This window comes from Coregonus lavaretus, assembly GCF_964263955.1.
Source record: "Coregonus lavaretus genome assembly, chromosome: 20".
NCBI classification, from domain to species: Eukaryota; Metazoa; Chordata; class Actinopteri; order Salmoniformes; family Salmonidae; genus Coregonus; species Coregonus lavaretus.
In genome coordinates, this window is record NC_140007.1 from 33,981,839 (window position 1) to 34,053,927 (window position 72,089).

General features: G+C 40.5%; 3 protein-coding genes and 1 long non-coding RNA gene across 4 annotated transcripts in view; all 4 read right to left on the reverse strand.

The window, feature by feature from the left end:
- Positions 1-1,183: 1,183 nt before the first annotated feature.
- Positions 1,184-7,099, reverse strand: LOC311148010. Its single transcript, XR_014614848.1, has 3 exons — positions 7,058-7,099; positions 2,424-2,464; positions 1,184-1,670 (listed from the first exon to the last, which is right to left on the reverse strand). It is a non-coding gene; the product is annotated as an uncharacterized lncRNA (long non-coding RNA).
- A 3-nt stretch (positions 7,100-7,102) lies between these two features.
- Positions 7,103-21,185, reverse strand: LOC311148136 (membrane cofactor protein-like; the record flags this gene model as incomplete). Its single annotated transcript, XM_084185030.1, has 5 exons — positions 21,098-21,185; positions 16,603-16,643; positions 7,928-8,110; positions 7,168-7,231; positions 7,103-7,124 (listed from the first exon to the last, which is right to left on the reverse strand). The coding sequence occupies exons 1-5, from the start codon at positions 21,103-21,105 to the stop codon at positions 7,103-7,105; spliced, it is 318 nt and encodes a 105-aa protein (XP_084041156.1). The 5' UTR covers positions 21,106-21,185.
- Positions 21,186-21,213: 28 nt separating this feature from the next.
- Positions 21,214-55,559, reverse strand: LOC311148137 (C4b-binding protein alpha chain-like; the record flags this gene model as incomplete). Its single annotated transcript, XM_084185031.1, has 11 exons — positions 21,214-21,241; positions 23,508-23,757; positions 24,514-24,657; positions 25,406-25,579; positions 27,479-27,552; positions 27,856-27,955; positions 28,177-28,365; positions 53,896-54,069; positions 54,751-54,933; positions 55,044-55,117; positions 55,447-55,559. 11 exons carry the CDS (start codon positions 55,557-55,559, stop codon positions 21,214-21,216), a joined length of 1,503 nt encoding a protein of 500 aa, XP_084041157.1.
- A 7,346-nt stretch (positions 55,560-62,905) lies between these two features.
- The window catches only part of LOC311147321 (uncharacterized protein), an 11,069-nt gene continuing 1,885 nt past the window's right edge, over positions 62,906-72,089 (reverse strand). Inside the window, exon 5 of the mRNA XM_084184008.1 lies at positions 62,906-63,644. Coding sequence (XP_084040134.1) covers positions 63,536-63,644 — 109 coding nt within the window. The 3' untranslated portion in view covers positions 62,906-63,535. The remainder of the gene's footprint in view (positions 63,645-72,089) is intronic.

Here is a 72,089-nt window from a genome sequence, read left to right on the forward strand (position 1 = left end):
AAATGGAAGAGGAAAGTGGAAGGGGGAGAAAGTAAGGAACTTGTCTGTCGGCCTTGCATTAAAGAACATAATTGGTTAAGGAAAACTGTGATAAATAAAAAAGTATATCAGTTTCACTTAAGGACCAAAGGATTGACAGCCGTCCCATATAGATTGCAAAATAGTTGGGAAGAGATCTTTGATTTACCGATCCCATGGCATAGTGTTTATGAACTGACACGCAAAACGACACCGGATTCAAAAATTTGAATCTTTAAATTTAAATTATTATATAAAATTATTGCTACCAATAGAATGTTATTTATATGGGGGATACAATCTTCCCAGCTCTGCAGATTTTGCTGTGAAGAGACGGAATCATTGGATCATTTGTTTTGGTTCTGTCCATTTGTAGCTTGTTTTTGGACACAGGTCCAGGAATGGCTAAAGGATTGCAATATTTACCTGGAACTAACCTTGCAGATAGCATTACTGGGTGATCTGAAAAGTCATAGTCAATCAATCAATAATATAATAATACTTTTAGCAAAAATGTTTATTTTTAATTCACAATCTGTAGAAGCAATGAGAATAGAAAGGTTCAGAACTTTTGTAAAACATCACAGTACGGTTGAAATATATATGGCAAATAGAAATCCTATATGGATGGTGTTAAGAGATAGATGGGAGGTATTGAATAGAGTTGAAGGATGGGACTAATAACAAATAACAACAAATAATAACAAAGATAGCTAATAATGTAAAGCATACTGTGTCCATAATAAGTATATAGGTTGTATGTTGGGAGCTTTTGGGATAGAGCACAGTTAGAAAGATATGGCATATAGAAGCAAACCGGATGGACATCATGAAAATGATTGGAGAGGTTGAGAGTAGAAGAAGTTCAGGAGCAAAAAAAATAAAAATTAAAAAAAATTATATATAATAGAATTATTGTAAAAGTAACTCTGTCCATAAGGTGTAGATAGTAAGTATAGACCGGAAGTAGAGGCCTGGGCATTGTTGTTCACTAATTTACTCCAAGTAGGGAAAGGATGGTGGGGTTGAAAAGTAATAAAGGGGAGTATATATATAAAAATATAAAAAATAAACATGGGGGATTGGAAGTGATGCAGACAATTACATTGATAGAAGATACAATCTATCTGCAATATTAAGCTGATCCATTCCCCCCCCAAAAAAAAAAAAACACATACCTGATCCTTTTCCTTATTGTGAATATAATGGAAAAATAATATTGGCATGACAAGTGGTATTGTTATAGGTCTGTATGCCAGTAACAAAAGCAAATTACAAATAACTGTCAGTTCTGCACAAGAAACAAAATACTCCCAAGGTATTAAAAAGCCTACACATTGGTGAGTATATGTTAGAAAATTAATTAATAGTACAGCAACAAGTACACAATTGTTGAATGATAACTTGATTTGAAAACAAAAAAGTTGCCAATTAAATGAATCTCTTCATCAGAAGAATAGTTCTGTGAATTTTACTATTTTCCCACTTATTAGCATGATGCTAATGTTACATCACTAATGTTGGACTGCAATAGCCTATGGTATCTTCCATGATTGATAGTTGTTATCCATGTAGCTCGTCATTCAAAAACAACTTCTGCTGCAACTTACCAAGTACACCTACAACACAGCCTGCTATTAACCCAGTGTTGTCTGTAAATAAATAAGCATACACAGAAGGAAGGAAGGTGACATGAATTTGCAGTGAAGGCGAGTCATCACTAAATTGCCTAAATACTGCTTGAACCATCAAAGAGAACATCATATACTGTACAACATCGATAGATAGCAACTGAGTGATAGCTAACTGTTGTAACATCATATATAACACCAATAGATAGCAACTAGGTGATAGCTAACTGTTGTAACAACATCATATACAACATCAATAGACAGCAAATAGGTAATAAATATTGGTTGTAACAACATTAGGGATGGGCACAGTTATTCGAATATGAATGGAGTTGTAGACATTTGACAGGGAGCGCAGCAAAGTAGCCTCAATTTTCCTAGCTACTTTAGTTAGCTAGCTGGCTACTGTGGCTAGCTGGCTACTGTAGCTAGCTAGCATAACAACGATTTGATGCAGTCAAGGCAATATAAGAAATCATGATACACAAATTTGTTGCAGCCTTAAGTTATCTAACTAGCGCGAGTCGGTTTGGCTACTTTCTCTCTCTCCCTCTGTGCCACATAGACTGTCAGATCGCAGCACACCTGGTTCTCTCTCGAGTCACGCGAGCAAGTCTCCATTGACGTAAACAAAAATAACATTATTTAAAACATGTATTTAGACTATCCGGATATCCGAAAAAATATGATATTATTTGAATACTGAAATAATTTCAAATGCCCATCCTTACATCATATACAACACCAATAGATAGCAACTGGGGCATAGCTTACCGCTGGGCTTCGGGGTTTGATCAGTGGGACCAGGTACTCTTCTACATAAAGAAGTGATATTTGGGTTAACACACACACACAGGAAACTGACGTTAGATAAAACAAATCAAAAGAATGTAGTGAAAGAATGAGGTGGTGTTGGTGGTAGTGCTCGGCGATATGGAAAGAAATATCCATATTGCGATGCATTTCCTGAATTTATGTGATAACAATCAATAGAACAATAAGTTCATAACAATGTGTAACTGTTTTTTACAAAATATTTTTATTATCATCAATCTTTAAACTACTAGTTTGATGGTTGAAGCCATCAATTGTCCGATTAACAAATCACCCATATTAGCAAAAATGTCATTTCAAACTTCACATTTCTCTAGTAAAGACTACTTTCGTAATGAACGATATCAGCAAAATACCTGCGATAAGTGATCGGTATGGTGGGTGTAGAGAATTAAGTTTATCATTCCAGATCTAGTTAGTGGCATGGCACACTGGTGAACAAACTAGCGTTACATTTCAACACATCCAATAGTTTATTTCCGTGTTAGAGGTAGGCCAAGAGCTCACATAACTCAAGATAGGGTTCAGCCGTTTGTGAGGACAGAGTGATGATTACTTCATGCATTTGATATGGGTTGTTTTTCTCCATGACTACTTGACAGGTACATTGTTACATATTCAGATCACAATCTATCCTTTGTTTCAGGTGAAGGAGAGTCTGATGGAGAAAAGCCACCATAAACTACCACTGGATGCCAATCAGATTCAATTTGAATGTATAATTCAAGTGTCAATGAAAGTTTAGACAAGCATATCACTTTGGACACAACTTACTAGGGGAATGTAGTGAGAATATTAGGCAGAGTATACTTCACAGAACCAATGATGATTCTGCACCTCAGCCACAGACTATGACATGTAACTTGGTGTTGAGGTCCTTCCAAAGCCTCAGACAGACACCACTGGGTTATTGTATTACCACAAAGGATCAAAGGTTAGGCTAATACAATGAGTTAAGGTGTTAGGTGCCAAAGTGTTAGCATAATATCTTCTCTCTATCAACACTAAAACATGTGAATTCAGGTCATTCAGCTGTACAACAGGCACTCTCTGATTTCCTGTAGGTTAGGTAATGCTATGGAGAAGAACATGAGGGGTCAGAAGCAAAGCCACTGCTAGGCTATATACAGTATACTGAGTGTACAAAACATTGAGTTGCACCCCCTTTTGCCCTCAGCATAGATTCTACAAGCTGTTGAAAGCGTTCCACAGGGATGCTGGTCCATGTTGACTCCAATGCTTCCCACAGTTGTGTCAAGTTGGCTGGTGGACCATTCTTGATACACATGGGAAACTGTTGAGCGTGAAAACGCAGTAGCGTCTGGCACCTACTACCATACCCCATTCGAAAGGCACTTAAATTAATGTGTCTTGCCAATTCACCATCTGAATAGCACACTTACACAATCTATGTCTCAAGGCTTAAAAATCCTTCTTTAACCGGTCTCCTCCCCTTCATCTACACTGATTGAAGTGGATTCAACAGGTGACATCAATAAGGGATCCCATCTAGTACCAGGTCAGACCCCCCGTTGCCTCCAGAACAGCCTGAATCCTTCGGGGCATTCAACAAGGTGTCGGAAACATTTCACAGGGATGTTGTTCCATGACGACGCGATGGCATCTCGCAGTTGCTGCAGATTGGACGGCGGTACATTCATGCTGCGAACAGCCCGTTCCATTTCATCCCAAGGATGCTCTATTGGGTTGAGGTTTGGGGAATGCTCAGGCCACTCAAGTGAACTGAACTCGTCATGTTCCAGGCAATGTTTTTCCACTCCTCAATTGTCCAGTGTTGGTGATCACGTGCCCACTTGAGCCTCCTCTTCTTGTTTTTAGCTGATAGCAGTGAAACCCGGTGTGGTCTTCTGATGCAATAGCCCATCCCTGACCAGGATCGACGAGTTGTGCGTTCCGAGATGCCGTTCTGCACACCACTGTTGTACTGTTTCATTATTTGCCTGTTTATGGCCTGCATGTTAGCTTGCACGATTCTTGCCATTCTCCTTCGACCTCCCTCATCAACAAGCTGTTTTCGCCCACAGGACTGCCGCTGACTGGATGTTTTTTTGCTTTTCCCACCATTCTCGGTAAACCCTAGACACTGTCGTGCGTGAAAAGCCCAGTGTGTGAAAAGCCCAGCTGCTGTTTCTTAGATACTGGATCCGGCGTGCCTGGCACTGATGATCATACAACGCTCAGTCACATAGGTCACTCGTTTAGCCCATTCTAATGTTCAATTAAACAGTAACTGAATGCCTCGATATCTGATTTATATAGCAAGCCATGGCCACGTGACTCACTGTCTGTAGGAGCGATCCTTTTTCGTGAACGGGTGGTGTACCTAATAAACTGACTGAGTATATACACTTGAAGTCGTAAGTTTACATACACTTAGGTTGGAGTCATTAAAACTTGTTTTTCAACTACTCCACAAATGTCTTGTTAACAAACTATAGTTTTGGCAAGTTGGTTAGGACAACTACTTTGTGCATGACACAAGTAATTTTTCCAACAATTGTTTACAGACAGATTATTTCACTTATAATTCACTGTATCACAATTCCAGTGGGTCAGAAGTTTACATATACTAAGTTCATTGTGCCTTTAAACAGCTTGGAAAATTCCAGAAAATGATGTCATGGCTTTAGAAGCTTCTGATAGGCTAATGGACATAATTTGAGTCAATTGGAGGTGTACCTGTGGATGTATTTCAAGGCCTACCTTCAAACGCAGTGACTCTTTGCTTGACATCATGGGAAAATCAAAAGAAATCAGCCAAGACATCAGAAAAAAAATAGTAGACCTCCACAAGTCTGCTTCATCCTTGGGAGCAATTTACAAACACATGAAGGTACCACGTTCATCTGCACAAGCAATAGTATGCAAGTATAAACACCATGGGACCACACAGACATCATACCGCTCAGGAATGAGACGCGTTCTGTCTCCTAGAGATGAACGTACTTTGGTGCGAAAAGTGCAAATCGATCCCAGAACAACAGCAAAGGACCTTGCAAAGATGCTGGAGGAAACACGTACAAAAGTATATATATCCACAGTAAAACAAGTCCTATAATCAACATAACCTGAAAGGCCGCTCAGCAAGGAAGAAGTCACTGCTCCAAAACCGGCAAAAAAAAAAAACTGACTACGGTTTGCAACTGCACATGGGAACAAAGATCGTACTTTTTGGAGAAATGTCCTTTGGTCTGATGAAACAAAAATAGAACTGTTTGGCCATAATGACCATCGTTATGTTTGGAGGAAAAAGGCGGGAGCTTGTAAGCGGAAGAACACTATCCCAACCGTGAGGCACGGGGGTGGCAGCATCATGTTGTGGGGGTGCTTTGCTGCAGGAGGGACTGGTGCACTTCACAAAATAGATGGCATGAGGAAGGAAAATTATGTGGATATATTGAAGCAACATCTCAAGACATCAGTCAGGAAGTTAAAGCTTCCAAAGTTGTGGCAAAATGGCTTAAGGACAACAAAGTCAAGGTATTGGAGTGGCCATCACAAAGCCCTGACCTCAATCGTATAGAAGATTTGTGTGCAGAACTGAAAAAGCGTGTACGAGCAAGGAGGCCTACAAACCTGACTCAGTTACACCAGCTCTGTCAGGAGGAATGGGCCAAAATTCACCCAACTTATTGTGGGAAGCTTGTGGAAGGCTACCCGAAACGTTTGACCCAAGTTAAACAATTTAAAGGCAATGCTACCAAATACTAATTGAGTGCATGTAAACTTCTGACCCACTGGGAATGTGATGAAAGAAATAAAAGCTGAAATAAAGAATTCTCTACTATATTTCTGACATTTCACATTCTTAAAATAAAGTGGTGATGTGATCCTAACGGACCTAAAACAGGGAATTTTTACTAGGATTAAATGTCAGGAATTGTGAAAAACTGAGTTCAAATGTATTTGGCTAAGGTGTATGTAAACTTCCGACTTCAACTGTGTGTGTGTGTGTGATATATATATATAAATAAATAAATAAATAAATAAATAAATAAATAAATAAATAAATAAATAACATTAGGATTGTGCCAAGCAGTATCAAAATGCTCTTAACGTGGACTATGGTTCTCTTTGTAGTAGCTGCAGTAGTGGTAGTGGGGGGCTTTGTTGTAGTCAGAAGGGCTATAAAGACATTACATATAATTAGGCCACTAACTATTCTTGTCCGGTCTGTCAAAACACTTTACTGTTGTGATCCCTCAAATGCTTTAGTCAGCCAGTGTGGTCTGAGGAGTAGAATGGTGTTGGACCAGACAGCTAGTCAATCACTCATAACATGTAAAAAGGGAAAATAAATACTTGAGGTTGCTATGCACAGGCATGTATATGGTGAAAAATAACAATTAGCATGAACATTAACACACACACACCATATTTTCTTATCAAAAAGGCCTCAATGTGTTTATATGAGTTCAGGTCAATTCCATTAAAAAATACAGTGTGCTGACACATTGGTCCTCTGTTCCTACACACCAAATGATGCACAAAATATCTGAGCTAAAATATAGGCCAAAGTGTGTTAAATAACAAAACACTGAAATCAGTCTTACCTTTGCATGTAGGGAAAGGAGCTGACCAGCCTTCTATTTCACAGGTCAGACTGGCTTGTCCATCCATCTCATATCCAGCGTTGCACTTATATGTCACAAAAGACTTGTACATATAGGGGGGACTGCCTTCAATCCGAACGGCATTCTCAACAACAGGAGGAGGACATGAGACCACTGCAGACATAAACAAAGAGAGATGTCATTAGCTACTGTTTTGAGGTGAACAATGTGACCCAAGTATATTATTTATTGGTTTTAGACTACTTGAAGCAATAAACAATGTTGTTATAGTCACCCATTTATGAATCCTGCAACTAATCATTTTCTAACAAATAAATAGGGTAGATTCTATTGTAAACCACTTCCTCTGAGCTTAATGTTGCATCATGGTTTTAAGAATAGGCCTACACATTATCCATGTTTTAGACTGCTTGCTTAGCCTGTTTCATGCACATCTGTGGTTATGTTCCATTTTATTAGGCTAGATACTGTGATATTTACACATTTATCTTTCAGAGGAGGTCATCTGGAACATGCTCACGATTGTGTGGTGGAGGAAAAAAGTGGAGCCCATATAGATTTGATCAGTGTAAGCCACATGTTTCAAACTCATTCCATGGAGGGCCGTGTGTCTGCGGGTTTTCACTCCGCCCTTGTACTTGATTGATGAATTAAGATCACTAATTAGTAAGGAACTCCTCTCACCTGGTTGTCTAGGTCTTAATTGAAAGGAAAAACCAAAAACCATCAGACACTAGGCCCTCCATGGAATGAGTTTGACACCCCTGTTGTAAGCAGTTCATGTGAGCAGTTCTATATTTTGTTAACAACCATACTTAGAATTGGAAAAAAGGCAAGCTTTCAACGTACTTTTACACTCAGGTGGAGCTGGCTGGAATTCTCCATTCTCCAAGCAGGTTATGAATTTAGTTCCAACCAGAGTGTAATCCTTCTCACAGCCATATTGCACTACACTTCCATAGTTATACGTCTCTTCAGGTGGGACAACAGGCCCACCGTTGACAATGGTGGGGGGCTTTCCACACTTCACCACTGCAGATTAGAGCACAACCGCAGTTATGATCAGTTATGAAGAGTTTTGATTTAGGCACAAGCACAGAACTGTTAAAGTTATTGTTATTTTCACTTGACATGCTCCTTCAGATAAGGAAAATTTAGTGCGTTGTAAGATTGTCTGTTCAAGGTACGCGGGGCACGCGTAGACAAGATGGCGTATTGAATAGAAAATCGGTACGAAACACCTCAAGATAAAAACATAATATTCAAAATCAGTAAGTTAGACTAAATATTAGCATTTCATATATTCGCAGTTAATATAATTCAATCTGGATAATAACACAAAACAGATCATAAGGCTAGAGAAATATATCGACAAATATTACATCAACACGCAACACCCAAACATGACTGAAGACAAGCGTGGAGAGCCGATCCCCAAAAGGAAACGCGACTCATCGACTGATACGGATGATATATGCTTTTCACCACTGGGTATGGTAAGTGTGGAAAGCGACCTGTTGAAGTCGATAAATGACAAATTGGGCATATTAGAATTGGTCAGTAAAGACGTAAAAGAGTTGAAAGCGAGTCTTCAAATGAGTGACGAAAAAGCTTTGGTAATGGAGAAAGAAACCAAAGAATTAAAAGTGACAGTCTCTAAAATGGAAACGAACGTTAGGGAACTAAAAAAGGAGAACAATCTTCTGAGAGAAGCCTTACTAGACATCCAAACTAGATCAATGAGGGAAAATCTAGTACTTACGGGTATTCAGGAAAAGGAGGGAGAAATAACAGAGAATATTATGAAGGACTTCCTGCATACAGCGCTACAAATCCCACTCGAGGCTGTCGATAAAATCCAACTCGAACGTGTACATCGTTTCGGAAAAAGAGGCCAGAAATATGAGCGCCCAATCGTTGCCAAATTTGCTTTTTTTAAGGATAAAGCTATGGTGAAAAGCCTGGGAAAAAGACTTGCTGGCACGAAAATAGGCATGAATGATCAGTTCCCGAGAGAGATTGTAGAAAGGCGCAAAGTTCTGTACCCAATCTTCAAGGAAAACAGATTAAAAGGGAAACGTGTTGCACTAGTGGTGGATAAATTATATATTGACAACCAAATGTTCAGAGACACAAAGACTACTCCATGGCTATTCTAAAAGTTGTAATAGAGGAGTCAAATATTGGAGCACCTGATACTAGCAATGATAGGGATTGTAATATTAAATAACATTTATAGTAAGTATAGTATTTTATAAAAGGATAAAACGATATAACAAGCAGAATAATACATATTTAAATACAAATAATTAGAACATGGCTTTTTTGGCGGGAGGTTGTTGTTTTGGCGGATGGTTGTTGTGGTTGGTCCTGTGTTCTCTCTGGCGTCCTTTCCCCTTTGCGGCAGATGTGGATGCGGGTGCGTTTGCATGCTCGGCCCATTTCTTCCCCAGTCAACCATGTGGTGTGCATTTTTGTGTTTGAAAAGGTGCGGCGTTAAGTGAGTGAGAGGGGAAATGGTTGCATATCCCAGAGCCGACCGGGGGTCTATGAGCAGGGGTACAGAGAGAGAGCTTTCAATTTTGTGTAGATGAAGGATATACATTTTTAAATATAGTATACATCTAATCTAATTTTTCATTGTCCTATCATGATGGAAAGATCCCTAACCCTATAACCTGGACACCCACCTGAGCGACCCATATACCAAAGAGAAGTTCCCATCTCTTTTATGGACCTGCTGTGAATATGCAGCCTAAACAGATAAATAAATACGGTCAGAGACCTACTTGAGCAGCACCGCCCCCTCAAGGTTCTGAGCCTGCCTGGCAAGGTTGGTCCTACAAAGCCAGAGCCCCCTGATGGGAGAGCATAATATACAAGGAAATTCTCAAAGCTGCTAATGAGAACCTTGAAGACCTTTTACCTAGCCGGTGGGGATTCCGGTGGGGTACGCCCACCCAGGTAGTGGCAGTGCTGGCAACACTGGCTGCAGTAACCCATGGGGAGGGGGTCACACTCGGACAATCAGAGAGGGGGTTTATCATTGTAGCCCAGGTGGCACAAAATAATCAAAGGTCTGACCGCATGGAGATGCTTGGGAAAATGGTTACAACAGGGGATCAGAGTGTTTGTGTCTCAGGTGAAGAGGGTGGATCTGATCTCCATCACCTAGGACTTGACATAGATTAAGTAGATTAATCAAATCTCACATTGTTATCAATTTCTACTCAATCTGCATGCTTTCCCAGTCAGCATTAACTGTATGTGCACTCGTAAATCAAGTTGTTTCTCGAGGTGGGCTCTGGGATATAACAGCTGTTGAGTATCTGTTTTTATGGTGGACTGTGGAGGAGGGGGGTTGAGTGTGTTGGAGTATGTGAGTATGTGCGTGTGTGCTTGTCTGGCATCTGTTGTGGGGGGGTGGGGATGTTGGGGGGGAGGGTATGGGATGGACCGCGGGAATTATTTGCTAGGATAATAATTGCTTGTCAATGAATTAAATGTAATACAATGGCAATCCGGGTTATATGTTAGAATCCTACGCGTGAACTGCCAACATTATTACGCATATTAATTGATAATGATGGAAAATAGGATATGCATAATAAAATAAAAAAATAGTTATATATATATATATATATATGAGGTGAAAGCATTGGAAATGCTTTTGGCAGTTAATCTGCTTCTGTTTTGTGGGTGGCACTATGTGCTGTTTTCGATGGATGGGTCCTGGCCTCTCGGGGCCTTAGGGATACGGAGGGACGTGGGTGGGATGCTGATCACTGGGATGACGGCTCAACTTGGGATGGGGAGGGGCTTTAGCGGGGGAATTAGTGGAGAACAATTGAAGGGTTACTCCGTAGCAATGCAAATATCACGGTACAGCTATATGGACACTCAATCATTACGCTATTTTTTTATTGGTAAATTTACAAACATATATAATGATAAATAGACTTGAAACTTGTATCTCATTATGGTGTATGGTGAAATAAGTATAGCCAGTTATAATTGTAATGGCTTAGCTGATAATAACAAAAGAAGAACAATATTTACATGGCTCAAAGAGAAGGAATATAATATCTATTGTATACAGGAAACTCATTCAACAATTCGAGATGAAGTAGCGTGGAAAAAAGAATGGGGGGGGGAAATATACTTCTCCCATGGGCAAAGAAATTCAAAAGGGGTGATGATATTAATTAATAGTAATTTCGATCCGAATGTGCAAATTGTACAAATAGATACACAAGGTAGATGGATTATTTTAAATATGTTATTGGACCATAAACAGATATGGCTCATTAACCTTTACGGACCAAATAATGATGATCCACAATTCTTTGACAATATATATAATAAATTATCAAGCCTGCAAGCAACTCAAGACAATATTATTATGGTGGGGGATTATAATACTGTTTTAAATAGCTCAATGGACCGTAAAGGAAATCACACCACAAACAATCACCCACATGCTCTTAAGGAAATTGTGAATGTCATGGATACATTAGAACTAGTAGATATATGGAGGCTTAAATATACTGATCTAGTGAGATATACATGGCGGAGACTGAATCAAGCTAGTCGTCTTGACTTCTTTCTTATCTCATTCTCGTTGGCACCAAAAGTAAAAAAAGTGTTGATAGGGGACAGAATGTGGTCAGACCATCATATAATAGGCATATACATTACTCTTACTGAATTTCCACGTGGGCGAGGATATTGGAAATTTAATCAAAGCCTATTGGATGATAATTTATTTATAATTAGAACAAAGGAATTTATAACTGAATTTTTCCAACATAACATAGGTACAGCGAATCCCCTTATTGTATGGGACACCTTTAAATGTGCCTTTAGAGGCCATGCAATTCAGTACTCATCTCGAAAACAAAAGCAATTTAGGTTAAAAGAGTTTATACTAAGAAAGGAAATAGAAAGTCTAACAGAACAGATAGATGGCAATAAAAACTGTAACATAGAGGCTCAGAATAAATTAGAGGAAAAACAAAAAGAAATGGAGAAACTTATTCAAGAAAGATCAAGTGTAATATATTATAAAAATAAAGCAAACTGGATGGAATATGGGGAAAAATGCACAAAATTCTTTTTTAATCTTCAACATAGGAATGCTACCAAAAAGAACTTAATGAAACTGGTTACAATTGACGGAGTCACCCATAATTCACCAAATGATATTTTGAAGGAAGAAACAAAGTACTTTAAGCATATGTTTTCTTTTCAGTCACCTCCATCTCCTCTAACTGAAGCTAATTGTAGAGATTTTTTTTCTATTGATAATGTCAAATTAACAGCCACACAGAAAGACTCATGTGAAGGGGAAATTACAGAGGAGGAACTTCTGGATGCAATTAAAGACTTTAAGTCCGGGAAAACTCCAGGGTTGGATGGCATACCAGTCGAGGTATACCAAACCTTTTTTGATATACTAAGAGGACCATTATTAGCATGTTTTAACCACTCCTATGTAAATGGTAGATTATCTGACACTCAAGAAGAAGGACTGATCTCATTATTACTGAAACAGGATACAAGTGGAAAATATAAAGATCCAGTCCATTTACAAAATTGGAGGCCCCTTACACTGCAGTGTTGTGATGCAAAAATCCTAGCAAAATGTATAGCGCATAGAATTAAAAAGGTATTGTCGGATATTATTCATTCTAATCAGACAGGTTTTTTACATGGAAGATACATTGGAGATAATATAAGGCAAGTATTGGAAACAATAGAACACTATGGAAAATATGGGAAACCAGGCCTGCTATTCATAGCAGACTTCGAAAAGGCATTTGATAAAGTTCGACTGGGGTTTATATATAAATGCCTGGAGCATTTCAATTTTGGAGAATCTCTTATAAAATGGGTCAAAATCATGTATAGTAACCCTAGGTGTAAAATAGTAAATAATGGCTATTTCTCAGAAAGTTTTAAACTGTCAAGAGGAGTGAAACAAGGTTGTCCACTATCGGCATATCTATTTATTGTGGCCATCGAGATGTTAGCTATTAAAATCAGATCCAATAATAATAATATCAGAGGATTAGAAATACAGGGCTTAAAAACAAAGGTGTCATTGTACGCTGATGATTCATGTTTTTTCTTAAATCCACAACTAGAATCCCTCCACAGCCTCATAGAGGATCTAGATACATTTTCTAACCTCTCTGGATTACAACCAAACTATGACAAATGTACTATATTACGTATTGGATCACTAAAAAATAAAAATGTTACATTACCATGTAGTTTACCAATAAAATGGTCTGATGGTGATGTGGATATACTCGGAATACATATCCCAAAGGAAATAAATGATCTCACTTCAATACATTTTAATAGAAAATTAGCAAAAATAGATAAGATCTTACTACCATGGAAAGGAAAATACCTGTCAATTTGTGGAAAAAAATCACCCTGATTAACTCATTAGTATTATCCCAGTTTACCTATTTGCTTATGGTCTTGCCTACGCCTAGCGAACAGTTTTTTAAATTATATGAGAAAAAAATATTCAATTTTATTTGGAACGGCAAGCCAGACAAAATTAAAAGAGCATATTTATATAATGAATATGAATTCGGAGGACAGAAATTATTAAATATTAAAGCATTAGACCTATCACTAAAAGCTTCAGTCATACAAAAGTTATACTTACCGTAAATCCGAACTGGTTCTCAAGCAAATTAGTAAGATTGTCTCACCCAATGTTCAAGAAAGGCCTTTTTCCCTTTATTCAGATTACAACCTCTCACTTTCAGTTATTTGAAAAGGAAATAATCTCCCAAATGTCACTATTTCTAAAACAAGCCATAGAAAGTTGGTTGCAATTTCAATTTAATCCTCCAGAAACAACAGAACAAATAATGCAACAAATATTGTGGTTAAATTCAAATATACTAATTGACAAAAAACCTGTATTTTTTGACAGAATGTTTAAAAAAGGTATAATCTTCGTAAATGATATCATCGGTAGGACCGGTGGAGTTATGATGCACATGCAGCTAACAAAAACATATGGAAATGTCTGCTCTACTCAAAATTACAACCAAATAATTGATGCCTTACCGCAAAAATGGAAGAGGAAAGTGGAAGGGGGAGAAAGTAAGGAACTTGTCTGTCGGCCTTGCATTAAAGAACATAATTGGTTAAGGAAAACTCTGATAAATAAAAAAGTATATCAGTTTCACTTAAGGACCAAAGGATTGACAGCCGTCCCATATAGATTGCAAAATAGTTGGGAAGAGATCTTTGATGTACCGATCCCATGGCATAGTGTTTATGAACTGACACGCAAAACGACACCGGATTCAAAAATTAGAATCTTTCAATTTAAATTATTATATAAAATTCTTGCTACCAATAGAATGTTATTTATATGGGGGATACAATCTTCCCAGCTCTGCAGATTTTGCTGTGAAGAGACGGAATCATTGGATCATTTGTTTTGGTTCTGTCCATTTGTAGCTTGTTTTTGGACACAGGTCCAGGAATGGCTAAAGGATTGCAATATTTACCTGGAACTAACCTTGCAGATAGCATTACTGGGTGATCTGAAAAGTCATAGTCAATCAATCAATAATATAATAATACTTTTAGCAAAACTGTTTATTTTTAATTCACAATCTGTAGAAGCAATGAGAATAGAAAGGTTCAGAACTTTTGTAAAACATCACAGTACGGTTGAAATATATATGGCAAATAGAAATCCTATATGGATGGTGTTAAGAGATAGATGGGAGGTATTGAATAGAGTTGAAGGATGGGACTAATAACAAATAACAACAAATAATAACAAAGATAGCTAATAATGTAAGCATACTGTGTCCATAATAAGTATATAGGTTGTATGTTGGGAGCTTTTGGGAAAGAGCACAGTTAGAAAGATATGGCATATAGAAGCAAACCGGATGGACATCATGAAAATGATCGGAGAGGTTGAGAGTAGAAGAAGTTCAGGAGCAAAAAAAATAAAATAAAAAATAATATATATATATATTAGAATTATTGTAAAATTAACTCTGTCCATAAGGTGTAGATAGTAAGTATAGACCGGAAGTAGAGGCCTGGGCATTGTTGTTCACTAATTTACTCCAAGTAGGGAAAGGATGGTGGGGTTGAAAAGTAATAAAGGGGAGTATATATATAAAAAAATAAAAAATAAACATGGGGGATTGGAAGTGATGCAGACAATTACATTGATAGAAGATACAATCTATCTGCAATATTAAGCTGATCCATTCCCCCCCCCAAAAAAAAAAACACATACCTGATCCTTTTCCTTATTGTGAATATAATGGAAAAATAATATTGGCATGACAAGTGGTATTGTTATAGGTCTGTATGCCAGTAACAAAAGCAAATTACAAATAACTGTCAGTTCTGCACAAGAAACAAAATACTCCCAAGGTATTAAAAAGCCTACACATTGGTGAGTATGTATTAGAACATTAATTAATAGTACAGCAACAAGTACACAATTGTTGAATGATAACTTGATTTGAAAACAAAAAAAGTTGCCAATTAAATGAATCTCTTCATCAGAAGAATAGTTCTGTGAATTTTACTATTTTCCCACTTATTAGCATGATGCTAATGTTACATCACTAATGTTGGACTGCAATAGCCTATGGTATCTTCCATGATTGATAGTTGTTATCCATGTAGCTCGTCATTCAAAAACAACTTCTGCTGCAACTTACCAAGTACACCTACAACACAGCCTGCTATTAACCCAGTGTTGTCTGTAAATAAATAAGCATACACAGAAGGAAGGAAGGTGACATGAATTTGCAGTGAAGGCGAGTCATCACTAAATTGCCTAAATACTGCTTGAACCATCAAAGAGAACATCATATACTGTACAACATCGATAGATAGCAACTGAGTGATAGCTAACTGTTGTAACATCATATATAACACCAATAGATAGCAACTAGGTGATAGCTAACTGTTGTAACAACATCATATACAACATCAATAGACAGCAAATAGGTAATAAATATTGGTTGTAACAACATTAGGGATGGGCACAGTTATTCAAATATGAATGGAGTTGTAGACATTTGACAGGGAGCGCAGCAAAGTAGCCTCAATTTTCCTAGCTACTTTAGTTAGCTAGCTGGCTACTGTGGCTAGCTGGCTACTGTAGCTAGCTAGCATAACAATGATTTGATGCAGTCAAGGCAATATAAGAAATCATGATACACAAATTTGTTGCAGCCTTAAATTATCTAACTAGCGCGAGTCGGTTTGGCTACTTTCTCTCTCTCCCTCTGTGCCACACAGACTGTCAGATCGCAGCACACCTGGTTCTCTCTCGAGTCACGCGAGCAAGTCTCCATTGACGTAAACAAAAATAACATTATTTAAAACATGTATTTCGACTATCCGGATATCCGAAAAAATATGATATTATTTGAATACTGAAATAATTTCAAATGCCCATCCTTACATCATATACAACACCAATAGATAGCAACTGGGGCATAGCTTACCGCTGGGCTTCGGGGATTGATCAGTGGGACCAGGTACTCTTCTACATAAAGAAGTGATATTTGGGTTAACACACACAGGAAACTGACGTTAGATAAAACAAATCAAAAGAATGTAGTGAAAGAATGAGGTGGTGTTGGTGGTAGTGCTCGGCGATATGGAAAAAAATATCCATATTGCGATGCATTTCCTGAATTTATGTGATAACGATCAATAGAACAATAAGTTAATAACAATGTGTAACTGTTTTTTACAAAATATTTTTATTATCATCAATCTTTAAACTACTAGTTTGATGGTTGAAGCCATCAATTGTCCGATTAACAAATCACCCATATTAGCAAAAATGTCATTTCAAACTCCACATTTCTCTAGTAAAGACTACTTTTCGAAATGAACGATATCAGCAAAATACCTGCGATAAGTGATCGGTATGGTGGGTGTAGAGAATTAAGTTTATCATTCCAGATCTAGTTAGTGGCATGGCACACTGGTGAACAAACTAGTGTTCCATTTCAACACATCCAATAGTTTATTTCCATGTTAGAGGTAGGCCAAGAGCTCACATAACTCAAGATAGGGTTCAGCCGTTTGTGAGGACAGAGTGATGATTACTTCATGCATTTGATATGGGTTGTTTTTCTCCATGACTACTTGACATGTACTTTGTTACATATTCAGATCACAATCTATCCTTTGTTTCAGGTGAAGGAGAGTCTGATGGAGAAAAGCCACCATAAACTACCACTGGATGCCAATCAGATTACATTTGAATGTATAATTCAAGTGTCAATGAAAGTTTAGACAAGCATATCACTTTGGACACAACTTACTAGGGGAATGTAGTGAGCATATTAGGCTGAGTATACTTCACAGAACCAATGATGATTCTGCACCTCAGCCACAGACTATGACATGTAACTTGGTGTTGAGGTCCTTCCAAAGCCTCAGACAGACACCACTGGGTTATTGTATTACCACAAAGGATCAAAGGTTAGGCTAATACAATGAGTTAAGGTGTTAGGTGCAAAGTGTTAGCATAATATCTTCTCTCTATCAACACTAAAACATGTGAATTCAGGTCATTCAGCTGTACAACAGGCACTCTCTGATTTCCTGTAGGTTAGGTAATGCTATGGAGAAGAACATGAGGGGTCAGAAGCAAAGCCACTGCTAGGCTATATACAGTATACTGAGTGTACAAAACATTGAGTTGCACCCCCTTTTGCCCTCAGCATAGATTCTACAAGCTGTCGAAAGCGTTCCACAAGGATGCTGGTCCATGTTGACTCCAATGCTTCCCACAGTTGTGTCAAGTTGGCTGGTGGACCATTCTTGATACACATGGGAAACTGTTGAGCGTGAAAACGCAGTTGCGTCTGGCACCTACTACCATACCCCATTCGAAAGGCACTTAAATTAATGTGTCTTGCCAATTCACCATCTGAATTGCACACTTACACAATCTATGTCTCAAGGCTTAAAAATCCTTCTTTAACCGGTCTCCTCCCCTTCATCTACACTGATTGAAGTGGATTTAACAGGTGACATCAATAAGGGATCCCATCTAGTACCAGGTCAGACCCCCCGTTGCCTCCAGAACAGCCTGAATTCTTCGGGGCATTCAACAAGGTGTCGGAAACATTTCACAGGGATGTTGTTCCATGACGACGCGATGGCATCTCGCAGTTGCTGCAGATTGGACGGCGGTACATTCATGCTGCGAACAGCCCGTTCCATTTCATCCCAAGGATGCTCTATTGGGTTGAGGTTTGGGGAATGCTCAGGCCACTCAAGTGAACTGAACTCGTCATGTTTCAGGCAATGTTTTTCCACTCCTCAATTGTCCAGTGTTGGTGATCACGTGCCCACTTGAGCCTCCTCTTCTTGTTTTTAGCTGATAGCAGTGAAACCCGGTGTGGTCTCCTGATGCAATAGCCCATCCCTGACCAGGATCGACGAGTTGTGCGTTCCGAGATGCCGTTCTGCACACCACTGTTGTACTGTTTCATTATTTGCCTGTTTATGGCCTGCATGTTAGCTTGCACGATTCTTGCCATTCTCCTTCGACCTCCCTCATCAACAAGCTGTTTTCGCCCACAGGACTGCCGCTGACTGGATGTTTTTTTGCTTTTCCCACCATTCTCGGTAAACCCTAGACACTGTCGTGCGTGAAAAGCCCAGTGTGTGAAAAGCCCGGCTGCTGTTTCTTAGATACTGGATCCGGCGTGCCTGGCACTGATGATCATACAACGCTCAGTCACATAGGTCACTCGTTTAGCCCATTCTAATGTTCAATTAAACAGTCACTGAATGCCTCGATATCTGATTTATATAGCAAGCCATGGCCACGTGACTCACTGTCTGTAGGAGCGATCCTTTTTCGTGAACGGGTGGTGTACCTAATAAACTGACTGAGTATATACACTTGAAGTCGTAAGTTTACATACACTTAGGTTGGAGTCATTAAAACTTGTTTTTCAACTACTCCACAAATGTCTTGTTAACAAACTATAGTTTTGGCAAGTTGGTTAGGACAACTACTTTGTGCATGACAAGTAATTTTTCCAACAATTGTTTACAGACAGATTATTTCACTTATAATTCACTGTATCACAATTCCAGTGGGTCAGAAGTTTACATATACTAAGTTCATTGTGCCTTTAAACAGCTTGGAAAATTCCAGAAAATGATGTCATGGCTTTAGAAGCTTCTGATAGGCTAATGGACATAATTTGAGTCAATTGGAGGTGTACCTGTGGATGTATTTCAAGGCCTACCTTCAAACGCAGTGACTCTTTGCTTGACATCATGGGAAAATCAAAAGAAATCAGCCAAGACATCAGAAAAAGAATAGTAGACCTCCACAAGTCTGCTTCATCCTTGGGAGCAATTTACAAACACATGAAGGTACCACGTTCATCTGCACAAGCAATAGTACGCAAGTATAAACACCATGGGACCACACAGCCATCATACCGCTCAGGAATGAGACGCGTTCTGTCTCCTAGAGATGAACGTACTTTGGTGCGAAAAGTGCAAATCGATCCCAGAACAACAGCAAAGGACCTTGCAAAGATGCTGGAGGAAACACGTACAAAAGTATATATATCCACAGTAAAACAAGTCCTATAATCAACATAACCTGAAAGGCCGCTCAGCAAGGAAGAAGTCACTGCTCCAAAACCGGCAACAACAAAAAAAACTGACTACGGTTTGCAACTGCACATGGGAACAAAGATCGTACTTTTTGGAGAAATGTCCTTTGGTCTGATGAAACAAAAATAGAACTGTTTGGCCATAATGACCATCGTTATGTTTGGAGGAAAAAGGCGGGAGCTTGTAAGCGGAAGAACACTATCCCAACCGTGAGGCACGGGGGTGGCAGCATCATGTTGTGGGGGTGCTTTGCTGCAGGAGGGACTGGTGCACTTCACAAAATAGATGGCATGAGGAAGGAAAATTATGTGGATATATTGAAGCAACATCTCAAGACATCAGTCAGGAAGTTAAAGCTTCCAAAGTTGTGGCAAAATGGCTTAAGGACAACAAAGTCAAGGTATTGGAGTGGCCATCACAAAGCCCTGACCTCAAATCGTATAGAAGATTTGTGTGCAGAACTGAAAAGGCGTGTACGAGCAAGGAGGCCTACAAACCTGACTCAGTTACACCAGCTCTGTCAGGAGGAATGGGCCAAAATTCACCCAACTTATTGTGGGAAGCTTGTGGAAGGCTACCCGAAACGTTTGACCCAAGTTAAACAATTTAAAGGCAATGCTACCAAATACTAATTGAGTGCATGTAAACTTCTGACCCACTGGGAATGTGATGAAAGAAATAAAAGCTGAAATAAAGAATTCTCTACTATTATTCTGACATTTCACATTCTTAAAATAAAGTGGTGATCCTAACTGACCTAAAACAGGGAATGTTTACTAGGATTAAATGTCAGGAATTGTGAAAAACTGAGTTTAAATGTATTTGGCTAAGGTGTATGTAAACGTGGACTATGGTTCTCTTTGTAGTAGCTGCAGTAGTGGTAGTGGGGGGCTTTGTTGTAGTCAGAAGGGCTATAAAGACATTACATATAATTAGGCCACTAACTATTCTTGTCCGGTCTGTCAAAACACTTTACTGTTGTGATCCCTCAAATGCTTTACTCAGCCAGTGTGGTCTGAGGAGTAGAATGGTGTTGGACCAGACAGCTAGTCAATCACTCATAACATGTAAAAAGGGAAAATAAATACTTGAGGTTGCTATGCACAGGCATGTATATGGTGAAAAATAACAATTAGCATGAACATTAACACACACACACCATATTTTCTTATCAAAAAGGCCTCAATGTGTTTATATGAGTTCAGGTCAATTCCATTAAAAATGCCAGTTTGCTGACACATTGGTCCTCTGTTCCTACACACCAAATGATGCACAAACTATCTGAGCTAAAATATAGGCTAAAGTGTGTTAAATAACAAACACTGAAATCAGTCTTACCTTTGCATGTAGGGAAAGGAGCTGACCAGCCTTCTATTTCACAGGTCAGACTGGCTTGTCCCTCCATCTCATATCCAGCGTTGCACTTCTATGTCACAAAAGACAGAACGGCATTCTCAATAACAGGAGGAGGACATGAGACCACTGCAGACATAAACAAAGAGAGATGTCATTAGCTACTGTTGAGGTGAACAATGTGACCCAAGTATATTATTTATTGGTTTTAGACTACTTGAAGCAATAAACAATGTTGTTATAGTCACCCATTTATGAATCCTGCAACTAATCATTATCTAACAAATAAATAGGGTAGATTCTATTGTAAACCACTTCCTCTGAGCTTAATGTTGCATCATGGTTTTTAGAATAGGCCTACATATTATACAGTGGGGGAAAAAAGTATTTAGTCAGCTACCAATTGTGCAAGTTCTCCCACTTAAAAAGATGAGAGAGGCCTGTAATTTTCATCATAGGTACACGTCAACTATGACAGACAAAATGAGGAAAAAAAATCCAGAAAATCACATTGTAGGATTTTTTATGAATTTATTTGCAAATTATGATGGAAAATAAGTATTTGGTCAATAACAAAAGTTTCTCAATACTTTGTTATATACCCTTTGTTGGCAATGACACAGGTCAAACGTTTTCTGTAAGTCTTCACAAGGTTTTCACACACTGTTGCTGGTATTTTGGCCCATTCCTCCATGCAGATCTCCTCTAGAGCAGTGATGTTTTGGGGCTGTCGCTGGGCAACACTGACTTTCAACTCCCTCCAAAGATTTTCTATGGGGTTGAGATCTGGAGACTGGCTAGGCCACTCCAGGACCTTGAAATGCTTCTTACGAAGCCACTCCTTCGTTGCCCGGGCGGTGTGTTTGGGATCATTGTCATGCTGAAAGACCCAGCCACGTTTCATCTTCAATGCCCTTGCTGATGGAAGGAGGTTTTCACTCAAAATCACATGATACATGGCCCCATTCATTCTTTCCTTTACACGGATCAGTCGTCCTGGTCCCTTGGCAGAAAAACAGCCCCAAAGCATGATGTTTCCACCCCCATGCTTCACAGTAGGTATGGTGTTCTTTGGATGCAACTCAGCATTCTTTGTCCTCCAAACACGACAAGTTCTATTTTGGTTTCATCTGACCATATGACATATGACATTCTCCCAATCCACTTCTGGATCATCCAAATGCACTCTAGCAAACTTCAGACGGGCCTGGACATGTACTGGCTTAAGCAGGGGGACACGTCTGCACTGCAGGATTTGAGTCCAAGGCGGCGTAGTGTGTTACTGATGGTAGGCTTTGTTACTTTGGTCCCAGCTCTCTGCAGGTCATTCACTAGGTCCCCCCGTGTGGTTCTGGGATTTTTGCTCACCGTTCTTGTGATCATTTTGACCCCACGGGGTGAGATCTTGCGTGGAGCCCCAGATCGAGGGAGATTATCAGTGGTCTTGTATGTCTTCCATTTCCTAATAATTGCTCCCACAGTTGATTTCTTCAAACCAAGGTGCTTACCTATTGCAGATTCAGTCTTCCCAGCCTGGTGCAGGTCTACAATTTTGTTTCTGGTGTCCTTTGACAGCTCTTTGGTCTTGGCCATAGTGGAGTTTGGAGTGTGACTGTTTGAGGTTGTGGACAGGTGTTTTTTATACTGATAATAAGTTCAAACAGGTGCCATTAATACAGGTAACAAGTGGAGGACAGAGGAGCCTCTTAAAGAAGAAGTTATAGGTCTGTGAGAGCCAAAAATCTTGCTTGTTTGTAGGTGACCAAATACTTATTTTCCACCATAATTTGCAAATAAATTCATTAAAAATCCTACAATGTGATTTTCTTGATTTTTTTTTCTCAATTTGTCTGTCATAGTTGACGTGTACCTATGATGAAAATTTCAGGCCTCTCATCTTTTTAAGTGGGAGAACTTGCACAATTGGTGGCTGACTAAATTCTTTTTTTCCCCCCACTGTACATGTTTTAGACTAGACATTAACAAAATGGAGTTAATGTTAATGACCAAGGTGAACAAATACAGGAGACAACACCGTCAATTCAACCCATAAACTGTAGTAGTGTAAGCTTCAAACCACCGTCTGTAGACAGAGAGATGCAAAGAAATAGGATTCTGATCCCTCAAATGCTTTAGTCAGCCAGTGTGGTCTGAGGAGTAGAATGGTGTTGGACCAGATAGCTAGTCAATCACTCATAACATGTAAAAATGGAAAATAAATACTTGAGGTTGCTATGCACAGGCATGTATATGGTGAAAAATAACAATTAGCGTGAACATTAACACACATACCATATTTTCTTATCAAAAAGGCCTCAATGTGTTTATATGAGTTCAGGTCAATTCCATTAACAAATACAGTTTGCTGACACATTGGTCCTCTGTTCCTACACACCAAATGGTGCACAAACTATCTGAGCTAAAATATAGGCCAAAGTGTGTTAAATAACAAACACTGAAATCAGTCTTACCTTTGCATGTAGGGAAAGGAGCTGACCAGCCTTCTATTTCACAGGTCAGACTGGCTTGTCCCTCCATCTCATATCCAGCGTTGCACTTATATGTCACAAAAGACTTGTACATATAGGGGGGACGGCCATCAATCCGAACGGCATTCTCAACAACAGGAGGAGGACATGAGACCACTACAGACATAAACAAAGAGAGATGTCATTAGGTACTGTTTTGAGGTGAACAATGTGACCCAAGTATATTATTTATTGGTTTTAGACTACTTGAAGCAATAAACAATGTTGTTATAGTCACCCATTTATGAATCCTGCAACTAATCATTATCTAACAAATAAATAGGGTAGATTCTATTGTAAACCACTTCCTCTGAGCTTAATGTTGCATCATGGTTTTTAGAATAGGCCTACATAGTATACATGTTTTAGACTAGACATTAACAAAATGGAGTTAATGTTAATGACCAAGGTGAACAAATACAGGAGACAACACCGTCAATTCAACCCATAAACTGTAGTAGTGTAAGCTTCAAACCACCATCTGTAGACAGAGATGCAAAGAAATAGGATTCTGATCCCTCAAATGCTTTAGTCAGCCAGTGTGGTCTGAGGAGTAGAATGGTGTTGGACCAGATAGCTAGTCAATCACTCATAACATGTAAAAAGGGAAAATAAATACTTGAGGTTGCTATGCACAGGCATGTATATGGTGAAAAATAACAATTAGCATGAACATTAACACACACACACCATATTTTCTTATCAAAAAGGCCTCAATGTGTTTATATGAGTGGAGGTCAATTCCATAAAAAATGCCAGTTTGCTGACACATTGGTCCTCTGTTCCTACACACCAAATGATGCACAAACTATCTATCTGAGCTAAAATATAGGCCAAAGTGTGTTAAATAACAAACACTGAACTCAGTCTTACCTTTGCATGTAGGGAAAGGAGCTGACCAGCCTTCTATTTCACAGGTCAGACTGGCTTGTCCCTCCATCTCATATCCAGCGTTGCACTTATATGTCACAAAAGACAGAACGGCATTCTCAATAACAGGAGGAGGACATGAGACCACTGCAGACATAAACAAAGAGAGATGTCATTAGCTACTGTTGAGGTGAACAATGTGACCCAAGTATATTATTTATTGGTTTTAGACTACTTGAAGCAATAAACAATGTTGTTATAGTCACCCATTTATGAATCCTGCAACTAATCATTATCTAACAAATAAATAGGGTAGATTCTATTGTAAACCACTTCCTCTGAGCTTAATGTTGCATCATGGTTTTTAGAATAGGCCTACATATTATACATGTTTTAGACTAGACATTAACAAAATGGAGTTAATGTTAATGACCAAGGTGAACAAATACAGGAGACAACACCGTCAATTCAACCCATAAACTGTAGTAGTGTAAGCTTCAAACCACCGTCTGTAGACAGAGATGCAAAGAAATAGGATTCTGATCCCTCAAATGCTTTAGTCAGCCAGTGTGGTCTGAGGAGTAGAATGGTGTTGGACCAGATAGCTAGTCAATCACTCATAACATGTAAAAATGGAAAATAAATACTTGAGGTTGCTATGCACAGGCATGTATATGGTGAAGAATAACAATTAGCGTGAACATTAACACACATACCATATTTTCTTATCAAAAAGGCCTCAATGTGTTTATATGAGTTCAGGTCAATTCCATTAACAAATACAGTTTGCTGACACATTGGTCCTCTGTTCCTACACACCAAATGGTGCACAAACTATCTGAGCTAAAATATAGGCCAAAGTGTGTTAAATAACAAACACTGAAATCAGTCTTACCTTTGCATGTAGGGAAAGGAGCTGACCAGCCTTCTATTTCACAGGTCAGACTGGCTTGTCCCTCCATCTCATATCCAGCGTTGCACTTATATGTCACAAAAGACTTGTACGTATAGGGGGGACGGCCTTCAATCCGAACGGCATTCTCAACAACAGGAGGAGGACATGAGACCACTGCAGACATAAACAAAGAGAGATGTCATTAGGTACTGTTTTGAGGTGAACAATGTGACCTAAGTATATTATTTATTGGTTTTAGACTACTTGAAGCAATAAACAATGTTGTTATAGTCACCCATTTATGAATCCTGCAACTAATCATTATCTAACAAATAAATAGGGTAGATTCTATTGTAAACCACTTCCTCTGAGCTTAATGTTGCATCATGGTTTTTAGAATAGGCCTACATATTATACATGTTTTAGACTAGACATTAACAAAATGGAGTTAATGTTAATGACCAAGGTGAACAAATACAGGAGACAACACCGTCAATTCAACCCATAAACTGTAGTAGTGTAAGCTTCAAACCACCGTCTGTAGACAGAGAGATGCAAAGACATAGGATTCTGATCCCTCAAATGCTTTAGTCAGCCAGTGTGGTCTGAGGAGTAGAATGGTGTTGGACCAGATAGCTAGTCAATCACTCATAACATGTAAAAAGGGAAAATAAATACTTGAGGTTGCTATGCACAGGCATGTATATGGTGAAAAATAACAATTAGCATGAACATTAACACACACACACCATATTTTCTTATCAAAAAGGCCTCAATGTGTTTATATGAGTGGAGGTCAATTCCATAAAAAATGCCAGTTTGCTGACACATTGGTCCTCTGTTCCTACACACCAAATGATGCACAAACTATCTATCTGAGCTAAAATATAGGCCAAAGTGTGTTAAATAACAAACACTGAACTCAGTCTTACCTCTGCATGTAGGGAAAGGAGCTGACCAGCCTTCTATTTCACAGGTCAGACTGGCTTGTCCCTCCATCTCATATCCAGCGTTGCACTTATATGTCACAAAAGACAGAACGGCATTCTCAATAACAGGAGGAGGACATGAGACCACTGCAGACATAAACAAAGAGAGATGTCATTAGCTACTGTTTTGAGGTGAACAATGTGACCCAAGTATATTATTTATTGGTTTTAGACTACTTGAAGCAATAAACAATGTTGTTATAGTTACCCATTTATGAATCCTGCAACTAATCATTATCTAACAAATAAATAGGGTAGATTCTATTGTAAACCACTTCCTCTGAGCTTAATGTTGCATCATGGTTTTTAGAATAGGCCTACATATTATCCATGTTTTAGACTGCTTGCTTAGCCTGTTTCATGCACATCTGTGCTTATGTTCTATTTTATTAGGCTAGATACTGTGATATTTACACATTTCTTTCAGAGGAGGTCATCTGGAACATGCTCACGATTGTGTGGTGGAGGAAAAAAGTGGAGCCCATTTAGATTTGATCAGTGTAAGCCACATGTTTCAAACTCATTCCATGGAGGGCCGTGTGTCTGCGGGTTTTCACTCCTCCATTGTACTTGATTGATGAATTAAGATCACTAATTAGTAAGGAACTCCTCTCACCTGGTTGTCTAGGTCTTAATTGAAAGGAAAAACCAAAAACCATCAGACACTAGGCCCTCCATGGAATGAGTTTGACACCCCTGTTGTAAGCAGTTCATGTGAGCAGTTCTATATTTTGTTAACAACCATACTTAGAATGGGAAAAAAGGCAAGCTTTCAACGTACTTTTACACTCAGGTGGAGCTGGCTGGAATTCTCCATTCTCAGAGCAGGTTATGGATTTAGTTCCAACCAGAGTGTAATCCTTCTCACAGCCATATTGCACTACACTTCCATAGTTATACGTCTCTTCAGGTGGGACAACAGGCCCACCGTTGAAAATGGTGGGGGGCTTTCCACACTTCACCACTGCAGATTAGAGCACAACCGCAGTTATGATCAGTTATGAAGAGTTTTGATTTAGGCACAAGCACAGAACTGTTAAAGTTATTGTTATTTTCACTTGACATGCTCCTTCAGATGACTAACCTTCACATACAGGAACTCTGCCATCCCAGCCTCCGTCCATACAGGTCCTTACACCACTGCCCACAAGCATATAGCTGAAAAATAGAAAGATTAGACAGTTTTTGGAGCTTTGCTTTTAGGACAACAACGGTTACAAGAGAGCTCTGATCAAAATAGTAATGACAGATAATATGCCAAACATAAAAATAAAAAAACATTTTTGTTTAACTTTTAGGGAAGTTTGAGTAAGGCCTATTTGGAAATCACAAAATTAGGCCTACATATGGACAGCTTTGTGAAACATGACAGTTGCCATGTTAACTCTAAGAAATCACATCTAACACTCAAGAAAGAATTCGGGGGGGGGGGGGGGGGGAAGCAAATAGCCTTGCACTGACCCAGTGTTACAGGTAGCAACAACCTTGTCGCCAAACAAGATCCCCTCAGAGAGATCAAAATCGCCGTTCATCACTTCTCCTGGGGAGCCACACGACTTCCCTGAAACAACCACAGAGAAAACCAGTCAGACTTTCAAAATGACAGAGTGGCAAAGAGTTGAATGTTAGCACAAAACAGGTTCAAATTCCAGGCTAGTATTTCAAGAAGATCTATGGATGGGCAATGAATATATCAAGTTGCGAGTGGGTAACTAAAAACTGGAAACATTTACAAGAATATGGCATAACTTTTCTGAACAAAAACAAAGACAATTATATTACTTTCGCATATCAGTTTCACTTCACTCCACACGCCAGCAGTACAGGTGACTGTACGAGACCCTCCTGCACGGACATATCCAATTGCACAGTCAAAAGTGACTTTTGCTCCGTCTACAAATGTCTCTTGAATGATGAAGGCATCTGACAAAACCATGTTTGGCCCTCCTATGGGTTTGGTGCAGCTTTGAGCTGAAAGAGGTGGAGACAAAATGGAGTTAATGTTAATGACCAAGGTGAACAAATACAGGAGACAACACCGTCAATTCAACCCATAAACTGTAGTAGTGTAAGCTTCACACCACCGTCTGTAGACAGAGAGATGCAAAGACATAGGATTCTGATTCTATACAGATATGACCCCACCTTGAATAGTGAGAAACATCAAGGCCAGCTGGACCATCCATATCGTCAAGGACCAACAGACGTTAGAGGGCTGCATGACGTCTTCTTTTCCTGTAACAAGCAGCAGCACACAATTTCCTGGATTGGTTGGTTTGCTTGTACTGTAACGTTTTGCCAGATCCCCACCTAAGCGGTTGAACTTCTCACAATATCCACTAGCTGACTAAACTCAATGATTTACGATGGAGCTGAGCGGCGACTAGTGTGCGGACAGGAGCTCCGACGTCACATAAAATGAAGTTTTTATCAAAAACGACAGATTTCAGAACCCAAAGAATAGCACCTGTGATTTTATGTGACGCTGGTGCTTTAGTCCACACACTAATTGCCGCTCAACTCCATTGTAAAACGTGGAGTTGAGTTTGATCGGCTAGATAAATATCCACTTGCCTCAATCACACTGTTGACAAGGAAATACACATATTACTCACAATAATGTTTCCCTAAGGGTGGTCAGATAGATAACCTAGCTAGTAGATCAAGTTAGCTAGCTAGCTGGTAACGTTAACGTTACTGGACTCGGACACAACAAGGCCAAAAACTTACTGATAAGGAGCCTACAGTTATTCCTTACTCATTACATTTACATTTTAGTCATTTAGCAGACGTTCTTATCCACTGCGACTTACAGTTTTTTAGTGAGTGCCTACATTTTCATACTGGCCCCCAGTGGGAATCGAACCCACAACCCTGGCGTTGCAAACGCCATGATCTACCAACTGAGCTACAGGGCACTACTACATTAAAGTAGTAGTTCACTATTTTAGATCAATGTTAGATGGATCCTCACCCTGAAAGTAGTCTATGGGCCAGGGGAAACTAATCCATGGTTCAGTTCTCTTTATACAGCCATTACAAACTTCAGCTAACATCAGCCACCGCTAGTTAAAAATCAATAAAAGTGATGGGGGCATGTGAGCATGTTGTTGTTTTATGGCCAAATCACCTTTAAGTTACAGTACCAGTCAAAAGTTCGGACACACCTACTCATTCAAGGGTTTTTCTTTGTTTTTACTATTTTCTACATTGTAGGATAATAGTGAAGACATCAAAACTATGAAATAACACATGGAATCATGTAGTAACCAAAAGTGTTAAACAAATCCAAATATATTTTATATTTGAGGTTCTTCAAAGTAGCCACCCTTTGCCTTGACAGCTTTGCACACTCTTGGCATTCTCTCAACCAGCTTCACCAGGAATGCTTTTCCAAGTCTTGAAGGAGTTCCCACATATGCTGAGCACCTGTTAGCTGCTTTTCCTTCATTCTGCTGTCCAACTCATCCCAAACAATCTCAATTGGGTTGAGGTCAGGTGATTGTGGATGCCAGGTCTTCTGATGCAGCACTCAATCACTCTCCTTCTTGGTCAAATAGCCCTTACACAGCCTGGAGGTGTGTTGGGTCATTGTCCTGTTGAAAAACAAATGATAGTCCCACAAAGCCCAAATCAGATGGGATAGCGTATCGCTGCAGAATGCTGTGGTAGCCATGCTGGTTAAATGTGCCTTGAATTAAATCACTGACAGTGTCACCAGCAAAGCACCCCCACACCATCACACCTACTCCTCCATGCTTCACGGTGGGAACCACACATGCGGAGATCATCCGTTCACCTACTCTGCGTCTCACAAAGACACAGTGGTTGGATCCAAAAATCACAAATTTGGACTCATCAGACCAAAGGACAGATTTCCACCGGTCTAATGTCTATTGCTCGTGTTTGTTGGCCCAAGCAAGTCTCTTCTTATTATTGGTGTCCTTTAGTAGTGGTTTCTTTGCAGCAATTCGACCATGAAGGCCTGATTCACACAGTCTCCTCTGAACTGTTGATGTTGAGATGGGTCTGTTACTTGAACTATGTGAAGCATTTATTTGGGCTGCAATTTCTGAGGCTGGTAACTCTAATGAACGTATCCTCGCAGCAGAGGTAACTCTGGGTCTTTCTTTCCTGTGGCGGTCCTCATGAGAGCCAGTTTCATCATAAAGGTTTTTGCAACTGCACTTGAAGAAACTTTCAAAGTTCTTGAAATGTTCTGGATTGACTGACCTTCATGTCTTAAAGTAATGATGGACAGTCGTTACTCTTTGCTTATTTGAGCTGTTCTTGCCATAATATGGACTTGGTCTTTTACCAAATAGGGCTATCTTCTGTATACCACCCCTACCTTGTCGCAACACAACTGATTGCCTCAAACGCATTCGGAAGGAAAGAAATTCCACAAATTAACTTTTAACAAGACACACCTGTTAATTGAAATGCATTCCAGGTGACTACCTCATGAAGCTGGTTGAGAGAATGCCAAGAGTGTGCAACGCTGTCATCAAGGCAAAGGGTGGCTACTTTGAAGAATCTCAAATATATTTTGCTTTGTTTAACACTTTTTTAGTTACTACATGATTCCATATGTGTTATTTCATAGTTTTGATGTCTTCACTATTATTATACAATGTAGAAAATAGTAAAAACAAAGAAAAACCCTTGAAAGAGTAGGTGTGTCCAAACTTTTGACTAGTACTGTATATAAAAATAAAGCTAATTTCCAGTGTCTGTGTTTAAATGTTAAAAGGTGAATCAGCAGTTACTACATCCATTTTTGGATACACATATTTTTTTTAACTTATACATTAAATGATGATATCTACCCATTGATTCAGAAAAATTATATATAACTTATAAATGCCTCATGAGCTTAGTTTAACTGTCATTCTCTATCAGAACCCAAAATACAACCTTGTTTTACTCCAATGTTTGTAAAAACAAACAAAACTGTAAAGCCTGAAAACATGGTTAAAACTATCATTTTTTTACCATGGATGGTCAGTCCTTGCATCCATAACTCCGTCTATAAATTTTAGTGGTTACATTTCTCCAGCCCCATCCCAGCTTTTTACCAAAACTGTGACGTGAGACCACCGCTGATTGGCCCTTGAAGTCTTTTTTTTTACTTTGGCAGATAATGTTACCCATCTTAAGAAGGTTTTCATAATTAATTTCTTTTTAATTCCTGAGTTCAGTCTCAACCCTGCCCCACCTATCCTACGCCAATTGCTGGACTTTCACATAGAGGTTACTAGGTCACACCCAGTTCAAACCACATTTGAAATTAAACCACATTTGTTTATAAAAATGTTCTGCCTTGCAATAATAAATATATAAAATAACAAAAAATAAACAGCAAAATACTTAGGTTTTCATTTTTTAAAAAATAACAATCTATCAAAATGACATTTAGTACTATAATGGTATTTATTAACATAATATTATTACAAAAATAGTTAAGTGTTCTAGGCTACCCTACCCTAGAATGAGGGTTAGGGGTTAAGGCTAAAATAGGTTATAGGTAGGTTTAGGGTTTCTGTATAGCACGTTGTGACATCTGCGTATATAAAAAGGCCTTTATAAATACATTTGATTGATTGTTAGGTTTAGGGTTTAAGGCAAAAAACAGTAAGGTTTATAGCTCTCGTGCTCCTCCCTGTGGCCTTGTGGGTACTACATACCTCATTCGCTACACTTGCTAAACTCCTAATCTGAGGTAGCAACTGCGTCAGATCTACAAATCAATGAGCTAGACCTATCCATTTGGTTTGCGACTCCGTGAACCTGCACAGCAGTCGCTCAATTCGATGCCTACGAAAATCGGCCATCTTGAAAAAGAGGACAGGGACATGCGTTTTGTTTAGGGGAAACAGATTGTCTATCAAGTGATGTCCCTGGGGTCTGAGCAAGCAAATCGAGGAATCCGCACTTGTTTGAAATGGAAAACCGTCGCGGGAGCTATTGATAAAGAAGAACATCAAGACGAAGCAGCTGCTTTACAAGTGGGATGCACTGTTGAGCGCTACATTCCGAGGGGTTCGTGCTGATTGTATGGAGATTGTAACAGCCGGTTAAATGGCGTCCCTTGACAAGGCAAGAACAAGATGTACAGTGGCCTCCAAAATTACTGGCACCCCTGACTGGCAATGCACAAACAATACTTTAATAAATATAAACAATATAATTATAGAGATAAAATCAAAATACCAACATGTGAGAAATACTGTACTATATTAATGTTCCAATGGAACCCACCAAAATCATTTATTGATTTAATTAAAAATCAACATCCTCCAAATCAAGGTTTCACAATTAATGGCACCCTTAAAGATTATTGTAAATAACATCTACCAAAATTTAACCAGGAATTAAATTCCACTTATTTAAGTGTCTAAGTCTTAAGGAACCATATTGAGCCATTACATCACTTCCTGTTTCACTAGGGTATAAAAATGAGGTAACACGCATGCAATATCCCTTTGTCATCCAACACCATGAAGAAAACAAAAGAACTGGCAGTTCAAAAGAGACAGATGGTTGTAGACCTTCATAAATCTGGTAATGGCTACAAGAATATCCACAAACTATTGAATTTACCACTGAGCACTGTCATGGCAATCATTAAAACATTTAAAATATATGGAACAGTTGAAAACCTCACAGGTAGAGGACGCAAATGCATTTTGCCCCCCAGGATAGGGAGGAGGATGGTGAGAGAAGCAACAAAATCCCCAAGAATCACTGTGAAAGAATTGCAGGCCTTGGTGGCGTCTTGGGGTCACCAGGTTTCAAAAAGCACCATCAGACGCCACCTCCACAACCACAGGCTCTTTGGAAGGGTTGCCAGAAGAAAGCCCTTTCTGACCCCAAGACACAGACGCAAGCACTTGGAGTTTGCCAAACGTCATTTAAATTATGACTGGAAGAAGGTGCTCTGGTCAGATGAGACCAAAATTGAACGTTTTGGTCAGATACAGCATCGGCATGTTTGGACTTGGCCGTAGGTGGACTTTCCAACAAGACAATGACCCAAAACATACCTCAAGATCCACACAGAAATGGTTCTGTGACAACAAAATCAATGTTCTGCCATGGACATCTCAGTCGCCGGACCTCAATCCAATCGAAAATCTGTGGGCTGAGTTGAAGAGGGCAGTTGATAAGCGCAAACCCAAGAATGTGAAGGATCTTGAAAGGATCTGCATAGAAGAATGGTCCAAAATACCTCCAAATGTGTTCCTTAACCTTGTCAAACATTACAGGAAAAGACTCCATGCTGTTAACCTTGCCAGAGGTGGTTACACTAAGTACTAAATGAGGAGTGCCAATAATTATGAAACCTTGATTTTGGTTACATTTATTTTGTATTGAATAATTGTATGATTTTGGCAGGTTCCATTGAAACATTAATATAGTACAGTATTTCTCACGTTGGTATTTTGAGTTTCTCTATAATTATATTGTTTATATTTTTTTTAAGTATTGTTTGTGCATTGCCTGTCAGGGGTGCCAGTAATTTTGGAGCCCACTGTATGTAAGGAGAAGTGCAATATCATCTATCATAAGGAGACTTACACTTGGAATACGGAGGAGGAATGGAGGGAAAAAGAGAGGCAGAGGAGGTCTAAGAGAAAGAGGGTCTGCTTGAGTCGGTTAAAAATTGTGGAAAAAAGGGAGATGGTTTGTTAAAGTAGAATGGTATAAAGTGTAAGCAGAGTGAGCTGAAGACAGGAAAAATTGAAGTGAATGAGGGCGAAGTATTGGAGGTGGTAGGTGTGGTGAAGTTCTCGGAGCCCGAGGCTTGCACCGAGGGTCAGGATAAAGATGAGTCTGTGACAGTAGGAGTGACGTTTTTGGAAAAAGTGGACCCTTACCTTTTGGCTGATCCATTTGTGGTTTCAGGGTGGGTGAAAACAGAGTTGGGCGCTGTGTAATCGGTGAGGGTAACCAGAAGTGGTATTGTGATAATTGTTTGTGTTTCTGCTGGTCAGAGGGAGCAGGCGCTCCGTGTTAAACGACTGGGGGCAAGAGATGTGAATTGTTTTGCTCTCAGGAAAAGAGTGACAATGAAAGGAGTGATTACTGGGGTAGCGGTAAATGTGAAAGTTGACCAACTGAAGGGGAAGATTCCCGTTGTTTGTGATGCTCAACGTTTGGTGCAACGCAGACAGGGTGGCGTGAGTGGAGAAACAGAAGAGTCATTGTCTGTCCTTTTGAGTTTTGATGTTGAGTCTTTGGCCGACAAAGTGATGTTAGGATATACAAGTTATCCTGTACGAGCTTTTGTGCCGAATACATTACATTGTTACAGGTGCCAAGCTTATGGGCATGTGGCAGCAGTGTGTAGGAGGGAGGTTCCTAGGTGTAAGAAGTGTGCAGAAGGGCATGAGACAAAGGAATGTGTGGGCGGCAGGTAGCTTAGTGGTTAAGAGCGTAGTGCCAGTAACCGAAAGGTCGCTGGTTCTAATCCCCGAGCCGACTAGGTGAAAAATCTGTCGCTGTGCCCTTGAGCAAGGCACTTAACCCTAATTGCTCCTGTAAGTCGCTCTGGATAAGAGCGTCTGCTAAATGACTAAAATGTAAATGTAAATGTAGCACTGGGGAAAGTAGTGGTATGTGTTAATTGTAGGGGTGCCCATGGGGCTGGGGATCAGAAATGTCTCAACAACAGGTTATGGTCAATAATATCAAAGGCTGCACTGAAATCTAACAATACAGTTCCCACAATCTTCTTATTATCAATTTCTTTCAACCAATCATCAGTCATGTGTCAGTGCAGTACATGTTGAGTGCCCTTCCCTATAAGCGTGCTGAAAGTCTGTTAATTTGTTTACAGAGAAATAACATTGTATTTGGTCAAACACCATTTTTTCCAACAGTTTGCTAAGAGCTGGCAGCAAGCTTATAGGTCTGCTGTTAGAACCAGTAAAGGCCGCTTTACCATTCTTGGGTAGCGGAATTACTTTGGCTTCCCTCCAGGCCTGAGGACAAATACTTTCCTCTAGGCTCAGATTAAAGATATGACAGATAGGAGTGGCTAGAGTCAGCTACCATCCTCAGTAGCTTTCCATCTAAGTTGTCAATGCCAGGAAGTTTGTCATTATTGATTGATAACAATACTTTTCCCACCTCTCCCACACTAACTTTACAAAATTCAAACTTGCAATACTTTACTTTCATCATTTGTTTTTTTTAATGCATGAATACGATGGCTCACTGTTCATTGTTGGTATTTCCTGCCCAAGTTTGCCCACTTTGCCAATGAAGTAATCATTAAAATAACTGGCAACATCAAACGGTTTTGTGATGAATAAGCCATCTGATTCGATGAAAGATGGAGTTGAAATTGTCTTTCTGCCCATAATTTCATTTAAAGTACTGCAAAGTTTTTTTCCATCATTCTATATATCATTGATCTTGGCTTCATAATACAGTTTCTTCTTCTTTTTGTTGAGTTTAGTCACATCATTTCTCAATTTGCAGTAAGTCAACCAGTCAGATGTGCAGCCAGACTTATTAGCCACTCCTTTTGCCCCATCTCTTTCAACCATACAGTTTTCCAAATAGCGGAGTATGTTTTTTTTTGTGAGTGTAGTGTTTGATGGTAGGGTATTTGTTATATTTATTTCTTATTTTATTTGTTTTTTTCCCAAGCAAATTATAAGGGAGTTATACTCCAGTCTAGTAGGTGGCGGTAATGCAACATTTATTGGATGTCAACCGCCGTTAAACCTCATCGAAGAAGAAGCGTTTTGTTTCGCTTTTACAAGATGGTTAACCATGACCAGAAAATGTTTAACGTTTGCATTCTGGGTCACCACAATGTTTACCCTGGCGAACAGTGATCTTGCACACAAAGTAGCCATAACCTTGTTAATAATAGTTACCTGAGGTAAGCCTACAAGGTTAACGCGGAGAGGTCTCATTGTGACGCAGAACAATGGGCTGGGAATAGAACGTTCGGAAGGCGAGTTGGTGCCACGGTGCTCAATAGAACTAATATGGGCTGGCAGAGTGAAAAACGCCCTAAGAAAATGCCTGTTTTTTCGCGATTACTTCAAATCTACGGCAAGCAGCTGGGACATATGGTAATATTATGAAAAACTGGGCTCCATGTCAGATGCAATGAAGTAGTTTTATCAGGAAAAAATGTTAAAAGTTTCATGTGTCCAGCCTATACATAGGTAGCTACACCGCCCACAGTCGTCGCAACCCAACTCCACCGTGATGCAATTTGCTCGTAACCCATCTACAGCTAATGGTAAAACAGCTAACGCGTTAGCAGCTAGCAACTAATTAACCAGGCTAGCAAACGTTAGCCAAATAAATATTATGTATCTACTGCGTTACCCAGCTAAGTTATTTAGTGTATTGGGGCCCTGTTGCGGGAGTATTTTTGTGATTTTATTGAAAATAGTTAAGCAATAACGCACGAGGGGTGTGGCATATGATATGGCCAATAGAGAGCAATAGTAAGGGCGTCTTGTAGGCACCAACTCCGCCATCGTTCGTTGGAAACTACCTATAGACAGAGAGGAAGAGGTTAACTGTGTTTGTAAATTCACTCTGCCAGAGTGTGCTCTGGGCATTCGTAAATTCAGAGCGTTGTCAGATTGTCCGTTTGTAAATTCAGAGGGTTTTCGCTCTCTGTGACTTGTCGTCTTTGCTCAACTACATTGATGTGTAGTTTGAGAAAAACTCGGATATTGTCGCTGGATCAGCTTGTACCATGTTAGCGTACATTCCTTGCTAGTACTTTCTATAATAATGATAATCAATGGTATTTGGAAAAGTCTTACCTTATTGTTCAAACGGTGTGTCAACTAACTCGCTGCTCTTCTTCTTCAGTTGGGTTTATCGGCGGTTAGCATCCAACGTTATGGTGCATTACCACCACCTACTGTACTGGAGTGCGGGCCAGAGACAGGGAGAAACTAAATCCGTCCTGCCAGCCTAACTCACTGTTCTTGCTGTGGCTTCTTCTACTATGATATCGTGGCTTCTTCTTCTTCAGTGGGGTTTATCGGCGGTTGGCATCCAACGTTATGGTGCATTACCGCCACCTACTGTACTGGAGTGTGGGCCAGAGACCGGGAGAAACTAAATCCTACCTGCCAGCCCCGTTGCTCTTAAAAAAGATAACAAAATATTTGAGACTATATCTAATAACGTTCTACTCAATATACTCTTTAAACTAATTTCCTGTATCCCCTTCTCCCTCATACTAGATCTCATCCTCTCTTTCCCTCTGATACTGCCAGCACTGTAGCAATACATGCTCCACGGGCTCTGTTTCCTGACAACAATCACACTTTCCTGTTGGATGCTTTCCTATCACATTTCATGTCTTATTCAACTGGCTGTGTCCCACCCTTAATCTTGTAAAAATAACCTCCTCTATTCTGTCCCTTCCTGCCGTCCTCCCCTCCCCGACTTTCCTATGTACTTGAAATAAAGGCCTTTCGTTATTATCTCTGTTCCACTGCTCCTGCCATCTCTGCACCATCACTGTATATATCAGGCTTTTTGCCTCTGCCTTGCTCATTGAAACTTCAACATCAACATCCGCACTACTATGTGCTTGTTTAGCCTGTTCATGATATCATGGCGGTCCGCAAACAGTCGTTTAAGTGCATTCCACCACCTACTGTGCTGGAATGTACGATCAATCATGATCTGCCCAATTCTGTACTGCCATGAAAATACAATAAAAACCAAATGAATCCCTACTAACTTCTACCCCCCCCCACACACACCAAAAAAAAAACATCTCCTACCACCCTACCCCATTAAACTTTAACTATATCATGCTGAAACACTTCACCCTTAGGATTGTTCAGCATCTTTTTTACATTAGAAAAGTATTCAGACCCCTTGACTTTTTTCACATTTGTTACTTTATAGCCTTATTCTAAAATGGATTAGATAGTCGTCGTCGTCCCCCCCCCCCCCCCCCCCCCTCAATCTACACACAACACCCCATTATGACAAAGCAAAAACAGGTTTTTAGAATTTTTTGCAGATTTATATTTTATAAAAACGGATATATGACATTTACATAAGTATTCAGACCCTTTACTCAGTACTTTGTTAAAGCAACTTTGGCAGCGATTACAGCCTCAAGTCTTCTTGGGTATGAGAATACAAGCTTGGCACACCTGTATTTGAGGAGTTTCTCCCATTCTTCTCTGCAGATCCTCTCAAGCTCTGTCAGGTTGGATGGGGAGCATCGCTGCACAGCTATTTTCAGGTCTCTCCAGATATATTAGATCAGGTTAAAGTCCGGGCTCTGGCTGGGCCACTCAACGACGTTCAGAGACTTGTCCCGAAGCCACTCCTGCCTTGTCTTGGCTGTGTGCTTAGGGTCGTTGTCCTGTTGGAAGGTGAACCTTCGCCCCAGTCTGAGGTTGATATGATGTTTTTAAAGTGTTATGGGAAACCAGGTTAGAATTAGTAGATAAGTGACTTGGTGCCACAGAGTCTGTATTCCTTATGTCAAATGAGATTACTGATGTTGCTCTAAGAATGATTGATGGACAGGATATACTGACTTGGGGGTAAAGGGTTATAACATCAAAGAAGGGAATGCCCATTGAGGGTTAGCAGATGTTCATGAAGAAACTTGTAAACAGAGGGTAAATAAGGGAGAGTGGCTCTTTGTTCAAATCAGTTCGAAATAGCAAGAGGCAAAGCTCTGTCCTTGTTGTATCGAACCCGGTACCAACTAATACAACATTTGCATTAACTTTCTACAAAGTGTCTAAGTATATCCTTACATCCTTAATTACTTGATACCCTAGAAACTCATCATAACAGAGGTCCTTAGCGCTCTGGAGCAGGTTTTCATCAAGGATCTCTCTGTACTTTGCTCCGTTCATCTTTCCCTCGATCCTGACTAGTCTCCCAGTCCCTGCCACTGAGAAACATCCCCACAGCATGATGCTGCCACCACCATGCTTCACTGTAGGGATGGTGCCAGGTTTCCTCCAGACGTGAAGCTTGGCATTAAGGCCAAAGAGTTCAATCTTGGTTTCATCAGACCAGAGAATCTTGTTTCTCATGGTCTGAGAGTCTTTATGTGCCTTTTGGCAAACTCCAAGCAGGCTGTCATGTGCCTTTTCCTGAGGAGTGGCTTCCGTCTGGCCACTCTACCATAAAGGCCTGATTGGTGGAGTGCTGCAGAGATGGAGGAACTCTGGAGCTCTGTCAGAGTGACCATTGGGTTCTTGGTCACCTCCCTGACCAAGGCCCTTCTCCCCCAATTGCTCAGTTTGGCCGGGCGGCCAGCTCTAGGAAGAGTCTTGGTGGTTCCAGACTTCTTCCATTTGATGGAGGCCACTATGTTCTTGGGGACCTTCAATGCTGCAAAACAATTTTGGTACCCTTCCCCAGATCTCTGCCTCGACACAATCCTGTCTCTGAGCTCTACGGACAATTCCTTCAACCTCATGGCATGGTTTTTGCTCTGACATGCACTGTCAACTGTGGGACCTTATATAGACAGGTGTGTGCCTTACCAAATCCTGTCCAATCAATTGAATTTACCACAGGTGGACTCCAATGAAGTTGTAGAAACATCTCAAGGGAGGTCAATGGAAACAGGATGCACCTGAGCTCAATTTCGAGTCTCATAGCAAAGGGTCTGAATACTTATGTAAATAAGGCATTTCTGTTTTTTATTTGTAATGAATGTGAAAAATATTATAAAAACCTGTTTTCCCTTTGTCATTATGGGGTATTGATGAGGAAAAAAGTGTGTTTAATCCATTTTGGAATAAGGCTGTAACGAAACAAAATGTGGAAAAGGTCAAGGGGTCTGAATACTTTACGAATGCACTGTATATAACAACATTCCAAACTTGTTTATCATTATGTAGTCCAATTGGAGCATGATTCCACTATTTCTATCTAGGAGGTGGGCCGAAGCCGAAAACAGTGAAGCTGATCGATCTACGTCGAGGGGGGAGCTGATTTTTGTATATGACGATGAAATATTCTTACGATTACTGTAAAATGTTTGCCCATTTTATCATAAATATTATATTTCAACACTGTCTGCTCTGGCAAATTTACAAACTGCTAAACTTGGAACCAATCAGAACTCCCGTACATACCCCTCGTGATGAATTCAGACAATGGCCTGCTTCTAAATACAGTATAAACAAAGCCTCTGATCTGCTGTCAGTTTGTGTTAAGAGGATCCAACGTTAGCTCCCAAAGACTGAAATAAGATACAGTGGGGAAAAAAAGTATTTAGTCAGCCACCAATTGTGCAAGTTCTCCCACTTAAAAAGATGAGAGAGGCCTGTAATTGTCATCATAGGTACACATCAACTATGACAGACAAAATGAGAAAAGAAATTCCAGAAAATCACATTGTAGGATTTTTAATGAATTTATTTGCAAATTATGGTGGAAAATAAGTATTTGGTCAATAACAAAAGTTTCTCAATACTTTGTTATATACCCTTTGTTGGCAATGACACAGGTCAAACGTTTTCTGTAAGTCTTCACAAGGTTTTCACACACTGTTGCTGGTATTTTGGCCCATTCCTCCATGCAGATCTCCTCTAGAGCAGTGATGTTTTGGGGCTGTCGCTGGGCAACATGGACTTTCAACTCCCTCCAAAGATTTTCTATGGGGTTGAGATCTGGAGACTGGCTAGGCCACTCTAGGACCTTGAAATGCTTCTTACGAAGCCACTCCTTCGTTGCCCGGGCGGTGTGTTTGGGATCATTGTCATGCAGAAAGACCCAGCCACGTTTCATCTTCAATGCCCTTACTGATGGAAGGAGGTTTTCACTCAAAATCTCACGATACATGGCCCCATTCATTCTTTCCTTTACACGGATCAGTCATCCTGGTCCCTTTCCAGAAAAACAGCCCCAAAGCATGATGTTTCCGCCCCCATGCTTCACAGTAGGTATGGTGTTCTTTGGATGCAACTCAGCATTATTTGTCCTCCAAACACGACGAGTTGAGTTTTTACCAAAAAGTTCTATTTTGGTTTCATCTGACCATATGACATTCTCCCAATCCTCTTCTGGATCATCCAAATGCACTCTAGCAAACTTCAGACGGGCCTGGACATGTACTGGCTTAAGCAGGGGGACACGTCTGGCACTGCAGGATTTGAGTCCCTGGCGGCGTAGTGTGTTACTGATGGTAGGCTTTGTTACTTTGGTCCCAGCTCTCTGCAGGTCATTCACTAGGTCCCCCCGTGTGGTTCTGGGATTTTTGCTCACCGTTCTTGTGATCATTTTGACCCCATGGGGTGAGATCTTGCGTGGAGCCCCAGATCGAGGGAGATTATCAGTGGTCTTGTATGTCTTCCATTTCCTAATAATTGCTCCCACAGTTGATTTCTTCAAACCAAGCTGCTTACCTATTGCAGATTCAGTCTTCCCAGCCTGGTGCAGGTCTACAATTTTGTTTCTGGTGTCCTTTGACAGCTCTTTGGTCTTGGCCATAGTGGAGTTTGGAGTGTGACTGTTTGAGGTTGTGGACAGGTGTCTTTTATACTGATAACAAGTTCAAACAGGTGCCATTAATACAGGTAACGAGTGGAGGACAGAGGAGCCTCTTAAAGAAGAAGTTACAGGTCTGTGAGAGCCAGAAATCTTGCTTGTTTGTAGGTGACCAAATACTTATTTTCCACCATAATTTGCAAATAAATTCATAAAAAATCCTACAATGTGATTTTCAGTAATTTTTTTCTCTCAATTTGTCTGTCATAGTTGACGTGTACCTATGATGAAAATTACAGGCCTCTCTCATCTTTTTAAGTGGGAGAACTTGCACAATTGGTGGCTGACTAAATAATTTTTACCCCCACTGTAAATATCTGTTTTCGAGTGCACTTGAAATATGCAGAATGCAATATGAATGGTCTTGATCATATGAAACGGTAACTCCATTGACCATTTAGCCAATTAATTGAAACTTAGCCAATGTTATTGACTAGCCTAGCCAGCTAATACTGTAAACATCAATGTGCCTGCTCAGGAAGCTAGTGTGATTGTCTCATATCAAGTTACTAGCTGCAGCCTTAAAGAAATACAATCATATAATTTGCATAGAAACCCAAATAAAAGCATGTACTGTAGATAGAATGATGTGTGTTTTTCATGTATGCTAGAATAGAGGTTTACAAACAACAGCTGCATATGCATATTAGCCAATACATATGGCATACCTTGCAATACAATCTTCTCTAAAAACAGTTGTACAATGTGCTCTGCAATAAGATAACCAGTTTGGTGGGCATGCATAATGTTGGATGCATTGGTATCGAGAATGATAACGAGGCTGTAGGATTATAGAAAAAGCAGTTGGGAAATGAATGTTTGAGTTTCAAATACTAAATGTTCAGTGACTGTGAGTATATTTAGGTGGTTTAAATGATTAACATTCCTACTAACCTTCTAAAAGTTGATGGTGCCAAAATCTTGCCAATCCATTAATTATTCTACTAACTATGAATGAGTATGAGACTTGTTTTCCATAATGTACGTTTCATGCATGTACATTCGAACAAAGAACACCATCACAAAATGTTTCATCATTTATTGAGTAAGGAGACAAATAGCAAAGGTGTCTCAGACAGTATTTGAAGTATCTAAATATAGTGTAACCTACCAATCAAAACACCTTCCTAATATTGAGTTTTTCCCCTTCTTTCTAGGAGCATTTGTGTGCCCAGGCCCCATAGGTGTATTGAAAGGATCCCACCCACCCTGGTCACCCATGTAGCTGACCGATGTAGAGAGAGACAAATGCCTTAGCAGAATGGTTGTGCGGTCTATAGCTTGTGTGGTCAAGAGGCAAGAACTCTACCATCTATGGCAAAATATAGAATTCTCCCCACTGCATGTTACAGTTGTAAAGTAATCTGTTTGTCACCTGTTAAACTAAATCTACATTGAATTTAGTCTTCGAGATGCACGTGTGTCTGTAGTTGGTGTATCTGTACTTTGTCTATAAATAATAATAAAATAATGGGGTCAATGCACATAGTCCGGGTAGCCATTTTATTAACTATTCAGCAGTCTTATGGCTTGGAGGTAGAAGCTGTTATGGAGCCTTTTGGTGTGATAGACAATAATGAATAAAAATGCTCAAACAACCACGTGTATCAGTAGTGGGTCTTCTTCAACTCTAAAATGCACTAGACTGTAAAAGACAAAATCCACAGGCAAATGCGTATGTGGTCCCAATGTCTAAATAGTGACCGCAGGGCTAGTTCAAGCTGCAGTAGGATGGGTCCTCACAAGTGAGTGTATCAGCTCATGCTTGGTGAATAGCACTTGGTTGATCTCTGGGAGCAGGACACAGGAGAGTTGAAAAGATAATCTGAGACAAAAGTGAAAGACAAGAATTAATAAAATTAATCATCACACCAAAGGAATGTAGCTTGAACGTCCTGACAGTTTGAGGAAGGGTGCTCTGCAATCAACCTGTCAACTGTTGACAGGGATAATGTGGCATTTCTTATTTTTCAGTATGAAGGAAATTAGTGGGTCCTGTCTTGATGACTGTATTAGCTTTACACTACTTTCATTGTCCTATAGCTTTATGTAGTCTTACATTATTACTTGGAATAAACTGATAGCTAAAACGCTTCTTGTCCCAGAATGACATGCTAGCTAGTGACTAAAACTATCTGCTCCTGCTAGCTAGCAACATATATACTTGCTGTAACTAGCTAACTAGCAATCTAGCTACATTACGGTTACTGCATTCTAATTTGGGAGTAATTTTACAGCTTGCATTTATGGTATCACGTTTCTATCACTAAATAGTTTCTCTCTGGCTGTCACCAGCTGTGTTTAGAACCTAGATACGGAGAACTTGATTGGCAGATGTGATTAGCAGAGATGGTACCTGGATAGTAGTGATGGGCATTCTGAATCCTTTCTGTGAGCTAGCTCATTTGGCTCCGTTCACATAAAAGAGCCGGCTCATTTGGCTCCCAAACGACTCTTTGTTCAAAATGCATGTCCAATGTCAGATCGTGAAATGCACGTTCAAATACATTTTTAACAGGCCAAATTGTAAGAAAATCAGCGTGGACCAGATTGAGGCGCCCCCCCCACTATTTATTGTTTCTGCAGTGAGGATTCACATTTTTTAGAGAATTATTTTGTAACTTTTCTGCAGAACAATGTTGTTTTGAGCTCAAACAGCAGTAGTAGCAGTATACAAATCAGGGAGCTAAATGAACGGCTCTTTCACCGATGTGATTCGGTTCCCGACTTTCACCAAAAAGATCTGTTCAAAAAGAGCCGTTTGTTCACGAATGACCCATCGTTACTGGATAGTACACACGTTTTGGTCGGTTTAAATCATGGTGAAAATAGTTATTTTACACACTCATAACATAGACTATCACCACATTGACAGGAGTTTAATTTCTGAAGTGGATTATCCCTTTAAAGGTAAATTCCTATTGAGTGGACATCTGCAGCGTTTACTTTGAATGGGATCTCTGCAACTGCGGTTACATTGCATAGCCGCGTTTTTGCAGTTATGGTGCATAGCCGAAAAGGGGCGATCGGAATGAATTCCAGCCTTACTCTGCATGGGCAGCGTTATTGAGGACTTTCACCATTTTGAACTAGTCAACTGGGAAGGACTTCCTATGGGTTAAGGAAGGATCACATAATTCCATCCAGGTCACCAGGAGGGATCAGCCCATAGAGAATGACAGAGAAAGCATCCCTATATAGTTCCCGTCATGGTGTCTGTGAGCGCATGAGAAGCGCCGTTGAGGCAATCTCCATTTTGAAGTAGTCAATTTTCTTCATGATTAGAGGATCCCTCCTGATGACCCGGTTGGACATGACTACAACAGGATCACCAGGATGGAACAGCCAATAAAGTTGGAAGTACCACCCAGTTGATTACATAAAAATGGTGTAAGCCCTCAATGGCGCTGCCCATGCTAAAATTGCCTTTTGGCCACTAGAGGCCTCTATCATTCTCTATGGATCAGCCAATGAATTATACTTGTGTGCAAACGTTCCATAACTGCAGGTGGCAGTAAATCGCCAACCTTGGCTTTATACCTGTTCAAACAACACAATCCAGGTGGTAGTACGCACCCTTTAAGTTTGTTTGCCAAAATAAATTGACTACTTCAAAATGGAGATGGTCTCAGTGGCGCTGCCCGTGCTCTCACAGACGCCATAATGGGACAGAAACAAAGATGTTGACAACTTCAAGTTGGAGCCTGCCTGGTGTTCAACCTTCCAAAGGTCTCCCATGTCACCATGCTCCTTCGTCACTCCTCACTGCCTTCCAGTCAAAGCTCGCATCCACTACAAGACCATGGTGCTTGCCTATGGAGCAGCAAGGGGAACTGCCCCTCCCTACTACCTTCAGGCTATGCCACCTCTGATCTCTTGGCCCTTATGACTGAGATAAGTGGTTGTCCCACCTAGCTAACTATAAGGGCTGGATTAAATCCGTATCGCGGAAGATCTGTGTTAAAATGTAAAGGTAATTTCCGATTGAGCTGACATATGCAGCGTTTACCGTGAATGCAGTCTCCGCAACCGCGGGAACATTGCCTTTAATTGTCAATTGCACTATAAAGCGGATCATCAGTGCTACGGATTGAATAGAGCGCTAAGTCGCTCTGGATAATAACGTCTGCTAAATGACTAATTTAAATTTAGAAACTAAAATGCGATGTCTAAGTCTATGGTATCGAGTAATCCATGGAGAAAGACAAAGGACACTGGTTAATGTTAAAATGATTTATTTTTAATTGATTGGTACATTAAGTTAATCAAACAAGCGCAACAAATATTTGTTTCATAACTGGCTGATCACAACATACTAGTTTAAATTGGTTCCACACTGATAATTGAACAGGTTCCAGACACAGACTGAAACCAAAGAGAAAAGTACAGCATAAAGGGACAGTGGTGAGATCTACAGTATAATTCAAACACATTAATACATCATTTTGTGAATTCTAAGTGCTCCTCTGTTGGATATAGCAGTTTCAAAGATCAAATTCTGGAACATGTATTATCATTTTCAAGTAAAAAGCATGAAAAATGTGGTTGTTTAACATTGCTCTGCTTACTTAGTAGGGTACATTGATCAGAATAAAGATAATTCAAATTGACCATGGGCTATACAATAGACACCAAACTCCAATAATATGTATTACACTTTTATTTGCAACATTCTAAACTTACCCTACTAAATAAGAACCTGGTTTCATTTGAAGCAACCACTAGTTTTATGCAAACAAGTGCTATTACAGTAGAACTGCAAGACATTACAAATAGGCAATAAGTGCAAATAAAGATGCCAAAGCTGGATCATGAGAGAGTCCTTGATCCCTCAAAGAACTAACACACTTTAAAAAATAAGTATAATGCATCAATTCCTTTCAATTCACTCAGAAAAGCAGCTGCCATTCATATGGGTGAATTTTAACATCAGAATGTTGGCAATGAGATAAATCAGGATCAGACAGAGTGATTTGTGAAGTACACTGGAAACATAAATAATTATTAAGTTAGGCCACTCCTTGAGCACAAGCTTCCAAATGGGAGTGAACCAATACATTCTTCATTGGGAGGTTTCTAATCATCATGTAAGAGATTCCTTTTAAAGCATATGAACCATTCCAGGTATTTGGGAGGGGCTGCTGCGTTCATAAACGGGAGAGTGGTAGAGTCGGGGGACATCACAACAGCCAGTTTACTGTGACTCCTTCCTTCTCAATGAAGCAGGAGGAGACTGAGGTAAAGTAGAAGACTTGGCACTGAAAAAGAAAAACACCCCAAAAATACATGTCTTTATATACTGATAATAACCATCTGCCCAGCTAAAAAAAGGAGACAAAACCAACGTGGACCTGTGGAACACAAACTGGATAAATCTGTTGGACTTTGACACATATCATGACTGAATAGCTGCCACAACATGTCAGCTTGAAGCCAAGTTGGAGATCATTATGTTTCAGTTCAATGTTCAAGAGGTCATCATGCTCACCCTTCAAAATAAACATTTTGCATTTCACTGCTAATTAATTCTCAATCATCCATCTTTTCTTATTATCTCAAATTAAATCAAAATGTTGTACGCTCATAAACTCTGTCTTCTGAGTTTAGTGGCCACATTTCCTGAGTAGCCACCTCTAGAGCTGTCCCCAAAAGTCTGGCCATCAGCCCCTCACAAAACCGGCAGCTTTGCCCAATGCCCACCACGTGAGTGACTACCCCAGAAGGTAGCCTAGCGGTTAAGAGTGTTGGGCCAGTAACCGAAAGGTCGCTGGTAATATGCCGTTCTGCCCTTGAGCAAGGCAGTTAACCTCCAACAACAACTGTTGTTAAATGAGGAAGACACATATCGGTTGAATGCATTCAGTTGTGCAACTGACTAGGTTTTCCCTATTCTGGATCAAAAAGGGGTTTAGGTGGTCAGCATGGCAAGATTTTAGAGGTCCCTATTTTACGGTGTAGAGATATTTTAGCAGTTTTAAAGCTCATTTCCTGCAAATCTACACATTTTGCCATGCAGCCAAGTGAAACTATTGCAGTTTTATAGCTAATTTAAAAGCTACACAATTACAAAATCAATATTGATAAATTCATTGTTTTGGGAATTTTTAATTCTCCCTGTGTCTAGCTTTTATGTTGATGATTGTTAGTTCTCAAAGATTATATTCTAATAAAATATATACATACATACACTACCGGTCAAAAGTTTGGACACCTACTCATTCAAAGGTTTTTCTTTATTTTTACTATTTTCTACATTGTAGAATAATACTGAAGACAACAAAACTATGAAATAACACATATGGAATCATGTAATAACCAAAAAAGTGTTAAACAAATCATATATTTAAGATTTGAGATTCTTCAAATAGCCACCCTTTGCCTTGATGACAGCTTTGCACACGCTTGGCATTCTCTCAACCAGCTTCACCTGGAATGCTTTTCCAACAGTCTTGAAGGAGTTCCCACATATGCTGAGCACCTGTTGGTTGCTTTTCCTTCACTCTGCGGTCCAACTCATCCCAAACCATCTCAATTTGGTTGAGGTCGAGGGATTGTGGAGGCCATGTCATCTGATGCAGCACTCCATCACTCTCCTTCTTGGTAAAATAGCCCTTACACAGCCTGGAGGTGTGTTGGGTCATTGTCCTGTTGAAAAACAAATGATAGTGGGACTAAGCCCAAACCAGATGGGATGGCGTATCACTGCAGAATGCGGTGGTAGCCATGCTGGTTAAGTATTCCTTGAATTCTAAATAAAAATCACAGACAGTGTCACCAGCAAAGCACCCCCACACCAGAACACCTCCTCCTCCATGCATTACGGTGGGAAATACACATGCGGAGATCATCCGTTCACCCACACCGTGTCTCACAAAGACACGGCGGTTGGAACCAAAAATCTCCAATTTGAACTCCAGACCAAAGGACAAATTTCCACTGGTCTAATGTCCATTGCTCGTGTTAATAAGTCCAAGCAAGTCTCTTCTTCTTATTGGTGTCATTTAGTAGTGGTTTCTTTGCAGCAATTTGACCATGAAGGCCTGTATCATACAGTCTCATCTGAACAGTTGATGTTGAGATGTGTCTGTTACTTGAACTCTGCTTATTTGGACTGCAATTTCTGAGTCTGGTAAAGCTAATGAACTTATCCTCTGCAGCAGAGGTAACTCTGGGTCTTCCATTCCTGTGGCGGTCCTCGTGAGAGCCAGTTTCATCATAGAGCTTGATGGTTTTTGTGACTGCACTTGAAGAAACTTTCAAAGTTCTTGAAATGTTCCGTATTGCTTGACCTTCATGTCTTAAAGTAATGGACTGTCATTTCTCTTTGCTTATTTGAGCTGTTCTTGCCATAATCTGGACTTGGTCTTTTACCAAATAGGGCTATCTTCTGTATACCCCCCACCCCCCCTACCTTGTCACAACACAACTGATTGGCTGAAACGCATTAAGGAGGAAAGAAATTCCACAAATTAACTTTTAAGAAGGCACACCTGTTAATTGAAATGCATTCCAGGTGACTACCACATGACGCTGGTTGAGAGAATGCCATGAGTGTGCAAAGCTGTGATCATGGCAAAGGGTGGCTACTTGAAGAATCTCAAATATATTTTGATTTGTTTAACACTTTTTTGGTTACTACATGATTCCATATGTGTTATTTCATGGTTTGAATGTCTTCACTATTATTCTACAATGTAGAAAATAGTACAAATAAAGAAAAACCCTTGAATGAGTAGGTGTTCTAAAACTTTTGACCGGTAGTGTAGGTCCATTGAAAAGCGTTTTTCCATCCCTAAATTGCCCGTTAGGACACAAAAAAAAACGCCTTGGCGGCCCGCACAAGGATTACAATGGCAGAAAAAACACTAAACAAACCATTTCTGCCAAGATGGCCACTGCGTTCACATTGCTCCACTACTGTGGCTGGTGTGTGTATATTCATATTAAATATTAGAAAGCTTTGCAAACAAAAATCATGCAGCATTTGCCAGAAACCAGCATCGGTATCATGCAGCATTTGGCAGAAACCAGCATCGGTAGCAATGGTAAATTAGTTAGGCTAATATACCAATAAGAATGAGAGTTTCAAACCTCTGCCAATTACAGCTAGTTTTCAGTTTTTCCCTCCCCACTCAGACCACTCCCAGACAGTCGTAGCTAAATTCTTGCTTGAGAAATTGCTCTTTGCTAAGAAGCGATTTGTTACTTTGACAATTTTAACTGAAAACAAATCACAGTATGGTATTTAATTGTTACCCAGAAATAAAACCGCTGCATTGGACCTTTTAAAACCCCCCCAAAAAATATTTCAGGTCTGTATGCCAGTAACAATAGCAACTTATTACAAATAACCTCATGTCAGTTCTGCACAAGAAACAAAATAACAAGCCTATACATTGGTGAGTATGTTAGAAAATTAATTAATAGTACAGCAACACGTAAACAATTGTTGAATGATAAGATTTGAAAAAAAGTATAAATCCAATGAATCTGTTCTTCAGAAGAATAGTTCTGTGAATTTGACTATATTCCCACTTATTAGCATGATGCTAATGTTACATCACTAATGTTGGACTGCAATAGCCTATAGTCTCTTCCTTGATTGATATTGTTGTTATCCACATAGCTCGTCATTAAAAAACAACATCTGCTGCAACTTACCAAGTACACCTACAACACCGCCTGCTATTTTCCCAGCGTTGTCTGTAAATAAACAAACACAGAAGGAAGGTGACATGAATTTGCAGTGAAGCTGAATCATCACCTAAATAGGTAATGAACCATCAAAGAGAACATCATACAGCTACAACATAAAAAGATGGATAGCAACTGGGTGATAGCTTACTGTTGGGGTCTGGGGTTGTATGAGTGGGGTCAGGTACACGATCTGTTACTCAAAGAAGTGAGAGTTAACACACAGATTTAACAATGACTAATACAGCATACAGATGTTGGATAAAACAAATAAAATACTGTAGTGAAAGAATGAGGTGGTGTTAGTGGCATGGTATGCAAGTGAACAAACTAGTGTTACATTTCAACACATCCAATAGTTTATTTCCGTGTTAGAGGTAGGCCAAGAGCTCACATAACTCAAGATAGGGTTCAGCCGTTTATGAGGACAGTGATGATTACTTCATGCATTTGATATGGGTTATGTTTTTCTCCATGACTACTTGACAGGTACATTGTTACATATTCAGATCACAATCCATCCTTTGTTTCAGGTGAAGGAGAGTCTGATGGAGAAAAGCCACCACTGGGTTATTGTATTACCACAAAATATCAAAGGTTAGGCTAATACAATGAGTTAAGGTGTTAGGTGCCAAAGTGTTAGCATAATAACTTCTCTCTATCAACACTAAAACATGTGTGAATTCAGGTAATTCAACTGTACAACAGGCACTCTCTGATTTCCTGTAGGTTAGGTAATGCTATGGAGAAGAACATGAGGGGTCAGAAGAAAAGCCACTGCTAGGCTATATACAGTATACGAGTGTACAATTCATTGAGTTGCACCCCAGCATAGATTCTACAAGCTGTCGAAAGCGTTCCACAGGGATGCTGGTCCATGTTGACTCCAATGCTTCCCACAGTTGTGTCAAGTTGGCTGGTGGACCATTCTTGATACACATGGGAAACTGTTGAGCGTGAAAACGCAGTAGCGTTGCAGTTCTTGACACACTCAAACCGGTGCGTCTGGCACATACTACCATACCCCATTCGAAAGGCACTTAAATAATTTGTCTTGCCAATTCACCATCTGAATGGCACACTTACACAATCTATAAAAATCCTTCTTTAACCGGTCTCCTCCCCTTCATCGACGCTGATTGAAGTGGATTTAACAGGTGACATCAATAAGGGATCATAGCTTTCACCTGGATTTACCTGGTCAGTCTATGTCATGGAAAGATCAGTTTATTGGGTACTCCCATCTAGTACCAGGTCAGACCCCCCCATTTCCTCCAGAACAGCCTGAATTCTTCGGGGCATTCAACAAGCTGTCGAAAACGTTTCACAGGGATGTTGTTCCATGATGACATCTCGCAGTTGCTGCAGATTGGACGGCGGTACATTCATGCTGTGAACAGCCCGTTCCATTTCATCCCAAGGATGCTCTATTGGGTTGAGGTCTGGGGAATGCCCAGGCCACTCAGGTAAGCCTGGAACATGAGTTCAGTTATGTTATTCCACTCCTCAATTGTCCAGTGTTGATGATCACGTGCCCACTTGAGGCTCTTCTTATTTTTAGCTGATAGCAGTGAAACCCGGTGTGGTCTTCTGATGCAATAGCCCATCCCTGACCAGGATCGACGAGTTGTGCGTTCCGAGATGCAGTTCTGCACACCACTGTTGTACTGTTTCATTATTTGCCTGTTTATGGCCTGCATGTTAGCTTGCACGATTCCTGCCATTCTCCTTCGAACTCCCTCATCAACAAGCTGTTTTCACCCACAGGACTGCCGCTGACTGGATATTTTTTTGCTTTCCCCACCATTCTTGGTAAACCCTAGACACTGTCGTGCGTGAAAAGCCCAGTGTGTGAAAAGCCCAGCTGCTGTTTCTTAGATACTGGATCCGGCGTGCCTGGCACGCATAGGTCACTCGTTTAGCCCATTCTAATGTTCAATTAAACAGTAACTGAATGCTTCAATGCCTGATTTATATAGCAAGCCATGGCCACGTGACTCACTGTCTGTAGGAGCGATCCTTTTTCGTGAACGGGTGGCGTACCTAATAAACTGAGTGAGATATATATATATATATATATATACACACACACACACACATACATACATACATACACACATACATACATACATACATACTCAGTTTATTAGGTACTGATAAAGAAATGTGTGAGTATGATATGACTAAAATGTCACACCCTCAGTTAAACTAATAATGTATGACTAATTAGAAGACTAGCGCTTAGAGAATTAATCAAATGTGTTTATATCCCAGCAACAGAGTATAGACTGGTTCCCAAAACACAGGGAAAGGGGAGTGAAAGGCTTGCAGGATATTGTGAGGATGCGATAAGTATGCAGCCTGTCCGAGCAAGGAGTAGGAAATGATAAGAACATGTGTGTATGTGTGACCTGATAGTCAGGACAGCAGAGGAAAATCCCATGAGCTGAACCCAGGTGTGTGCTTACTAGATGTGTACAGTGGAAAAATACAGCCGCCTACAGCGGGGTGGGAATATTTGCATGACGTGTGTGTATAAAAGAATTGTACAACCATTTTGTTGCAGAACGTTCTCATGAATAAAGCCTGATGATTGTATGCTGGGCTACTTGGTCTGATTATTAGAGATTTACAACCTCTGGGATACAGACTGAGTAATAAGTTCATTTTTGAAACATTGAGATAGAAATTCTTGTGACAGGTACACCACCCGTTCACGAAAAACGATATATAAAACATTAGATTAGGATTGTGCCAAGCAGTTTCAAAATGCTCTTACCATGGACTGTGGTTATCTTTGTAGTAGCTGCAGTAGTGGTAGTGGGGGGCTTTGTTGTAGTCAGAAGGGCTATAAAGACATTACATATAATTAGGCCACTAACTATTCTTGTCCGGTCTGTCACAACACTTTACTGTTGTGATCCCTCAACTGCTTTAGTCAGCCAGTGTGGTCTGAGGAGTAGAATGGTGTTGGACCAGATAGCTAGTCAATCACTCATAACATGTAAAAAGGGAAAATAAATACTTGAGGTTGCTATGCACAGGCATGCATATGGTGAAAAATAACAATTAGCATGAACATTAACACACATACCATATTTTCTTATCAAAAAGGCCTCAATGTGTTTATATGAGTGGAGGTCAATTCCATTAAAAATGCCAGTTTGCTGACACATTGGTCCTCTGTTCCTACACACCAAATGGTGCACAAAATATCTGAGCTAAAATATAGGCTAAAGTGTGTTAAATAACAAACACTGAAATCAGTCTTACCTCTGCATGTAGGGAAAGGAGCTGACCAGCCTTCTATTTCACAGGTCAGACTGGCTTGTCCCTCCATCTCATATCCAGCGTTGCACTTATATGCCACAAAAGACCTGTACGTATAGGGGGGACGGCCTTCAATCCGAACGGCATTCTCAACAACAGGAGGAGGACATGAGACCACTGCAGACATAAACAAAGAGAGATGTCATTAGCTACTGTTTTGAGGTGAACAAGGTGACCCAAGTATATTATTTATTGGTTTTAGACTACTTGAATCAATAAACAATGTTGTTATAATCACCCATTTATGAATCCTGCAACTAATCATTATCTAACAAATAAATACGGTAGATTCTATTGTAAACCACTTCCTCTGAGCTTAATGTTTCTTCATGGTTTTTAGAATAGGCCAACACATTATCCATGTTTTAGACTGCTTGCTTAGCCGGTCTCATGCACATCTGTGCTTATGTTCTATTTTATTAGGCTAGATACTGTGATATTTATACATTTATCTTTCAGAGGTCATCTGGAACACGATTGGAGGAAAAAAGTGGAAGGCCAAATAGATTTGATCAGTGTAAGCCACATGTTTCAAACTCATTCCATGGAGGGCCGTGTGTCTGCGGGTTTTCACTCCTCCATTGTACTTGATTGATGAATTAAGATCACTAATTAGTAAGGAACTCCTCTCACCTGGTTGTCTAGGTCTTAATTGAAAGGAAAAACCAAAAACCATCAGACACTAGGCCCTCCATGGAATGAGTTTGTTACCCCTGGTGTAAGCAGTTCATGTGAGCAGTTCTATATTTTGTTAACAACCATACTTAGAATTGGAAAAAAGGCAAGCTTTCAACGTACTTTTACACTCAGGTGGAGCTGGCTGGAATTCTCCATTCTCAGAGCAGGTTATGGATTTAGTTCCAACCAGAGTGTAATCCTTCTCACAGCCATATTGCACTACATCTCCATAGTTATACGTCTCTTCAGGTGGGACAACAGGCCCACCGTTGACAATGGTGGGGGGCTTTCCACACTTCACCACTGCAGATTAGAGCACAACAGCAGTTATGAAGAGTTTTGATTTAGGCACAAGCACAGAACTGTTAAAGTTATTGTTATTTTCACTTGACATGCTCCTTCAGATGACTAACCTTCACATACAGGAACTCTGCCATCCCAGCCTCCGTCCATACAGGTCCTTACACCGCTGCCCACAAGCAAATAGCTGAAAAAGAGAAAGATTAGACAATATGAGACAGTATCTGGAGCTTTGCTTTTAGGACAACAAGGGTTACAACAGAGACCGTTCACAGCTCTGATCAAAATGGTAACAACAGATAATATGCAAAACATAAAAAATAAATAAAAGTTTAACTTTTAGGGAGGGGAAGTTTGAGTAAGGCCTATTTGGAAATCAAAAAAATAGGCCTACAAATGGACAGCTTTGAGAAACATGACAGTTGCCATGTTAACTAAGAAATCACATCTAACACTCAAGAAAGCATTCGGGGGGGGGGGGGGGGGGGGGGGTGAAGCAAATAGCCTTGCACTGACCCAGTGTTACAGGTAGCAACAACCTTGTCGCCAAAGCTGATCCCCTCAGAGAGATTAAAATGGCCGTTCATCACTTCTCCTGGGGAGCCACACGACTTCCCTGAAACAACCATAGAGAAAACCAGTCAGACTTTCAAAATGACAGTGGCAAAGAGTTGAATGTTAGCACAAAACAGGTCCGAATTCCAGGCTAGTATTTCAAGAAGATCTATGGATGGGCAATGAATATATCAAGTTGCGAGTGGGTAACTAAAAACTGGAAACATTTACAAGAATATGGCATAACTTTAAAGAACAAAAACAATTATATTACTTTCGCATATCAGTTTCACTTCACTCCACACGCCAGCAGTACAGGTGACTGTACGAGACCCTCCTGCATGGACATATCCAATTGTACAGTCAAAAGTGACATTTGCTCCGTCTACAAATGTCTCATGAGCGATGAAGGCACCTGACAAAACCATGTTTGGCCCTCCTATGGGTTTGGTGCAGCTTTGAGCTGAAAGAGGTGGAGACAAAATGGAGTTAATGTTAATGACCAAGGTGAACAAATACAGGAGACAACACCGTCAATTCAACCCATAAACTGTAGTAGTGTAAGCTTCAAACCACCGTCTGTAGACAGAGATGCAAAGAAATAGGATTCTGATTCTATACAGATATGACCCCACCTTGAATAGTGAGAAACATCAAGGCCAGCTGGACCATCCATATCATCAAGGACCAACAGACGTTAGAGGGCTGCATGACGTCTTCTTTTCCTGTAACAAGCAGCAGCACACAATTTCCTGGATTGGTTGGTTTGCTTGTACTGTAACGTTTTGCCAGATCCCCACCTAAGCGGATGAACTTCTCACAATATCCACTAGCCGACTAAACTCAATGATTTACGATGGAGCTGAGCGGCGACTAGTGTGCGGACAGGAGCTCCGACGTCACATAAAATGAAGTTTTTATCAAAAACGACAGATTTCAGAACCCAAAGAATAGCACCTGTGATTTTATGTGACGTTGGTGCTTTAGTCCACACACTAGTTGCCGCTCAACTCCATTGTAAAACGTGGAGTTGAGTTTGATCGGCTAGCTAAATATCCACTTGCCTCAATCACACTGTTGACAAGGAAATACACATATTACTCACAATAAGGTTTGGTAGATAAAGTTAGCTAGCTGGTAACGTTACTGGACTCTGGGACACAAGGCCAAAAATTTACTGATAATGAGCCTACAGTTATTCCTTAAGGCCTTTACTCATTAAAGGAGTAGTTCACTATTTTACATCATGATGTTAGATGGATCCTCACCCTGAAAGTAGTCTATGGGCCAGGGGAAACTAATCCATGGTTCAGTTCTCTTTATACAGCCATTACAAACTTCAGCTAACATCAGCCACCGCTAGCTATAAATCAATGAAAGTGATGGGGGCATGTGAGCATGTTGTTGTTTTATGGCCAAATCACCTTTAAGTTACAGTACCAGTCAAAAGTTTGGACACACCTACTCATTCAAGGGTTTTTCTTTAACTATTTTCTACATTGTAGGATAATAGTGAAGACATCAAAACTATGAAATAACACATGGAATCATGTAGTAACCAAAAAAAGTGTTAAACAAATCAAAATATAATTTATATTTGAGACTCTTCAAAGTAGCCACCCTTTGACTTTACAGCTTTGCACACTCTCGGCATTCTCTCAACCAGCTTCACCTGGAATGCTTTTCCAACAGTCTTGAAGGAGTTCCCACATATGCTGAGCCCTTGTTGGCTGCTTTTCCTTCACTCTGCGGTCCAACTCATCCCAAACCATCTCAATTGGGTTGAGGTCAGGTGATTGTGGAGGCCAGGTAATCTGACGCAGCACTCCATCACTCTCCTTCTTGGTCAAATAGCCTTACACAGCCTGGAGGTGTGTTGGGTCATTGTCCTGTTGAAAAACAAATGATAGTCCCACAAAGCCCAAACCAGATGGGATGCCGTATCGCTGCAGAATACTGTGGTAGCCATGCTGGTTAAGTGTGCCTTGAATTCTAAATAAATCACTGGCAGTGTCACCAGCAAAGCACACCCACACACCTCCATGCTTCACGGTGGGAACCACATGCGGAGATCATCCGTTCACTTACTCTGCGTCTCACAAAGACACGGCGGTTGGAACCAAAAATCACAAATTCTGACTCATCAGACCAAAGGACAGATTTCCACTGGTCTAATGTCCATTGCTCGTGTTTCTTGGCCCAAGCAAGTCTCTTCTTATTATTGGTGTCCTTTAGTAGTGGTTTCTTTACAGCAATTCGACCATGAAGGCCTGATTCACACAGTCTCCTCTGAACTGTTGATGTTGAGATGGGTCTGTTACTTGAACTTTGTGAAGCATTTATTTGGGCTGCAACTTCTGAGGCTGGTAACTCTAACGAACGTATCCTCGCAGCAGAGGTAACTCTGGGGCTTCCTTTCCTGTGGTGGTCCTCATGAGAGCCAGTTTCATCATAGCGATTGATGGTTTTTGCAACTGCACTTGAAGAAACGTTCAAAGTTCTTGACATGTTCTAGATTGACTGACCTTCATGTCTTAAAGTAATGATGGACAGTCGTTACTCTTTACTTATTTGAGCTGTTCTTGCCATAATATGGACTTGGTATTTTACCAAATAGGGCTATCCTTTGTATACCACCCCTACCTTGTTGCAAAATTACTGATTGGCTCAAACGCATTAAGGAAAGAAATTCCACAAATTAACTTTTAACAAGGCACACCTGTAAATTGAAATGTATTCCAGGTGACTACCTCATGAAGCTGGTTGAGAAAATGCCAAGAGTGTGCAAAGCTGTCATCAAGGCAAAGGGTGGCTACTTCGAAGAATCTCAAATATAAAATATATTTTGATTTGTTTAACACTTTTTTGGTTACTACATGATTCCATGTGTGTTATTTCATAGTGTTGATGTCTTCACTATTATTCTCCAATGTAGAAAATAGTAAAATGTTTAAAAACTTGAATGAGTAGGTGTATCCAAACTTTTGACTGGTACTGTACATCAAATATAGAGTTGATTTCAGGTGATTTTGACATTTTTCTAAACATGATCACTTCTATTGATTTTAGCTAGCAATTGCTAAAGTTAGCTGAAGTTTGTAATGGCTGTTTAAAGAACATTTTACCATGAATTACAGTTTCTCCTGGTCCATAGAAATCTTTCAGGGTAAGGAACCATCCAACATCAAGTTGTAAAAATAGTGAACTAGCCAAGGACCTTATGTTTTTTGTAAACACGTGCTGTAACATGGAGATATGGTCGTGTGGGAACTCTAACCAGATAAAAGTTGTGTAGTAATTTAACCTTTTTCATTTATTATTTCTAGCTGATATGAAAGATAGTTCAGACTGGTCTCATAGACTAGATGTACATAGTAAACATAATCCAGGACACACAAATTAGTATGATATGTTATGATTGGTATGGTTACATAAGATAGAAGGTTACTTAAGGCGTGTGTTCAAACCTCATCATGGACAACTTTAGCATTTTAACAACTTCGCAACTACTTAGCATATTAGCTAAACCTTCCCCTAACCCTTTTAGCTAACCCTTCCACTAACCTACCCTTTAACTGAACCTTAACCCCTAGAGCTAGCTAACGCTAGCGTTAACGACCTAGTTAACGTTAGCCACAACAAATAGGAATTCGTAAAAAATTATATACATTTAGCAAATTAGTAACATATTGTACGAATTGCAATTAGTAACATATTGTACGAATTGCAATTAGTAACATATTGTACGAATTGCAATTAGTAACATATTGTACGAATTGCAATTAGTAACATATTGTACAAATTGCAATTAGTAACATATTGTACAAATTGCAATTAGTAACATATTGTACAAATTGCAATTAGTAACATATTGTACAAATTGCAATTAGTAACATATTGTACAAATTGCAATTAGTAACATATCATACGAAACGGATGATGGACATTCACAAATTAATATACCATAAGAAACTTAACATATAATACTATAGAGACAGTCCCTGATTTACGTAAAGAATAATATGAAACGCTCTGAGACCACGTTGGATAGCTACGTTCCTTACGTTTCCAAAACCGTACCGCAAACGATCAGATCGAGCGTCTGGGCTCTTAACAAAATTCCCCTGGGAAGAAGATACTACATACTGTACTGTTTTTTAAGATACCTTAATCAATAGGGGCTAAAGGTAGTTAGCGTCTATGAATGGGGTAGGGCTAACTAGAAAGCCTGGCTAATTGTAGCTGCATCTGCTAGCTACCTGTTCGCGTACATGGCACTTTTTAGAATAATTTACAATAATTATCAGCGGTATTTGGAAAAATATTACCTTATTGTTCAAATGGTCTGTACGCTTTCTTCAACTAGTAACGATGTCTGCCTGGCTAGCAACTTGACGTTTGTGTTGCACCTTTCTTTAAGGGCAGTGCTCCTCCGTTTCAGGTAAGACAAGGGGGCGTGTCCTTAATAAAGGGCCTGTAAGTAGCAAGATATACAATTTCAGTTTGTGGCTGTGGGCACAAAAAGGCATAGCACATAAAAGCACAAATAGAAGTGATTTATAGGTAAATAATGAACACTTGACATAGAGAGAAATAGTAATGGCATCTTTTTGTTGGCAATAACACCGCCATGGCTAACCCTGAGCTGCCACCCTCATAGTCTCCACTGAGGACATATGTAAGTCATTCAAACGTGTTACCCTCACAAGGCTGCCGGCCCAGATGGCATCTCTAGCCATGTGCAGACTGTTGTGTTCTCTGACATTTTCAATCTCTCCCTAGCTCAGGCCTCTATATCCACCTGCTTCAAGATGTACACTATCATCCCTGTGCCCAAGAAAGGGAAAGTAACTGAACTGAATGACTACCGACCAGTGGCACTCACTTCCGTCATCATGAAGTGCTTCGAGAGGCTAGTCAAAGACCATATCACCTCCTACCTCCCCGACACACTCAACCCTCTCCAATTCGCCTACCGCCCTGACAGATCCACGAACGACGCAATCGCCATTGCACTACACACTGCCCTTACCCACCTGGACAAAAGGAATGCATATGTGAGGATGCTGTTCATCGCTGACCACACAACAGTAGTAGGCCGGATCACCAGCAACAACGAGACAGCCTACAGGGAGGAGGTAGGCACTCTGACAGCGTGGTGCCAGGTAAACAACCTCTCCCTCAATATAAGAAAAACAAAGGAGCTGATTGTGGACTTCAGGAGGAACCAGGCTGGACACGCCCCCATCCTAACTTCAATTTCCTCGCCGTACTTATCTCAGAGAAGCTGAAATGGTCTAACCACACGGACACCATAGTGAAGAAGGCACGACAGCGACTCTTCAACCTCAGGATGCTGAAGAAGTTTGGCCTGTCCCCGAGGGCCATCACAGTGTTCTACAGGAGCACCATCGAGCATACTATCTGGCTGCATCACAGCCTGGTACGGCAACTCCACCGCAGCGGACCGCAAGGCTCTTCAGAGGGTGATACGTGCAGCCGAACTACAACACCAGGTGTCACAGGAAGGCCAAGAAGATCATCAGGGACCCCAGCCACCCAAGCCATGCCCTGTTCTCCCCACTTCAATCACTCAGACGCGGGCAGTACAGGAGCATCATGGCTAAAACTGAAAGACTGGCCAATAGTTTCTACCCTCAGACCATCAGGCTGCTGAATAGCCATCACTAGTCAGCCACCTGCTCCCCCATCCCCCTGCTACTCCACACACACTTTACTCTGCCCCCACCTCAACCACATTCATCACTGTTGTAGTTGTTATGTATACTTTCTTGTTTTTATTTCACTCAATGGTCATGCTGCTGCTCCACCTATGGTCGTTCCACCCCACCCCCTCAACAGTCTTTACTCTGCCATCCCCCTGTTGGACATGTATTTATTCATCACTGCCACAGTTGTAATGATGTATATAGTGCTAGTTCTATTTCTATTGTTTCCATGACAATTTTCATTCTTTTATTTCACTTAGTCCTGCATGTTGGAGCTCGGAGCCTAAGATGTTCACTGTACCCTGCAATCACACCTGCAACCCTGTACATGTGACTATTAAACCATCTGAATCTGAAATCATCGTTTGCGAAAATTAATGGCGTTTTTGGATAAACGGCAAAAATAAGTTCTGTGATAAACACAGGCTTAGGAGATCTTATACGTTTTGTTCTATGAGATAATATTCATCAGCTAACTTCACATTTAGTGAATTTTGAAGAATGTATGTAATAAAAAAGTATCTCTCTCAAATATATGGAAATGAAATACATCACTTTATACCCCATTTTTCTGCTGTCATCAAATTCAGCTCAAGCATGGCTCTCATGCAAATAATCTATTTACAGAGATAGCCTATGTATGAGGCCTAGGCCTACACGGTTTTAGAATATTGTCTGTCATCCAGGGTTGTGACAGTGAAACAGTTAATGAACACTATGCCAGGTACTGGCACACCTTCCTTATACCTTGTAAGAAAAGACGAGGTCAACTCAATAGTGAACTGAAGGTGTGGCATGCTGAGTATCCAAGTGGAAGCATTGTAAAAAAAAATATATGATCACCACTTTGGTATTTAGAGATTTAGAAACACAAGTAGACGTGGTATGTAGAACAATCCTCAATTTGACTCATGCTGAGTAACATAACCTTTCACAATTTTCTGACACTCGTGACACACCATCTGACCAAGATATAATGTAGATATGCTTCCAAATACTTTTATGCATGGTTTCTAAGCAGTAAAATACTGTAAATATTCTGGTCTTTTTGTGGTTAACACAATACCATCACCGCTTCCTTCCTCGTGAAAAGTTTTACTATAACCAAACATGTTCTAAAAGCAGTTACAGCAAATACATTCCTTAAAGAATCTTTTACCAACAGGTACACATATCTGATTTCTTAATAAACAGTATTCAATAATATATCACGCACTATGGAAAACTTTATGTTGAGGTTATGAGTTTAAAGAAGGGGCTTTAAGTGGTTTGTCATTTCTGGTCAACATCTAGAGGGTTTGGCTCTACATTGTTTTGAGTGTCGACATTGAAAACGGATTCTCACGCTGTGACAATGTCTTATTGTATGACAGAGTTCCTGGGAAGGATAGAATAACAATCATCATGGAATTTGAAATGGATCCTATTCTCATCACACACAACTCAGTATTTTTCTGTTCGAACAAACAAAATTGTAATTACTTATTAATTACAGATTATTTCATGAATTCTAATTTTGTGACTTAAGCTCTTTCAGTTCCATTTACTTTTCTCTGGCTTTTTCTTGATGGAAAATATTATCGGTGTCTTTGACCAACATAATAGATAAGGCTTGATGTTTTATACATGTCACGTTCGTTGAGTACAGGATTGAACATACGCATGAAATGCAATAAAAGTCACCTGACTCATAAAGTAATATTTGTTTATTTCATGATATCATTCACAGGAAGGGAGGGGTCTTCCTGTTTTAATGTCACACTAGATATGGTTTATCTTATTAATACAGTGGCTGTTGGGCAGGGAGTTAGTATCTGTCTCTGGTAAACACTCCCGGCTCCCTGTAAAGAAACGATATTACTGAGCAATTATTTGATTATGTGTCATTATGATAAGAAATACAAATGTTAATTTTAGGATACCATGATATCACTTAAAGTCCTTTCATAATGTAAGCCATATTGAACATGTGACGTTTCAAACTTCCATAACACAATCATTACTGCCCTCCTGTGGCTAACTGTAGCTCTTCACATCCTCACAGGCACATTTACTTCAACTATTCTTGTGTGTCAGTAAGAAAATATAATTTGACATAATATAATCCCACCTTCACCCTTTGTATAGGTAAGTAGATAAACCTATTTACCTTGATGTAGTTAGCCAATTCTATATTTTCAATGTCTATGAAGGATGTTGTTGTTATATGACAAAATGACAAAGGAGTTAGCTAAAGCACATACATACATATCTGCGACTAAGGTGAAACAAAGTGGTCAGTTTGCCAAAGGAAACTTGTTGTTGTCATAGAGACTGTTGGATCACACTTGTGTAGGTCTGCACTTGTTCACAAGACAAACAGCTACTATCAGAGTAGCCAGGAAAAGCCAGCGCAGGACCTCATACCAAACAGGCAACTCTGTCCATGCCCTGAAAAATAAACAAGAAGAGTTATGATTGAAAATCGCTCTTTGAAAATGAAATTCTACATTACATACAGTAGTAGTCTTCAGATTTCATTCCCACAGCAGCATACACAGTGCAATTGTTAAGAGTGCACAGTACATCCTGTTTTTGAAAATTGACACCTTAATCTATACCTATGCAACTTTCCACAACCTCTTCACAGCACTACAGCACTGTGCCTCTCTGGAAACTTTCACTACACTGCAATCAAACAACAGACCACATTTGACCACTGCAAAGGAAGTCTAACGGCACATGATATGTTAGTTTTATTGTCACATGCACAAATACAGTGAAATGCCTTTCTTGCTAGCTTTAACCCCAACAATGCAGTAATCAATAACAATGTAAAACTAAAAATAACAAGGTAGAATAAAAACATACAAGATATAAAAATAAGAAATAAGAAGAACACAATAAAGTAAGTAAGAATACTATATACAGGGTCAGTTCCAGTACCATATTTACAATGTGCAGGGATGCTGGATACAGTATGTATAGGGGTAAGGTGACTAGGCATCAGGATATATGATAACCATCGTAGCAGCAGCGTATATGATGATTGGATGTGAGTGGGTGTGTTTCGAGTCAGTATAAATGTATGTGCATATTTTATGTGTGTGAGCAAATGATGGAGTGTGTTTTGTATGTGTGTTGGAGTATCAGTGTGCATAGTTAACAAAGACAAGCACAGCCATACCACTGAAGTGCTGGCCAACTTACCGACATATCACCCATCACTCTGGACCAATGACTGTATAAATGGACAAAGCTATTGATCACGTGACACCATTCATTCTACAGTAGATTCGGAAAGTATTCAGACCCCTTCACTTTTTCCACATTTTCTTAAATTCTTAAAAATTGTTTGTTTTCCTCATCAATCTACACACAATACCTCATAAAAACGAAGCAAAAACAGGTTTTTATACATTTCTGCAAATTTATTAAAAATTAAAAACGGAAATATCACATTTACATAAGTATTCAGACCCTTTACTCAGTACTTTGTTGCAGCACCTTTGACAGCGATTACAGCCTCGAGTCTTCTTGGGTATGACGCTACAAGCTTGGCACACCTGTATTTGGCGAGTTTCTCCCATTCTTCTCTGCAGATCCTCTCAAACTCTGTCAGGTTGGATGGGGAGCGTCGCTGCACAGCTATTTTCAGGTCTCTCCAGAGATGTTCGATCAGGTTCAAGTCCGGGCTCTGGCTGTGCCACTCAAGGACATTTAGATACTTGTCCCGAAGCCACTCCTGCGTTGTCTTGGCTGTGTGCTTAGGGTCGTTGTCCTGTTGGAAGGTGAACCTTCGCCCCAGTCTGAGGTCCAGAGCGCTCTGGAGCAGGACTTTGCTCCATTCATCTTTCCCTCGATCCTGACTAGTCTCCCAGTCCCTGCTGCTGTAAAACATCCTCACAGCATGATGCTGCCACCACCATGCTTCATCATATGGATGGTGCCAGGTTTCCTCCAGATGTGATGCTTGGCATTCAGGCCAAAGAGTTCAATCTTGGTTTCATCAGACCAGAGAATCTTGTTTCTCATGGTCTGAGAGTCCTTTAGGTGCCTTTTGGCAAACTCCAAGCGGGCTGTTGTGCCTTTTACTGAGGAGTGGCTTCCGTCTGGCCACTCTACCATAAAGGCCTGATTGGTGGAGTGCTGCAGAGATTGTTGTCCTTCTGGAAGGTTCTCCCATCTCCACATCTCCTGTTTTCTGCTAACAATGCCTGCAGTACCGTGGCTTCAGTGAGAGGGGGCAGTCATTTTCAAATGCTCTGGACCCAGGAACCTGTCTTCACCTAGCAACCAAACACGGTGGAAGTCTCCAAGTGTCTAGATAACCTTTCATCTTTTTCAGCAAAGGTAGCCTATACAATAACTCCACATAGTTCAGTTGCCACCTTTACATGAGCTTGTAGCCTTCTTTGAGGTGCAGTATAGTGTCCATTTATCAGGTTGTTTTTCCTAGCTAGCTAGCGTCATTCAGCGCCAAATTATGTAGACAGGCTCAAATGTGCTGCGCTTACCCCAGGATTACCCACACAACATGTTTAGGCAATGCACATAAGCAAAATATGAAATTGGCTCAATAAATGAAGCTAGGCAAAGCAGCAAGGCCTATGCTGACCCTGTCCATCAACAGCCACTGGAGTAAGGACATTTCTGTACTGAATGAAATATTACCAATACATTTTAAAACCATGTCTATCTTTATTTCCCTAATAGAAAGCATGAGCTTCAGTGTAGAGTGATGACTAACGGCGAACAAACTGTAAGCTATAAAAATAAGTAAAGAGATTTGCACACTCTATATATATATAAACTCCCAGTATTTTATTGGGAAAACACCAATAAATTACTGGGAGTTTATATACAGTTGAAGTTGGAAATTTACATACACCTTAGCCAAATACATTTAAACTCAGTTTTTCATATTCCTGACATTTAATCCTAGTAAAAATTCCCTGTCTTAGGTCAGTTAGGATCACCACTTTAATGTAAGAATGTGAAATGTCAGAAAATAGTAGAGAGAATGATTTATTTCAGCTTTTATTTCTTTCATCACATTCCCAGTGGGTCAGAAGTGTACATACACTCAATTAGTATTTGGTAGCATTGCCTTTAAATTGTTTAACTTGGGTCAAACGTTTCGGGTAGCCTTCCACAAGCTTCCCACAATAAGTTGGGTGAATTTTGGCCCATTCCTCCTGACAGAGCTGGTGTAACTGAGTCAGGTTTGTAGGCCTCCTTGCTCGCAGACGCTTTTTCAGTTCTGCCCACAAATGTTCTATAGGATTGAGGTCAGGGCTTTGTGATGGCCACTCCAATACCTTGACTTTGTTATCCTTAAGCCATTTTCCACAACTTTGGAAGTATGCTTGGGGTCATTGTCCATTTGGAAAACCCATTTGCGACCAAGCTTTAACTTCCTGACTGATGTCTTGAGATGTTGCTTCAATATATCCACATCATTTTCCTTCCGCATGATGCCATCTATTTTGTGAAGTGCACCAGTCCCTCCTGCAGCAAAGCACCCACACAGCATGATGCTGCCACCCCCGTGCTTCACGGTTGGGATGGTGTTCTTCGGCTTGCAAGCTTCGCCCTTTTTCCTCCAAACATAACAATGGTCATTATGGCCAAACAGTTCTATTTTTGTTTCATCAGACCAGAAAACATTTCTCCAAAAAGTACGATCTTTGTCCCCATGTGCAGTTGCAAACTGTAGTCTGCTTTTTTATGGCAGTTTTGGAGCAGTGGCTTCTTCCTTGCTGAGCAGCCTTTCAGGTCATGTCGATATAGGACTCGTTTTACTGTGGATATAGATACTTTTGTACCTGTTTCCTTCAGCATCTTCACAAGGTCCTTTGCTGTTGTTCTGGGATTGATTTGCACTTTTCGCACCAAAGTACGTTCGTCTCTAGGAGACAGAATGCATCTCCTTTCTGAGCGGTATTACGGCTGCGTGGTCCCATGGTGTTTATACTTGCGTACTATTGTTTGTACAGATGAACGTGGTACCTTCAGGCATTTGGAAATTGCTACTATTTTTTTTCTGAGGTCTTGGCTGATTTCTTTTGATTTTCCCATGATGAGTTTGAAGGTAGGCCTTGAAATATATCCACAGGTACACCTCCGATTGACTCAAATTATAATTATAATCAGAAGCTTCTAAAGCCATGACATCATTTTCTGGAATTTTCCAAGCTAAAGGCACAGTCAACTTAGTGTATGTAAACTTCTGACCCACTGGGATTGTGATACAGTGAATTATAAGTGAAATAATCTGTCTGTAAACAATTGTTGGAAAAATTACTTCTGTCATGCACAAAGTAGATGTCCTAACCGACTAGCCAAAACTTTAGTTTGTTAACAAGAAATTTGTGGAGTGGTTTAAAAACAAGTTTTAATGACTCCAACCTAAGTGTATGTAAACTTCCGACTTCAACTGTATTAGAGTGTGCGACTCTCTTTATTTATATTTTTTGTTGTTGTTGTATTTTTCTCCGCAATTGGAGACGAAGGTCGGGTCATGTGTCCTCTGAAACATGACCCGCCAAACCGCGCTTCTTAACACCCGCCCGCTTAACCCAGAAGCCAGCCGCACCAATGTGTCGGAGAAAACACTGTTCAACTGATGACTGAGGTCAGCCTGCAGGCTTCCGGCCGCCACAAGGAGTCGATAGAGCACGATAAGCCAAGTAAAGCCCCCCACCCCGGACGACACTGGGCCAATTTTGCGCCGTCCTATGGGACTCCCGATCACAGCCAGTTGTGATACAGCCCAGGATCAAACCCGGGTCTGTAGTGAAGCCTCTAGCACTGCGATAGAGTGCCTTAGACCGCTGCGCCACTCGGGAGGCCCTTATCTTTATTTCCCAATCACAATTCAACACAATCACAATCACTTTTTTGTATTTTAATCATTTTAAGCACCTTTTAATAGGCTGAACACCTAATAAACACTTTGTACTTTATTTTGTACACTTATAACATAGGCCAGGCCCTGTTGTTACCTCATATCCTGCAACCCACCTCACCCAATGTGGAACGGATTCTGTTGTTTCTTCATACATTTTCATCCAGAACCTCTGGCTGAAACTAGCCAGCTAGCCAGCTAACTAGCTACTTGCTATTAGCCACCGTTAGCGGTCTTCACCATTGTCCGTGGCCGTGGCCTGCACTACCTACCTACCAGCCAGCTCTAGCCTGGACAATTGTCGGCCAGTCTGCACAGTCTGCACATCACGCTATCGAGCCAGAGCATATCGGATTTTCTGCCGGAACCACTGAATCACTGGACCTTAACACCGGATCATCGCTAGCCAGCTAACTAGCTACTTGCTATTAGCCACCGTTAGCGGTCTTCACCATTGTCCGTGGCCGTGGCCTGCACTACCTACCAGCCAGCCAGCTCTAGCCTGGATTATTATTCGGCCAGTCTGCACTGTCTGCACAGCACGTTATCGACCCTGAACATATCGGTTTTTCTGCCGGAATCACTGAATCACTGGACCTTTAACACCGGATTCATCGCTACTAGCTAGTTGCAACCAAATGGACGTTTGTGGTTGGCTAATCAGCCCTGAGTTAGCCTTGAGCCAGGCCCATCTCCCGGCTATCTACCTCTCTGTCAACCGGACGGGACCTCCTAGTGTTGACACGGAGCCCCGACGATCCAACACGACTGGTCTGCCGACAAAATCGTATGATGTGGTTACAACAGGCTTCACGTTACGACGTCGACCACGAAGATCCATCTACTAGCCCCGGCCCGCTAGCACACGCTAGCCGTGGCCTCTTGCTCGCTAGTGCTATAGCAGCCCCTGAACTACCTCTGAACTACAGTGAGGGAAAAAAGTATTTGATCCCCTGCTGATTTTGTATGTTTGCCCACTGACAAAGAAATGATCAGTCTATAATTTTAATGGTAGGTTTATTTGAACAGTGAGAGACAGAATAACAACAAAAAAATCCAGAAAAACGCATGTCAAAAATGTTATAAATTGATTTGCATTTTAATGAGGGAAATAAGTATTTGACCCCCTCTCAATCAGAAATATTTCTGGCTCCCAGGTGTCTTTTATACAGGTAACGAGCTGAGATTAGGAGCACACTCTTAAAGGGAGTGCTCCTAATCTCAGGTTGTTACCTGTATGAAAGACACCTGTCCACAGAAGCAATCAATCAATCAGATTCCAAACTCTCCACCATGGCCAAGACCAAAGGGCTCTCCAAGGATGTCAGGGACAAGATTGTAGACCTACACAAGGCTGGAATGGGCTACAAGACCATCACCAAGCAGCTTGGTGAGAAGGTGACAACAGTTGGTGCGATTATTCGCAAATGGAAGAAACACAAAAGACCTGTCAATCTCCCTCGGCCTGGGGCTCCATGCAAGATCTCACCTCGTGGAGTTGCAATGATCATGAGAATGGTGAGGAATCAGCCCAGAACTACACGGGAGGATCTTGTCAATGATCTCAAGGCAGCTGGGACCATAGTCACCAAGAAAACCATTGGTAACACACTACGCCGTGAAGGACTGAAATCCTGCAGCGCCCGCAAGGTCCCCCTGCTCAAGAAATCACATATACAGGCCCGTCTGAAGTTTGCCAATGAACATCTGAATGATTCAGAGGAGAACTGGGTGAAAGTGTTGTGGTCAAATGAGACCAAAATCGAGCTCTTTGGCATCAACTCAACTCGCCGTGTTTGGAGGAGGAGGAATGCTGCCTATGACCCCAAGAACACCATCTCCACCGTCAAACATGGAGGTGGAAACATTATGCTTTGGGGGTGTTTTTCTGCTAAGGGGACAGGACAACTTCACTGCATCAAAGGGACGATGGACGGGGCCATGTACCGTCAAATATTGGGTGAGAACCTCCTTCCCTCAGCCAGGGTATTGAAAATGGGTCGTGGATGGGTATTCCAGCATGACAATGACCCAAAACACACGGCCAAGGCAACAAAGGAGTGGCTCAAGAAGAAGCACATTAAGGTCCTGGAGTGGCCTAGCCAGTCTCCAGACCTTAATCCCATAGAAAATCTGTGGAGGGAGCTGAAGGTTCGAGTTGCCAAACGTCAGCCTCGAAAACCTAATGACTTGGAGAAGATCTGCAAAGAGGAGTGGGACAAAATCCCTCCTGAGATGTGTGCAAACCTGATGGCCAACTACAAGAAACGTCTTACCTCTGTGATTGCCAACAAGGATTTTGCCACCAAGTACTAAGTCATGTTTTGCAGAGGGGTCAAATACTTATTTCCCTCATTAAAATGCAAATCAATTGATAACATTTTTTACATGCGTTTTTCTGGATTTTTTTGTTGTTATTCTGTCTCTCACTGTTCAAATAAACCTACCATTAAAATTATAGACTGATCATGTCTTTGTCAGTGGACAAACATACAAAATCAGCAGGGGATCAAATACTTTTTTCCCTCACTGTATCCTATTGCTGTTCACCGAACCTTATGATAACTCAGCTATACAGCTGATGCCTACTGGACTGTTCCTTTTTACGGTACCGCATCCTGTTTATGTTTAGCCTCAGCCCAAACTTTGTCGCCATTACCAGCTGTTGTCTTAGCTCTCTCGAATTACACCTGTGATTGCTTTATGCCTCTCTCCCATGTCAATATGCCTTACTTATTGCTGTTTCGGTTATTTCTTATTGTACTATTTCACTGTAGATCCCCCAGCCCAGCTAAACCTGCCTTAGATAGCTCCTTTGTCCCACCCCCCATACACGCGGAGACCGACTCAATCGGTGCCTCCAGTGATGCTATCTGTCATGAATCCCGCTTCCTGAGTCTGTTTCTGCCTGAGTTGCCGGTTTTCTGTCTTGGAGTCTGTTTCCTGAAGGTTCCTGAACGCACCCTGTCTGGTTGCCGGGCGACGAAGCTAGGCGGGAGATCTCTCGATTACCCGCACCTGCATCTCATCAGCTGTCTGCACATCTGGTCCTGATCATCACCTCTTCATAAGCTCTGACCTGACATCCATTCCCTGCCGGATCGTTAGCCATTAACAGTATGTTGTGTCAGCGTATCAGCCTCAAAGTTACTAGAGTTAGTTTTGTTGTTTTGTACTTTTTGCTTGCCGTGTACTTACCTTCGTTTACTCTGTCTACAGTCATTCTCCCGGAACATTCACCCCACCCCTGCCTGGTCGTCGGTGGCTTCTGTGCCATCATTGGATCTGCCTATTCACTCCCACCAACTCACCTCCGCTGCCCGCTCCGTCTCCTGGATTATTCTGCTTCTACATTTGAATATGGTCCAAGAGGCTTCAAAACAGCTTCTACCCCCAAGCCATAAGACTTCTAAACATCTAATCAAATGGCTACCCAGACTATTTGCATTGCCCCCCCCCCCCCCCCCCCCCCCCCCCTTTTACGCTGCTGCTATTCTCTGTTTATTATCTATGCATAGTCACTTTAATACCTCTACCTACATGTACATATTACCTCAATTACCTCAACTAACCGGTGCCCCCGCACATTGACTCGGTACCGGTACCCCCTGTATATAGCCTCGCTATTGTTATTTTACTGCTGCTCTTTAATTATTTCTTACTTTTATTTTGTATTATTTTATATAGTATTTTTTGTGTGATTTTTTTTGGTATTCATTCTTAAAACTGCATTGTTGGTTAAGGGCTTGTAAGTAAGCATTTCACTGTAAGGTGAATACAACACTACCTGTTGATTTGATTTGATTTAGTAGTCTTCAGATCTAACTTCCACAGCAGCATACACAGTATAGTTTTTAAGAGTGCACAGTACATCCTGTACTTGGAAATGGACACCTAAAACCTCTACAACCTTTTAATAGCGCTACTGCACTGTGCCTCTTTATGGAAACTTTTTCTACACTGCCATCAAACAACAGACAGATACG